Below are 72,089 nucleotides of genomic sequence, written 5' to 3'. Positions count from 1 at the left end.
GAGGCTTGACTTTTTAAACTCCACATGCATGTCCCCAGGTTGAGGTAATGGGGCTTCATCTTCGTCTGAACTCATCTCCTCCTTTCCCTTAGGCTCATAGTCTTCCTCTTCTTCAGTGGTCCAACCACCACGCTCCAAGTCCCCGTAGACCTTAGGGTCTGCAAGGTAATCGCCCACATAGCTTTCCCCTTCAGAATCCTGAGACGACATATTTCTCTAAATCTGTAACAGAAACAGCTCGAAATAAAAACAAAGGAGTTTTGCGTGATACGGTGGTAAAAACCTTCGGGAGATTGTATAATGAATTTTTACCGACCAAAATACGTAACATGCAAGAAAACGGAGTCCGGGAGGCACACGAGGTGCCCACGAGACAGGGGGCACGCCCAGTAAGGGTGGGCGCGCCCTCCACCCTCATGGAGGCCTCGTGTCCTTCCCGGATTATTTCTTTCTTTCCAAAATTCTTAAATATTCCAAAACGGAGGAAAGTAGCCATTAGAATATTTTTGGGGTCGGTTTACTTACCGTACCACATACCTATTCCTTTTTGGAGTCTAAAACGTTCTGGAAAGTGTCCCTTATGTATTCCTCTGGGGTTACAGTGTCAATAATATTAGTTTCAACATTGATAGGATTACCTGAGATAGAATGTTTCATTATTTGACCGTTCCCCACCCTCGGATTTGTGCCTTCATAGTTGTTGATTTTTATGGCACCGGAACGATAGACCTCCTCGGTAACGTAAGGAACTTCCCATTTAGAGAGAAGTGTTCCTACAAAAAATCTTAAACAAGAGTTGAATAACAACACATAATCACCAACGTTAAATTCTCTCTTTTGTATTCTTTTGTCAAGGCATCTTTAAACTTTTTCTTTGAATAGCTTGGCATTCTCATAGGCTTGGGTTCTCCATTCATCAAGTGAACTAATATCAAATAACCTCTTCTCACCGGCAAGTTTGAAGTCATAGTTGAGCTCTTTAATAGCCCAATATGCTTTATGTTCAAGTTCAAGAGGTAAGTGACATCCTTTTCCATAAACCATCTTACATGGAGACATACCCATAGGATTTTTATATGCAGTTCTATAGGCCCATAATGCATCATCAAGTTCCATGGACCAATTCTTTCTAGATCTATTCACAGTCTTTTGCAAAATTAATTGGAGCTCTCTATTGCTCAACTCTACTTGACCACTAGACTGTGGGTGATAAGGAGATGCGATTCTATGATTAATATCATACTTAGCAACCATCTTACGGAAAGCACCATGAATAAAATGTGAACCACCATCAGTCATAAGATATCTAGGGACTCCAAACCTCAAAAAAATAACTTCTTTAAGCATTTTAATAGAAGTGTTATGATCAGCACTACTAGTTGGAATAGCTTCTACCCACTTAGTAACGTAATCAACAGCAACTAAAATATGCGTGTAACCCTTAGAGGCAGGAAAAGGTCCATATAATCAAAGCCCCAAACATCAAATGGTTCAATAAGAAGAGAATAGTTCATAGGCATTTCCTGACGTCTACTAATATTATCAATTCTTTGACATTCATCACAAGACAAGACAAACTTACGAGCATCTTTGAAGAGAGTAGGCCAATAAAAACCGGATTGCAATACCTTATGTGCAGTTCTATCTCTAGCGTGGTGTCCTCCATATGATTCAGAGTGACACTTGCGTAGGATCTGTTCCCGTTCATGCTCAGGTACACAACATCTAATAACACCATCTACTCCTTGTTTATAAAGGTGTGGGTCATCCCAGAAGTATTGTCTTAAATCATAAAAGAACTTTTTCCTTTGTTGGTATGTGAAACTAGGTCGTATAAATTTAGAAACAATGTAATTAGCATAATCAGCATACCATGGGGCAGTACAAGAAACATTAATGACCGCTAATTGTTCATCAGGAAATCTATCATCAATAGGTAGTGGGTCATCAAGAACATTCTCTAACCTAGACAAGTTGTCTGCAACGGGTTTCTCTGCTCCCTTTCTATCAATAATATGCAAATCAAATTCTTGGAGCAAGAGAACCCATCTAATAAGTCTAGGCTTAGCATCTTTATTTTCCATAAGATATTTAATAGCAGCATGATCAGTGTGAATAGTAACTTTGGAATCAACAATATAAGGTCTGAACTTATCACATGCAAATACAACTGCTAAGAACTCTTTTTCAGTGGTAGCATAATTTCTCTGGGCAGTATCAAGAGTTTTACTAGCATACTGGATAACATTCAATTTCTTATCAACTCTTTTCCCTAGAACAGCACCTACAGCATAATCACTAGCATCACATATAATTTCAAAAGGTAAATTCCAATTAGGTGGCTGAACAATAGGTGCAGTGATCAAAGTTTTCTAAAATATTTCAAATTCTTCTACACAATCATCATCAAAGACAAAAGGAATATCTTTTTGCAATAAATTAGTCAGAGGCCTAGAGATTTTAGAAAAGTCCTTAATGAACCTCCTATAAAAAACGACATGACAAAGGAAACTTCTTATACCTTTTATGTCCTTGGGACATGGCATCTTTTCAATAGCATCAACTTTAGCTTTATCAACTTCAATACCTCTCTCGGAAATCTTATGCCCCAAGACAATGCCTTCATTAACCATAAAGTGGCACTTTTCCCAATTCAAGACGAGACTAGAGTCTTCGCATCTCTGCAAAACTCGATCAAGGTTGCCCAAGCAATCATCAAAAGAGGATCCATAAACGGAGAAATCATCGACGAATACCTCACAAATCTTTTCACAAAAGTCAGAGAATATAGCCATCATGCATCTTTGAAAGGTAGCGGGTGCATTACATAAACCAAATGGCATACGTCTATAAGCAAAAGTACCGGAAGGGAAAGTAAAAGTAGTTTTTGATTGATCCTCCGCTGACACGGGTATTTGCGAGAAACCAGAATAACCATCTCGAAAGCAAAAATGTGTATGTTTGGATAGTCTTTCTAGCATTTGATCGATAAAAGGTAAAGGGTAATGATCTTTCTTAGTAGCTTTATTTAATTTACAGAAATCAATTACCATCCTATAACCTGTAATAATTCTTTGCGGGATCAATTCATCTTTATCATTAGGAACGACAATAATACCTCCCTTTTTAGGAACGCAATGGACAGGACTTACCCAATCGCTATCAGTAACGGGATAAATTATACCTGCCTCAAGGAGCTTTGGTATCTCCTTTCTTTCCACTTCTTTCATCTTAGGATTTAACCATCGTTGAGGATCTCTAACTGGTTTGGCATCTTTCTCCACTTTAATTTTGTGTTGGCATAGAGTGGGACTAATGCCCTTAAGATCATCCAGAGTATATCCAATAGTAGCACGGTGCTTTTTCAGAGTTTTCAATAATCTTTCTTCTTCTTGCTCTGAAAGGTTAGCACTAATAATAATAGGATATATTTTCTTTTCATCAAGATAAGCATACTTAAGATTATCAGGTAATGGTTTGAGATCAAACACGGGATCACCCTTGGGTGGAGGGCCCCCCCTAGGATTTCAACAGGTAGGTTGTGTTTCAGAATAGGACCCTGTTGAAGGAACACTTCATCTATTTCCCTTCTTTCATTCATAAACATATCATTTTCATGGTCTAGCAAATATTGTTCTAACGGATCAGTAGGAGGCACAACAATAGAAGCAAGACCAATAATCTCATCCTTACTAGGTGATTCTTTATCACGGGGTTGTCTGCGAAACTTAGCAAAATTAAACTCATGAGACATATCCCCTAAGCCAATTGTAACAACATCCTTATTGCAATCAATCCTAGCATTAGCAGTATTCAAGAAGGGTCTACCAAAAATAATGGGACAAAAGTCATCTTATGGCAAACCAAGAACAAGAAAATCAGCAGGATATTTAACCTTCCCACACAAGACTTCAATATCTCTAACAATCCCACTGGCTTAATGGTGTCCCTATTGGAAAGCATAATAGTAACATTAATATGTTCTATTTCAGCAGGTGCAATATCATGCATAATTTCTTTATATAAGTCAAAAGGTATTAAGCTAGCACTAGCACCCATGTCACATAAGACATGATAACAATGATCTCCTATTTTAACAGAAATAACATGCATGCCTACAACAGGTCTATGTATCTTAGCGTCTGGTCTAGCAATATTAGCAGCCTGTTCACAAAAGTAAATAACATGCCCATATAAATTATCATCCAAGAGATCTTTAACCATAGCAATACTAGGTTCAACTTTGATTTGCTCAGGAGGTGCCTAAGTTCTAGTATTACTCTTACGAACAACAATTGAAGTTTTAGCATGATCCTTTATCCTAACAGGTAAATGAGGTTTCTCAACATAAGTAGTAAGAACAATAGGATCATCATAAGTGATAGTCTTTTCGTCAACTGTAATAGGTGCAACTACTCTTACTTCAATGGGAGGATTATATTTAAACCACTTCTCCTTAGGGAGATCAACCTGAGTAGCAAAAGATTCACAAAAAGAGCTACTATCTCTGAGTCAAGTCCATATTTAGCACTAAATCCACGAAAAGCATCGGTATCCATAAAAGATTTAACACAATCAAACTTAGGTGTTATATCTGACTCCTTACCATCATCGGAACCCCAATCTTCAGAGTTGCGTTTAATTATTTCCAATAAGTCCCACTTGAATTCAGTAGTCTTCAGCATATAAGAACCAGCACAAGAAGTATCGAGCATTGTGCGATCATTGAGAGAAAGCCGAGCATAAAATTTTTTGAATAATCATTTCTCTTGAGAGCTCATGATTGGGGCATGAATATAACATTGACTTAAGCCTCCCCCAAGCTTGAGCGATGCTTTCTCCTTCGCGAGGCCAGAAATTATATATGTAATTACGATCACGATGAACAAGATGCATAGGATAGAACTTCTGGTGAAATTCCAACTTCAATCGTTTATATTTCCAAGATCCCGTATCATCACATAGCCTATACCATGTCAATGCATCTCCCTTCAAAGATAAAGGGAAGACCCTCCTTTTGACAACATCATCGGAAATACCTGCAAGCTTAAATAATCCACAAACTTCATCCACAAAGACAAGGTGTAAATCGGGATGCAATGTTCCATCTCCCGCAAACGGATTAGCTAGAAGTTTCTCTATCATACCCGAAGGAATCTCAAAGTAAAAAAATTCGGTAGGTTCAGTAGGTTGAGGAGCAACTCTTTGCTCTACTGGTCGGGGTGAAGATACCCCGAACAAGCCCCTCAAAGGATTAGTTTCCATAGTAACAAATGACAGAAAATTTCAACACACTATATAAATGTTTCCTTACCAAGTTCCACTCACCAAAGGCGCTTCACTCCCCAGCACCGGCGCCACAAAAGAGTCTTGATGACCCACAAGTATAGGGGATCTATCATAGTCCTTTCGATAAGTAAGAGTGTCGAACCCAACGAGGAGCAGAAGGAAATGACAAGCGGTTTTCACTAAGGTATTCTCTACAAGCACTGAAATTATAGGTAACAGATAGTTTTGTGATAAGATAATTTGTAACGGGTAACAAGTAAATAAAGTGCAGCAATGTGGCCCAATCCTCTTTGTAGAAAAAGGACAAGCCTGGACAATTTCTTATAATAAGAAAAGCGCTCCCGAGGACACATGGGAATTATCGTCAAGCTAGTTTTCATCACGCTCATATGATTCACATTCGGTACTTTGATAATTTGATATGTGGGTGGACCGGTGCTTGTGTACTGCCCTTACTTGGAAAAGCATCCCACTTATGATTAACTCCTATTGCAAGCATCGGCAACTACAAAAGAAGTATTAAGGTATACCTAACCATAGCATGAAACTAGTGGATCCAAATCAGCCCCTTACGAAGCAACGCATAAACTAGGGTTTAAGCTTCTGTCACTCTAGCAACCCATCATCTACTTATTACTTCCCAATGCCTTCCTCTAGGCCCAAATAATGGTGAAGTGTCATGTAGTCGACGTTCACATAACACCACTAGAGGAGAGGCAACATACATCTCATCAAAATATCGAACGAATACCAAATTCACATGACTACTAATAGCAAGACTTCACCCATGTCCTCAGGAACAAACGTAACTACTCACAAAGCATATTCATGTTCATAACCATAGGAGTATTAATATGCATTAAGGATCTGAACATATGATCTTCCACCAAGTAAACCAATTAGCATCAACTACAAGGAGTAATCAACACTACTAGCAACCCACAGGTACCAATTTGTGGTTTTGATACAAGATTGGATACAAGAGATGAACTGGAGTTTTGAGAGGAGAGGTTGCTAGTGAAGATGTTGATGGAGATTGACCCCCTCCCGATGAGAGGATCGTAGGTGATGACGATGGTGATGATTTCCCCCTCCCGGAGGGAAGTTTCCCAGGCAGAACAGCTCTGCCGGTGCCCTAGATTAGTTCCGCCAAGGTTCCGCCTCGTGGCGGCGAAGTTTTGTCCCGTAAGCTTGCTTATGATTTTTTTCCAGGGTAAAAGCCTTCATATAGCAGAAGATCCAGAGGGCCACCAGGCGGCCCAGGAGATGGGGGGCGCGCCCAGTAGGGGTGGGCGTGCCCCCCACCCTCCAGGCCAGGGTGTTGGCCCCCTCTGGTGTTTTCTTCGCTCAATAATTCTTATTAATTCCAAAAATAACTTTCATGGAGTTTCAGGATTTTTGAAGCTGTGCGGAATAGGTTTCCAATATTTGCTCCTTTTCCAGCCAGAATTCCACCTGTCGGCATTCCCCCTCTTCATGGTAAACCATGTAAAATAAGAGAGAATAGCCATAAGTATTGAGACATAATGTGTGATAGCAGCCCATAATGCAATAAATATTGATATAAAAGCATGATGCAAAATGGACGTATCAACAACCTATGAACATTTGGATTTTTGTGTTTCCTTAACATCTCCGCCACCACAGCTCACAAGCTCTCGCCCCGGTGCGTCTTCATTGGCTATCCACTTGAGAAAACAGGATACCGGTGTTTCGACCTTACTTCCCGTAAAGTTATAATTTCACATCATGTTATGTTTGATGAGACATGTTTTCCTTATGTTTTTGCTCCAAGCGACTTGATGATGCCCGCAAAAATTTCGCATGTCCAGGCCCTGACATGCTCTCCGTCGATCCCCTCACCAAATGGTCACGCGAGGGGAAAAGGGGTTTGCCATGCCTAAGGACATTTTTGATTTATCCATCACCGCCACTCCATCTCCACTTCTTTCCTTGTACCGAGAGGTTCTCAAAGACCCCCATTGGCATGACACGATGTTAGACGAGTATAATGCACTAATTTGGAATGATGCTTGGTCTTTGGTGTAGTGTCATGAAGGTGTTAACGTGGTGACGACCAAGTGGATATTCCGGCACAAGGTCAAGGATGGTATTCCTCACCATGAATTCAATTGTCATTTCAATGCAAGTCAAAATGTTGATGCTGATCACGACGCATTTGTCGAGAGGCTCTATGAAGATGCCATCGAGGAGCGATGCCATCAAGCAACAGGAAGGATGAAGCGAAAGGTTATTGAAACCACGAGTACGACACAAACTCGATAGCAAGCTTGTTGTTCATGGCAAAATGGTATAATGAGGAAGATCGACATAAGCTTAGCTCGTCGTCGAAGATTGTGCTCCGGAAAGGACCTGGTAGCACAGTTGAAATTTAGCACGGTAATAATACAGCTGATCAGGCTAGGAATGACTTGAAGGATTATTAAACTCGTAAGCAACAAAAATTACTTAAGAGTTATAGAATCGGAGTGTGGAATCGATTCACTTATCGGCGTTCTCAAGTGACTAACAACTCAAAACCCGGGGAAATATGAAATCGATGAGAAGCAATACCAAATGAAGACTCGTAGGAAGCAACACGGTTCTTTGTTATTCTCGAGGTACCGAAGGGTAATACTCGAAGGAAGATCAAAATAGAGGTTGCGGAGATGCATTGGTCTGTAGAAGACAAGTGCTTTAACTTTTCCGAGAAATGGAATCAAATGGGAACAACCATGTTCAGAACCACGGTTGCAAAGGACCAAACATAGATATCATATGAACTTATAACAAGGGGATTATTATTATCACAAGAAGCTTCCATGATAAGTTTCACATCGGGTCCATGGGCATGAACACAAAGTTCAAGGTCGACTCCCACTTCTTCAATGCATAACCTTTCATTCACTCCTCGTTTTTCGAAGAAATTGTAGTGCAGAGGATTTATCTGCCGAAGTACCAGTAGAGTAAGACTCGTGAGAACTCTCGGGTTCACACGGATTATGGAAGGCATAAGTTCAACCCATCGGGGCATTTTTACGAATCTATACAACCATCAACCAAGCAAAGATACGAGTTCAAAAGCAGAGTATCGGAGTCAAAGCAGATGATACAATTTACCGAAGGTGTTATGTATCAGGGAAAAACTCACAAGACTTTGGATGTGAAGGACACAGTCGGATAACAACCCAGCAATGGATCTGGCGATCCACGACAGAGTTGATGTGATTATCGGTAATCAATCAGATGAAGAAGGGGATGCAAAGGCATTGGCTTATAGAAACGTCTGAATGATTCGATGCTTGGGTACAAAGGAATTATGATTTCAAGACGAAGGTTCGGAAGCAGAGGCTCTGATCAAAAGATGATAAGCTGAATAGACTTAGAGGTGCACCTGGTCAAATCTTGATTGGGCAAGAACCAGCTCATAACCGGAGCGATGTCGGAGACGGAAAGAAAATTTCGAAGGATTAATTGGTGATTGTCAGTATTCGCTCACACATTGAATCCATAGGAACAGAAGTACAACCACAAAGAATTTTAAAGGATATTGCTCGACACACGGAACTAATCGTAGTGCAAGCAGGCAAGGAGAATCAAGAGCAATAGGCTGCAGAGGATTTTCGGAAGATCACATAGTATTTCGAAGAATTTTGTGAATCACACGAACAACTGAGGATGACCGGATCCTCGGTGAGTGCGAGGAATTATCCGAAGGGGGGGGGGGTATTCATGGGGCAAAGAACTGCAAGGCAGTAAGCTCAAAGGATTCTTGAAGCAATAGAGAATTTCGGGGCATCTTGTAATAACAAGAGCATCGAGGAATGATTGTATGGACGGCAAGTGTATGTAGCTATCCATGGGGATTTATCGGTGGTAGGGAAATGCAATGGCAAAGGGCACAAGGGTCATGGGAAAACATCGAGGAGTATCTGCAGAATCTTTTGGCGAAGCAAGCGATCATCTGCAGTGAAGGGGCTCTCCGGGAGGAAGTGGTTACGAGATCCTAGAGTCGGAGTTAGTACAATCTTTAACCCGAATAGAAGAGAGTTCAGAGTCCCAGAGTATAGACGAGGAATAAAAGATCCTAATACCACCCAATGGCGACGTGGGCCCGTAAGCCACACAGCCAATGTTAGTAACAGTTTTTCAGTGACTAGACTCAACTTCGGCCAAGGAGTTGGAAAGGGGGCTACCTACAGGCAGTCGGCTCTGATACCAACTTGTGACGCCCTCGATTCAATCGTACACTAATCATACACGCTAATGTGTACGATCAAGATCAAGGACTCACGGGAAGATATCACAACACAACTCTAGACACAAATTAAAATAATACAAGCTTTATATTACAAGCCAGGGGCCTCGAGGGCTCGAATACATCAGCTTGAATACAAACGAGTCAGCGGAAGCAACAATATCTGAGCACAGACATGAGTTAAACAAGTTTGCCTTAAGAAGGCTAGCACAAAAGCATCTACGATCGAAAAGGCAAGGCCTCCTGCCTGGGAGCCTCCTAACTACTCTTGGTCGTCGGCGTCCGTCATGTGGTAGTAGGCACCCTCGGGGTAGCAGCAGTCATCAAAGGCGGCATCTGACTCCTGGACTCCACCATCTGGTTGCAACAACCAGAAAGAAGAAAGAAGGGGGAAAAGGGGGAGCAAAGCAACCGTGAGTACTCATCCAAAGTACTCGCAAGCAAGGATCTACACTACATATGCAACACTATCAAAGGAAGGCTGTATATGTGGACTGGGCTGCCGAAATGCCAGAATAGAGAGAAGGCCTAGTCCTATCGAAGACTAGCATCTTCTCGAACCCACCATCTTGCAGCAACAGGAGGGAGTAGAGTAGCATAAAGTAAAGTAGTAGTAGTGTTATCAATCTCGGCCGGAGATCCTTTCTCGACTCCCTGCGAGAAAGCAATCCCAGAGCCATACTATCCGGTTCTCACCTCATCACAAGTATCCAGTTCTAGTTGTATCGATCGGGATACAACTCCAAGTGTCCGTTACCATAGGACAGGCTATGCATAGATTAGTTCTTCCCTGCAGGGGTGCACCAACTTACCCACCACGCTCGCTTAACTCTGGCCGGACATACTTTCCAGGGTCATGCCCGGCCTCGGCCAAACACTACGCCGCAACCCGACCTAGACTTAACAGAGAGGTCAGCACGCCGGACTAAACCTATGCCCCCAGGGGTCATGGGCCATCTCCCCGGAAACTCCTGCACGTTGCGTACGCGGCCGGTGAGCAGACCTAGCTACCTCCTTCAACAAGGCAGGCGCTTGCGCAGTCCGACCCGGCGCGCGCCACTCAGTCGCTGACGTCTATTAAGCTTCGGCTGATGTATACGACGCAGAACGCCCATACTATGCCCACGTGATGGTTAGTGCTATCAGGCCAGAGGCCCCTCGGATCAAATATCCAAATCGTAGTGGATTAGGAACGCGCGGTAACAAGCAGAGACTCACGAAAGAGGTGACCCCGTTGCCCCGTCTCGAGGACTTGCGGCAAGGGCTAAGAATGCCCGGCCACGCCTCGTAATTATCTCACGGGCACCTTCCAGGTCAACCCGTCTCCACATCACTTTCCAAGTAACAGTTGTAAAGTCCAAGTATCCGTGTGTCCAAACATCAAGAGGAAAACCCAAGGAATCACCCCCGGTGGGTTCCACTCAATGTAATCATCAAGGTGAACGTAGAGGAATCACCCTCGAGGTTCACACTTGAGGGGTTGCACGACAGAGCCGTATCGGAAGTGGTTAAGGAGGAAATCACCCTCGATGACCACGACCGAATAGCTACACTACAGGTTAACATCAGAAGTGCTGTAGAGGTCTCACCCTCGGCACTCGATAGTAACCCAGCAGTGTCGAGCAACTAAGGGGAAAGTGATGTGCGGTGCCGGGGCCTGGTCTTCAATCCCGTTGATCGGGTCTTCAATGATGAAGCAGGGGCAACAAGGACAAGGTGGGGGTCACTGATGGATCACTAACCAACCTATACTAAGCAATTTAGGATAAGCAGGTAAGGTACAATAACAGGTACAAAAGCAGGCTATGCATCAGAATAGGTGTAAACAATAACAGTAGCAAAATCTAATGCAAGCATGAGAGAATGGAGTGGGCGATATCGGGATGATCAAAGGGGGGGCTTGCCTGGTTGCTCTGGCAAGGAGGGGTCATCGTCGACGTAGTTGATCACAGGGGCGGCATCGGTCTCGGGGTCTATCGGAGAGAAGAGGGGGAAGAAACAGTAAATATAAAGCAAACAAAGCATCACAAAGCATAACGTGGCAATATGTTGTGCCGGGAGTGACCTAACGTATGGCTACACGATATAGGTGAAGGGGGAATTCAACCGGGAATGTTTTCCCGGTTCCGGACCTGTGTCAGACAGATGACCGGAGGGGAAAAGTTCCATGTTCAGATAGTTAGAGGCATGTGACAGATGAACGGACCGCGTATTCGGATTCGTTGAATTTTTCTGAGCAACTTTCATATAGAAAACATTTTCATCCGAGTTACGGTTTATTTTCTATTAATTTCCAAAGTTTAAACAATTTTCTGGATTTATTTAAATTAACAGAAAATGAAATACGACGCCAGCAGAGTGTCAGCATGACATCAGCAGGTCAACAGACCCGCTGACTGGTCAAACTAACCAGTGGGTCCTACCTGTCATACACAGAGGGCTAATAGTGGGTTATTTTAATTAAACATGGTTAATTAGCTGTCGGGCCCCACATGTCAGTGACTATTTAGCTTAACTAATTATTTTATTTGTAAAAACGTTTATTTAACAAAAAAATGCGGTGGGGCCCGCGTGTCAGTAACACTGTGTGCCCAGTCAACACAGTTGACCACGGTCAACGAGGTCAACTGGGGCCAGGGGGCCACGGGCAGTGACCCAGAGGCGGGCCCCAGGTGTGCCACGTCGGCGGCGGCGGGGTTTCACCGCCGGCGACCAAAACAGCGGCAGGGCTTGCCGGACTTCGCCGGAAAACGCCACAGGGGGCCGTTTCGAGCGCGGCCGGGCTCGTTCGGACGCGGGAGGAGCGGCGCATCCAACTGTGACCTTAGCTCAGGCGGGGCGGCTGCAACGACGACGGCGTCGAGCGGGGCGGATGCCGGACTTCGGTCATCGTCGGGATCGGTGCTGGGGGGCGTTTGCGGGCAGACCAAGCGGCTAGACGAGGCCTACGCGGTGCGGTGAGCGCGCTGGCCACTGGCCCGTGACCATTTGGTCACCGGAGTCTTGCCGGCGATGAGATCCGCGACGGAGAGTTCGGGCATCTCCAACACGACCACTACGGTGACGGAAACGCGCGGGGAGAGAGGGAGAAGGACGACGACTGCTCACCGGGCCCTGTAGTTGTGCTCAAATGTGCTCGGGGAGGCATGTCGTCACCGGAATCATCGCCGGAGTTGAAGATGGCCGTAGGGGAAGAAGAGGTCATCGGGCTCGTCTCGGTGGCTTCCGGCTCCAATGGCTTGGATAGGATGACGCAGAGGACGACGGCGGAGCGCTACGTCATCGGGGCGAGGCGAGAGGTCGACAGGGAGCGTGGGATCGATGGCGCGCGGCAGCGGCTCCCTCGGTGAGGGAGGAGAAGGGGGAGGGGGAGCGAGGAGGAATCTGGTGGGGAGAGGGAGAGGCGGAGCGGGGCAAGTGGGGAGGTGAGTGGGAGAGGCACCCGAGGTGTCGGGGGCGTGGAGGCCTTATCCTCCCCCTCGTCGTCGACGGCGAGGCGGTCCGGGGCGACCGCGCCCCTGTAGCGACGGGGTCGGTCGAACAGGGAAGGCGATCCGGGGTAAGGTGGGCCGGCCAGTGTAATGGGCTAAAGCCCAGGGAGGCAGGGGGCTCTGGACTGGCTCGGGTAGTTTAGGTGGGCCGGTCCAGGCGGGTTGGGTCCAGGGGGGGTTGTTCTCTCTCTCTCTCTCTTTTCTTGGTTTTCCCTTTTTTTTAACTTCAGAAAGCAAAATAGTTTTATAAAAACCAATCTTGGACCTAAAATACCATTTTAACTTAGGCCATTGCTACAATTAACTTGGCACCAAAATAAAGTAGTATTTTATTTTTATGACTTAACAAGCATTTAATTTATTTGCTTTAGCTACTGTTTTAAAGTGGTTTAGGGCATTTGGACATTCTGGAAAAATGTTAGTTCACCTCCTATATTAACAAGTGATTATTGGACACAAGATGAACATTTTAGTTTTCATGTTTGAGAAGTTTTGTATTTCGACATTAACTTGGATTTGAATTTGAATTGGTTTGAATGCAAATGAGGACTAGCAACAGTAAGAGTGATGACATGGCACCATCAGCAGGGGATTACTGTAGCATGATCCTCGGGGTGTTACAAATCTCCTCCTCTACAAGAAATCTCGTCCCGAGATTTAAGGGGTGGAGTAAGGGGAAAAGACTCGGGAAGGACAGAGCTCATCACAATATAGTTACCTGGGGGCTATCTCAGTGAACGTGGCAAGGCGGCATCTCTCGAGTTGAGATTCAAGAAAGTCATCGATAGCAAGGTAAGAAGGTGTAATAAGAAGCTTCAATCGGGTAGGCAATCATTCATTGCCTGAAACAGAGTGCGAAAGGAGTTTCAGAGCGACGGGGATAAATATTTTGTCTGATACCAGAATAGACCACTAGGAAGGTGGCTCGTGATTTGCATACGAAGCCAAGTGCAAGGAACAATTTTGGAGAACAGGAATTACAGGAGAGTCAGGTTTCGATCCTGTGGAACTGTGGGTTATGGGCCCACCATGTGGGTTAACAGCAGGAGGGCACTAATCATTTAGCACGATCATGATATCAAGGCAGGTCAGAGTATAGCCTGTCAGTTATGTTGGCAACAACACTGGTACCAAGGGTGAGGGACGAAGAGAACCATTTTCCTGCTCGTTGGACGAGGCAGACCAATAGGCAAAGTTCTCGTCCATCGGTGGTTACCGGAATGTCATCAACAATAGTAACAGGGTCTTAGTGACAGAGTTGTGCACTGAGGTGCTTACTTAAGTAGGGATTTATCTCTGCTCAGACAAGTTAGATTACAAGAAAGGTGAAACAAAACAATGAAAAGGAAAATGTGATTATTATAATAATCAGACCAATGGAAAGAAAAGGTGTTTATACCCAAGAATTGGGAGTATATCCTTCCCAAGGGGAAGCGGAGCAGGAAATACATGATATGACAGCAAGTTCAAAAGCATTTAGATAAAGGGGGCAAGGGAAGAATCATGATATTACCCATACAACGGTGTTTGGATAATAGATCAAGAAACATTCGGCAATGTGTTTCCAACGTTCTTGTTGATATTCGGAATACCTCAGTCATGCTTCGAGGTAGCATTAACATGGTGCTACAAGTAGGGGTTGTAGTTGAAAAATCACAAGAAATACCCAAGGAAGAGTTGCGGGATTAGCAAGGAGTCCAAGGTATAACCAAGACATGATCAAACATGCGTTGGAAAGAAGACAAAGGGGGTTGTCGATGATAACTCAAATCATCGAAGGTCAAGGATGGTATTCCTCACCATGAATTCAATTGTCATTTCAATGCAAGTCAAAATGTTGATGCTGATCACGACGCATTTGTCGAGAGGCTCTATGAAGATGCCATCGAGGAGCGATGCCATCAAGCAACAGGAAGGATGAAGCGAAAGGTTATTGAAACCACGAGTACGACACAAACTCGATAGCAAGCTTGTTGTTCATGGCAAAATGGTATAATGAGGAAGATCGACATAAGCTTAGCTCGTCGTCGAAGATTGTGCTCCGGAAAGGACCTGGTAGCACAGCTGAAATTTAGCACGGTAATAATACAGCTGATCAGGCTAGGAATGACTTGAAGGATTATTAAACTCGTAAGCAACAAAAATTACTTAAGAGTTATAGAATCGGAGTGTGGAATCAATTCACTTATCGGCGTTCTCGAGTGACTAACAACTCAAAACCCGGGGAAATATGAAATCGATGAGAAGCAATACCAAATGAAGACTCGTAGGAAGCAACACGGTTCTTTGTTATTCTCGAGGTACCGAAGGGTAATACTCGAAGGAAGATCAAAATAGAGGTTGCGGAGATGCATTGGTCTGTAGAAGACAAGTGCTTTAACTTTTCCGAGAAATGGAATCAAAGGGGAACAACCATGTTCAGAACCACGGTTGCAAAGGACCAAACATAGATATCATATGAACTTATAACAAGGGGATTATTATTATCACAAGAAGCTTCCATGATAAGTTTCACATCGGGTCCATGGGCATGAACACAAAGTTCAAGGTCGACTCCCACTTCTTCAATGCATAACCTTTCATTCACTCCTCGTTTTTTCGAAGAAATTGTAGTGCAGAGGATTTATCTGCCGAAGTACCAGTAGAGTAAGACTCGTGAGAACTCTCGGGTTCACACGGATTATGGAAGGCATAAGTTCAACCCATCGGGGCATTTTTACGAATCTATACAACAATCAACCAAGCAAAGATACGAGTTCAAAAGCAGAGTATCGGAGTCAAAGCAGATGATACAATTTACCGAAGGTGTTATGTATCAGGGAAAAACTCACAAGACTTTGGATGTGAAGGACACAGTCGGATAACAACCCAGCAATGGATCTGGCGATTCACGACAGAGTTGATGTGATTATCGGTAATCAATCAGATGAAGAAGGGGATGCAAAGGCATTGGCTTATAGAAACGTCTGAATGATTCGATGCTTGGGTACAAAGGAATTATGATTTCAAGACGAAGGTTCGGAAGCAGAGGCTCTGATCAAAAGATGATAAGCTGAATAGACTTAGAGGTGCACCTGGTCAAATCTTGATTGGGCAAGAACCAGCTCATAACCGAAGCGATGTCGGAGATGGAAAGAAAATTTCCAAGGATTAATTGGTGATTGCCAGTATTCGCTCACACATTGAATCCATAGGAACAGAAGTACAACCACAAAGAATTTTAAAGGATATTGCTCGACACACGGAACTAATCGTAGTGCAAGCAGGCAAGGAGAATCAAGAGCAATAGGCTGCAGAGGATTTTCGGAAGATCACATAGTATTTCGAAGAATTTTGTGAATCACACGAACAACTGAGGATGAACGGATCCTCGGTGAGTGCGAGGAATTATCCGAAGGGGGGGGGGTATTCATGGGGCAAAGAACTGCAAGGCAGTAAGCTCAAAGGATTCTTGAAGGAATAGAGAATTTCGGGGCATCTTGTAATAACAAGAGCATCGAGGAATGATTGTATGGACGGCAAGTGTATGTAGCTATCCATGGGGATTTATCGGTGGTAGGGAAATGCAATGGCAAAGGGCACAAGGGTCTCGGGAAAACATCGAGGAGTATCTGCAGAATCTTCTGGCGAAGCAAGCGATCATCTGCAGTGAAGGGGCTCTCCGGGAGGAAGTGGTTACGAGATCCTAGAGTCGGAGTTAGTACAATCTTTAACCCGAATAGAAGAGAGTTCAGAGTCCCAGAGTATAGACGAGGAATAAAAGATCCTAATACCACCCAATGGCGACGTGGGCCCGTAAGCCACACAGCCAATGTTAGTAAAAGTTTTTCAGTGACTAGACTCAACTTCGGCCAAGGAGTTGGAAAGGGGGCTACCTACAGGCAGTCGGCTCTGATACCAACTTGTGACGCCCTCGATTCAATCGTACACTAATCATACACGCTAATGTGTACGATCAAGATCAAGGACTCACGAGAAGATATCACAACACAACTCTAGACACAAATTAAAATAGTACAAGCTTTATATTACAAGCCAGGGGCCTCGAGGGCTCGAATACATCAGCTTGAATACAAACGAGTCAGCGGAAGCAACAATATCTGAGCACAGACATGAGTTAAACAAGTTTGCCTTAAGAAGGCTAGCACAAAAGCATCTACGATCGAAAAGGCAAGGCCTCCTGCCTGGGAGCCTCCTAACTACTCTTGGTCGTCGGCGTCTGTCACGTGGTAGTAGGCACCCTCGGGGTAGCAGCAGTCATCAAAGGCGGCATCTGACTCCTGGACTCCACCATCTGGTTGCAACAACCAGAAAGAAGAAAGAAGGGGGAAAAGGGGGAGCAAAGCAACCGTGAGTACTCATCCAAAGTACTCGCAAGCAAGGATCTACACTACATATGCAACATTATCAAAGGAAGGCTGTATATGTGGACTGGGCTGCCGAAATGCCAGAATAGAGAGAAGGCCTAGTCCTATCGAAGACTAGCATCTTCTCGAACCCACCATCTTGCAGCAACGGGAGGGAGTAGAGTAGCATAAAGTAAAGTAGTAGTAGTGTTATCAATCTCGGCCGAAGATCCTTTCTCGACTCCCTGCGAGAAAGCAATCCCAGAGCCATACTATCCGTTTCTCACCTCATCACAATCCAATTCTCATCACAAGTATCCAGTTCTAGTTGTATCGATCGGGATACAACTCCAAGTGTCCGTTACCGTAGGACAGGCTATGCATAGATTAGTTCTTCCCTGCAGGGGTGCACCAACTTACCCACCACGCTCGCTTAACTCCGGCCGGACACACTTTCCAGGGTCATGCCCGGCCTCGGCCAAACAATACGCCGCAACCCGACCTAGATTTAACAGAGAGGTCAGCACGCCGGACTAAACCTATGCCCCCAGGGGTCATGGGCCATCTCCCCGGAAACTCCTGCACGTTGCGTACGCGGCCGGTGAGCAGACCTAGCTACCTCCTTCAACAAGGCAGGCGCTTGCGCAGTCCAACCCGGTGCGCGCCACTCAGTCGCTGACGTTTATTAAGCTTCGGCTGATGTATACAACGCAGAACGCCCATACTATGCCCACGTGATGGTTAGTGCTATCAGGCCAGAGGCCCCTCGGATCAAATATCCAAATCGTAGTGGATTAGGAACGCGCGGTAACAAGCAGAGACTCACGAAAGAGGTGACCCCGTTGCCCCGTCTCGAGGACTTGCGGCAAGGGCTAAGAATGCCCGGCCACGCCTCGTAATTATCTCACGGGCACCTTCCAGGTCAACCCGTCTCCACATCACTTTCCAAGTAACAGTTGTAAAGTCCAAGTATCCGTGTGTCCAAACATCAAGAGGAAAACCCAAGGAATCACCCCCGGTGGGTTCCACTCAATGTAATCATCAAGGTGAACGTAGAGGAATCACCCTCGAGGTTCACACTTGAGGGGTTGCACGACAGAGCCGTATCGGAAGTGGTTAAGGAGGAAATCACCCTCGATGACCACGACCGAATAGCTACACTACAGGTTAACATCAGAAGTGCTGTAGAGGTCTCACCCTCGGCACTCGATAGTAACCCAGCAGTGTCGAGCAACTAAGGGGAAAGTGATGTGCGGTGCCGGGGCCTGGTCTTCAATCCCGTTGATCGGGTCTTCAATGATGAAGCAGGGGCAACAAGGAAAAGGTGGGGGTCACTGATGGATCACTAACCAACCTATACTAAGCAATTTAGGATAAGCAAGTAAGGTACAATAACAGGTACAAAAGCAGGCTATGCATCAGAATAGGTGTAAACAATAACAGTAGCAAAATCTAATGCAAGCATGAGAGAATGGAGTGGGCGATATCGGGATGATCAAAGGGGGGGCTTGCCTGGTTGCTCTGGCAAGGAGGGGTCATCGTCGACGTAGTTGATCACAGGGGCGGCATCGGTCTCGGGGTCTATCGGAGAGAAGAGGGGGAAGAAACAGTAAATATAAAGCAAACAAAGAATCACAAAGCATAACGTGGCAATATGTTGTGCCGGGAGTGACCTAACGTATGGCTACACGATATAGGTGAAGGGGGAATTCAACCGGGAATGTTTTCCCGGTTCCGGACCTGTGTCAGACAGATGACCGGAGGGGAAAAGTTCCATGTTCAGATAGTTAGAGGCATGTGACAGATGAACGGACCGCGTATTCGGATTTGTTGAATTTTTCTGAGCAACTTTCATATAGAAAACATTTTCATCCGAGTTACGGTTTATTTTCTATTAATTTTCAAAGTTTAAACAATTTTCTGGATTTATTTAAATTAACAGAAAATGAAATATGACGCCAGCAGAGTGTCAGCATGACATCAGCAGGTCAACAGACCCGCTGAATGGTCAAACTAACCAGTGGGTCCTACCTGTCATACACAGAGGGCTAATAGTGGGTTATTTTAATTAAACATGGTTAATTAGCTGTCGGGCCCCACATGTCAGTGACTATTTAGCTTAACTAATTATTTTTATTTGTAAAAATGTTTATTTAACAAAAAAATGCGGTGGGGCCCGCGTGTCAGTAACACTGTGTGCCCAGTCAACACAGTTGACCATGGTCAACGAGGTCAACTGGGGCCAGGGGGCCACGGCCAGTGACCCAGAGGCGGGCCCCAGGTGTGCCACGTCGGCGGCGTCGGGGTTTCACCGCCGGCGACCAAAACAGCGGCAGGGCTCGCCGGACTTCGCCGGAAAACGCCACAGGGGGCCGTTTCGAGTGCGGCCGGGCTCGTTCGGACGCGGGAGGAGCGGCGCATCCAACTGTGACCTTAGCTCGGGCGGGGGCGGCTGCAACGACGACGGCGTCGAGCGGGGCGGATGCCGGACTTCGGTCATCGTCGGGATCGGTGCTGGGGGGCGTTTGCGGGCAAACCAAGCGGCTAGACGAGGCCTACGCGGTGCGGTGAGCGCGCTGGCCACTGGCCCGTGACCATTTGGTCACCGGAGTCTTGCCGGCGATGAGATCCGCGACGGAGAGTTCGGGCATCTCCAATGCGACCACTACGGTGACGGAAACGCGCGGGGAGAGAGGGAGAAGGACGACGACTGCTCACCGGGCCCTGTAGTTGTGCTCAAATGGGCTCGGGGAGGCATGTCGTCACCGGAATCATCGCCGGAGTTGAAGATGGCCGTAGGGGAAGAAGAGGTCGTCGGGCTCGTCTCGGTGGCTTCCGGCTCCAATGGCTTGGATAGGATGACGCAGAGGACGATGGCGGAGCGCTACGTCATCGGGGCGAGGCGAGAGGTCGACAGGGAGCGTGGGATCGACGGCGCGCGGCAGCGGCTCCCTCGGTGAGGGAGGAGAAGGGGGAGGGGGAGCGAGGAGGAATCTGGTGGGGAGAGGGAGAGGCGGAGCGGGGCAAGTGGGGAGGTGAGTGGGAGAGGCACCCGAGGCGTCGAGGGCGTGGAGGCCTTATCCTCCCCCTCGTCGTCGACGGCGAGGCGGTCCGGGGCGACCGCGCCCCTGTAGCGACGGGGTCGGTCGAACAGGGAAGGCGACCCGGGGTAAGGTGGGCCGGCCAGTGTAATGGGCTAAAGCCCAGGGAGGCAAGGGGCTCTGGGCTGGCTCGGGTAGGTTAGGTGGGCCGGTCCAGGCGGGTTGGGTCCAGGGGGGGTTGTTCTCTCTCTCTCTCTCTCTCTTTTCTTGGTTTTCCCTTTTTTTTAACTTCAGAAAGCAAAATAGTTTTATAAAAACCAATCTTGCACCTAAAATACCATTTTAACTTAGGCCATTGCTACAATTAACTTGGCACCAAAATAAAGTAGTATTTTATTTTTATGACTTAACAAGCATTTAATTTATTTGCTTTAGCTACTGTTTTAAAGTGGTTTAGGGCATTTGGACATTCTGGAAAAATGTTAGTTCACCTCCTATATTAACAAGTGATTATTGGACACAAGATGAACATTTTAGTTTTCATGTTTGAGAAGTTTTGTATTTCGACATTAACTTGGATTTGAGTTTGAATTGGTTTGAATGCAAATGAGGACTAGCAACAGTAAGAGTGATGACATGGCACCATCAGCAGGGGATTACTGTAGCATGATCCTCGGGGTGTTACAGGTCACGCAGGAGCTGAAATGTTTTTCTGCAGTGGATACTGAATCCGAACGGCTCGCCTCTTCGGCTGAAGTTTGTTCGTTTCGTCTCCCTCGTTCCCTTCAGCTCTCGGCGCAGCCTCGCGCCTCCATCAGTTGCACCTATAAAAGGGTTCCTCTCTCCACAGAGTTCCTGAGCAGTGCGCTACTCTCACGATCTTCCCCATCGCGGCTTGCGGCGTGCACTGCGAGTCGGGATAGTAGCCCTGCGAGACCGCACCTCTTTGAGTCCTGTACGAGAGAAGGGTGATAAGTTTTTTGGGGAGCGCTCTGCGCAACTACTGACCGGTTCATCACGGACACCGATGACCACTTCCCCAACGACGACTTCTTCCCCGACGTCGACAACCTCTTCGACGACATGGTTGGCGAGGATGTCGACCCCATGTCCAGTGCTTCTGCTCCTACTGTTGTCTCGTACGTGTTCTTGTTTTTCCTGTTAGAGGTCCTGCCACAGTTCTTGTTCTAGTGTTTTCCCTAGATATGTTTGGTTACAGTTCATATATGCGGATGTTATTTACCTTCTCTCTATCAGATCGCATGATTTGTTTTATCACTGCTATATTAGTCATGTTTTATCTAGTATTTCTCTTAATAAAATCATTCGATAAAATGCCCATATTTCCAACACTGTCTCCATGGCACTACACACTATGGCCTATAGCTCTACCACTCGTCCCAGCAAGACCTCATTTCTTACAGCGATGTTGCCTAGGCCGGGTGTCCCGACACTCGCAAATCCACCTTCGGCTTCTATGTGTTCTTGGGCTCTAGTTTGGTCTCCTGGTCGTCTAAGAGACAACATACAGTCTCCCGCTCGAGCACGGAAGCAGAGTATCGTGTCGTTGCCAACTGCATCGCCGAGTCTTGTTGGTTGCGGCAGCTCCTCACCGAGCTCTGCCCTCCCCCCCCCCCCCCCCCCCCACGTGTGGCACTGTTATGTATAGTGATAATGTGAGCGTCGTGTACCTTTCCTCCAACCCACTACAAGACCAGAGGACAAACCACGTCGAGGTTGATCTTCATTTTGTTCGCGATCGTGTGGCTCCCGGTGAAGCCAAGGTGCTTCACGTCCCTACTACTTCGTAGTTCGCAGATACCTTCACCAAAGGGCTACCGTCGACGGTGTTTTGTGACTTCAGGTCCAGTCTAAACGTCTTGCGACGACGTTCAGACTGCACGGGGGGGGGGGGGGGGGGGGAGGGGGGTTGAGTTGTAGTGTGTTGTACGTGTTGTACTCTTGTACGTGAGTGTATGGTGTGACCATTGTAACCATAGGTTCCCTAGTGTCACACCATTCTCTCCTCCACTCTCTGCATGTAGGGAGTCACGTACTCTCGTGATGTATATGTTCAGCCCACGGGCATATGGAATAGATGCGATTCTACCTACTTCTCTTCTCCTTAAGTGCCACAGTCTGGGTGATGGGTCGTGCACTCTATGTGAGCTGCAAGAAGATACTAACCACATCTTTTTAACTGCATTCTGGCTCAATTCATGTGGTGTGCATGACAGAGGGTTTGGGTGTTCTTGTAATCCTCAGAATTGCATTGAACTTTAGGGTTTAGTTCAGGGCCTTAGTGGTAAACACAACAGTGGGTAGTCTGGAGATGTTTCACGGCCTAGTCGTGGACCCTTTGGAACATTCACAATAAACTAGCCATGCATCTAGAAGATCATACTTGGAAATCCTCCTGGCTGACTATTCAAATGCACCTCATTCTTTCACTTTTGGGCGTCCTTGGTCAAAACGAAGGACACATTAGCATCAGTGGAAGCTTTAAGAGATCCATCCCATCAACTGAGCCCGAACAGCCGAGGGGTTGATACGGCTATTTAGGCTCTAGTATGTGGTTGCGTAAGTCTGCGTGCTCGTTGTTTGATCATGTATCGTAAACTGATATCCTCGTGGTTGTTCTTTTTTATTTTATGTTAGATGTCAGACTATGTTTGACTCAGCCATTCAGCGCTGTTTTTTATAAGGCCGGGTGCCCCTTCCCTTAGTGACGAGCTCTATAGGGATCATCGCCAAAAAAGGATATCAGTTACATGGAAACGCACCTAACTGGAACTTCAAATTTGTATATGGTGAGTTGATTCGTGAGAACATTTGTCATTTTGATAACAGAGATCTATTTCATACTGGTGGGGAAAACAAATATGACAGGTCATTTCGCTTTTCTGGACACAATCATTGTTGCAATTTGCAGCATAAAAAACTATAGATATAGCTAGTCAAATCATGTTAGTTGTTATCTCTAACCAAGTTGCTCTTATTTGTCTATAAATATGGACTAATAGCTAGAGTTGACGGAATAAGAATGAACTACTAGAAAAGGAAGTCAGTGTCTTGTTGGTCACCCTTAGTTTAGCTTTGTTGTTCTGTCATCTTCGCTCCGAGCTCTGTAATAGTTCAGGATAGGCCGATAGGGTGGACCGTAAGTTAAAAAATGTTATTAGGAAATGCATTAAAGAGAAAGACTTCAGTTATCCCAATTTTAATGACTTTTTTGTCATTTTCATCCCTAGCTATAACATTTTCTCTGTTCATTATATATGTAACATACACTGTCATGCATACTGAGTATACAGTTAAAATGATGTTTTTTTTTTTGCGGAAACAGTTAAAATGATGTTATTAGGTATTTTTGAGTCTAAACACAGGTTATTTATTGATCATAGTCCTAATACATTGGGGTAATGCATAATTGCATGCGACAAGCGGGATTCCATCCCTGGTCGCCTTCGAGAGAGGTAGCGCTGCTAGCAACTCCGCCAAAGTCTGGCCTGGCCCATGGGTTGAGCTTCATAAAAGAGAACTGGGCCGTGGCCCGACCAGTTTTTAAGATTTTGCTTACCTATTCATTGCTTCGTGGCCCAATCTTTTGTTTTTATCTTCTCCGGGTTTTTGTTTCCTTATCGGTTTTTCCTTCAAATACTTGTTCCACATTTTTTAAAAATACTTGTTAAAAAACTTTCAAATACTTGTTTAAATTTTTCTTAAATACTTCTTCAATGTTTTTATATACATGATAGACTTTCTTTCAAATAATTGACAACATGTTTTTCAAATACTTGTTCAAAAACTTTCAAATACTTGTTGAACAGTTTTTATTAAACGATTAACATTTTTACAAATACTTGTCAAAAAAATTTCAAAGACATATTTCCTATTTTTCAAATACTTGTTCAACATTTTTATATACTTCATGATCAACATTTTTTGAAATACCTGTTCAATAATTTTCGAATATTTGTTCCACATTTTTTAAAATACTCGTTCCACATATGTGAAATGATTTTTGAAGATTTTTGTTTGTAATATATATATATATATCTAGAATATTTAAAGTATAAAAAAGTACAAAAAATGCAAATAAAAAAACAGAAAACGTAAAAAAAACTGAGAATGTGCCCTCCAGGGAATCTGGGTTGGCCCAAGTGCAGCTCTCTCGACGTTAATCTGGGCCTGCCCATGGGCAGAGTTTCGTGAGGGTGAACTGGGCCATGGCCCGAACAGTTTTTAAGATTCTGCCCTGCTATTCTATGCTTCGTGGCCCAATCTTTTGTTTTTCTCTTCTTCGAGTTTTTGTTTCTTTTTTGGTTTTTCCATCAAAGACTTGTTCAACATTTTTTTAAATGGTTGTTCAAAAAAAATTCAAATTCTTGTGCAAAGTTTTTTCAATACATCTCCAATATTTTGTCAAGTTCTTGTTCAACATTTTTTTCAAATAATTGCCAACTTCTTTCTAATACTTGCTCGATATTCTTCAAATACTGGTTAAACAGTTTGATATACATGATCAACATTTTTTCAAATACTTGTCAACATTTTTTCAAATACATATTTAGCATTTTCCAAGTACTTCTTCAACATTTTTATATACATGATCAACATTTTTTGAAATACCTGTATAACATTTTCAAACACATGTTCAACACTTTTCAAACATTGGTTCAATATTATACATCATTATGTTAAATGATCATGCCGTCTATTAAATGGAAATAAGATAATTTATTACCATATACTCCCTCCGTCCTGAATTACTTGTCGCAGGTATGGATGTATCTAGATGTATTTTAGTTCTAGATACATCCATTTCTGCGATGAGTAATTTGTGACGGAGGGAGTATATGCTATCCACAATTTTTCTCCAATTTATTTACAAGCAAACATGAAAGTTTAATTAAATGCAAAGAAGAGTTAGGTCTTATTATGGTGTTTGGCCAATACTTTGTTTTCGAACTATATGTCTCATGAATCATTATCTTATTCTGATACTAGACTTTCAGTTGTGAGAGAATAAGTCAAACTACTTTCAGAAATTTATAGTACTATCCTCTTTGATTGGAATAATAACTTTTAGTGCTTTCTTATGTCGTTTTGAGACTTATCTAGTTGCAGTAATCACCATAGATTTATAAATTTTAACATCTCATTAAGCTCGAAACTAGCTCGAGATCATTACAAGCTGAGCACGAGTCATGTTCAACAACTCGGCCTTGAGCTTCACTCAAGCTTAACTTTTATTGTGATTTGAGCCAAGCCAACTCCAACTCGCTCGAACTGATGAGGATGTGCCCACCAGCAAACCTGGGTCGAACCATGTGCAGCAGCCTCAACGCGAATCTAGGCCGGCCCATGGGCAGAGCTTCGTGAGGGAGAACTGGGCCATGGCTTGGACCAGTTTCTAAGATTTTGCGTACCTATTCTATGCTTCGTGGCTCAATCAACCAAGCCACCACAGGGATCAGGGACAAGGCACCGTTAGTCCGTTACAGTCCATCCAAGTGTCTGGCATGAGCACATACTAGGAGCAGCCGGGGCTTCCTATATACTGCTCGCTGCGGCAAGCAGTCAACATTTCGCACAGAAGCAGTTCGCCTGGGCCGGCGCATGTTGTTGAAATATATTGCCCATCTCCCTTCATCAGTTCGGATCTTTGAATGAGTTGGCTGGAGCATGAGTTTAATATGGTATCCGAGCCAAGAGGTCTTGAGTTCAAGACCCTGTCAATGCAATATTAAATAAAACGATTATGTAGCCTACATCGGTCCCACGTTTAAAGACTAAAATAGTCTAGACATGAGGTGGAGTATTGAAATATATTGTCCACCTTCCTCCATCAGTTCGAACTTTTGGATGAGTTGGTTGAAGCATGAATTCAATACATGTTGCGGGTGCGCCACGTTCATTGATGTTTGTTGAGGATTGATGACATGTGAGACTGAGCTAGATGGAAGTGTACTCTGTGCACGTGCAAACTGAGCATATATGACAGGAATGCATTGCTACAATAATTAACTCATCACACCCCTCCTGTGATTCCTACCTAGTAGATTTTCCTCACACCTCTTTTTAAGCTCTGCGTTTGTTAAATCCGGGGATTTGGGATCTTTATTTGACAAAGAGAGATTTGGGTTCTCAGGGATGAGATCTTGTCTCTTTGCAAGGGAGAACCACTTACAACCTCTAGGCATGGGAGGCACGGGGAAAGAAAGATTCACAACCGACACCTTAACTTCTGCCAGTCTCCCTGCTGCATCTTCGATCTCCGAATTTCATAGAAGATGTGTGGAAGCTTTGGAGGAAAATCAAGCTTTTTTTTTTCTTTGAAAAGCCATATTCACCAAGTGCTTGGAGAAAGGTTTCCATAGGCTGTCGATGCCATCAATTAAACTAATACAATTTTTTACGCCGGTGTCTCCTGATTAGAAAATTGTTACTATACTCAGCTTAGTTCTATATTTTCTGCGAGAAAATATCTGATCTATTCATATTGAATCATGGTAGTACAACGAATACTAGAAATAACAAAAATTACATCCAGACCCGTAGACCACCTAGCGACGACTACAAGCACTGAAGCGAGCCGGAGGCGCGCTGCCGTTATCACCCCTCCATCGCTGGAGCCGGGCAAAGTTCGTTGAGCTTAGTTCTAGTTATCATTCACAAACAACGATGTATTTGTATCGTACCACAAGTACAACAAATAGTTGAGTGAGTGCTATGTGGACCGTTGGATATTTAAAGATTTGGGTGCATTTGTTAGCATTATAGCTAGCAACCTTTATACAAGTGCTTAATGATGTGGATATAATCTCTCCCCTTAAGCACTTGCATTTATTTTATTTTATTTGCAACATCTGATAATTCCTGTAAAACACTTTGTTTAAAAGTTTTAATTGTCCTGCTGGCGTCGAAGCAAGAGAGGCCTAACAGGGTCAATGCATTGTTCCCTCCTGAATATTGGACATCGCGAGATGGCGGCGGCAGATTCTAGAGCGTTGGCATGTGCTGCGTGATGAGTGTCTGCTAGTCCGGTTGGTGGTGGTGTGTGTTGATGCGAGGTTGGATTACATCTTGCGACTGTGGTTGCCAGAAAGATGGCTTTGGGTGATCCATATATTTGTTTTGCTGCTTTCTGTTGAATAATATAAAAAAAATTGTTGTGTGATGGATGAAGAGGTTGCGTGTTATCCTCATTTTCGGGAAAAAAAAACCCTGTAAAACCTTTTGTAAAGAACGTATCCTAGAGATCGGTCCTCCTCTCTTGTACAAAATGACATTAAGTTCTTGGTTAATTATGCTGATCAAAATCCAGTTGGTGAAATCGTCAAGGAAGTACTCCTCTGAGCTTGAGGCCCTGATGCGGAGAAGATCTCATGCATGGATGCTCCATGGAACAGTCCGGTCTGTCATTTGAGTACACGAGGTAGTACCATCCCTACTTCATTTGCTCCTACACTGCCGTGTCCCCATACTCGTACAAGGCATTCAATCCTAGCTAGTGCTTCGGGGAGTTTGCTGGTCAACTTGATAGACACAAACACGATGCGCTTATATCGGGAGATCGAAGGAAGGAGAAAGGCGTATCCGTCCGTTCCCGTCGCAGCGAGAGCAAACAGCTAAGGGTCCACTCGGTTCATCACCAATGACGAAATTTTTGTTCGGAATTATTCCTGAGAGACCGAGTAAGTCAGTTAGGCAGGCTGTGTTTGCTGCTTACGTATATGAATACTCCTCTTGCCAAATTGACTAGTAGCTTGTACTGCTATATGATTATCTTGTAGTAGTTACCTCATCGGCTCTGCTATATATGGTTTGGGTTGCACTGCTCTGAGGAGCCTTAATTTTTGGACAGGACAGGAACTAAATATTCAACTTGGCACTGACGGACATCATTGAATCTGAATGCCAATTTTGCTTTTGCACAACCGCGTTGCTTTCGCTTATCAAATGTATTACTCTACTCTTTAGTTTTTCCTGGCGGTAATATATATTGTGTTTATGTGGCGTTTTTCCTTCTATCAACAGTGGTTTAATTAACTAGAGTGCAAACTAGAAGATTGAAATATGGCCTGTCAGGTATACGGGCATCTTTTTTAGGGATGACAACCGGGTCCCGTTTAATCCCGTTTAAAGTCCACTTATGATAAGATAGTTTAAAAAGATTTTTTGTTTGTTTGAGGAAAATGAACTATCAAGCTAGCAAAAGCTAACTAAATGGGATTGTGGATGCCATTTGTTAAAAAAAAGATTTTAACATAAATGAAGGAACATGAAGGCACTGTATCGCTGGAACAAATGTATCCGTCTTTTTTTCTAGTTGGAGTATCACTAACATGCATGCATTTTGTTGTCAGCTTGGAGTGGATCACGAGCTTCTTATAATCTGAACAAATTACATTAGTGAAGGGTTGATGAAGGAAACTGCAAGAAGCTAGAAGCAGTCACTTGCGAATGTCGACCCTGATCAAGAAGATTTGAGGTTGTTCCGACAGATTCAGCAGTACAAAAATAGACAATACATGTTTGGGAGCCCCTCCTGGTCCCTCTTCCTTTCCCCATGCTTCACATTCCTACAACTCAAAGTGGTTCTCCCTTAGAAACAACGAGATAACACTGGCCATGATTTTGACATGCCGGTCACCCTTGGAAGGGCCGCTTCCATTTTTTGGAATTCGTCACTTAGATAATCCTTTTCCTTCTTTCATATTTTTCAATTCGATCTAGCATGCTGTATAATGAAGGAGGAGGAGAAGGCTAGCTGCCTAGAATGCAAAGCTTAGGAAGATGTGCAGGACATCTTAATTCTACTACTTGGTGACAAGGAGTGGTTCGATCGAGTCAAAAACTGAAGCAATGCATTCACATGGGCAAAGCATATATCATAAGTTCTCTCACATCCACATAGTACTACTGCATCAAGCACGCTCCCACATGTCATCCTCATCCAACATTTGTTAATAAAACCTGCTGGACGCAACTACCTCTTGTTCTTGCCAATTTCTGGTGTTGAAGAGATGCCATTACTAGCTGCTCCATGCATGCCAATAACATTCGAGCAATGAGGAAGCAGTCTAACAAATAACAGTTGTTGAGACTGCCGAGGTCTGGCCGGTGTGACTCATTACTTATGGTAATTTCCTTGCAGGCAAGCAAAATCGTTTACGTAGTGGACATGGACCGTATCGTTTGCAAGGGTCTGAACTGTACTAGGCAATGGTCCAGCAGGCAAGCAAAATCTCCTTGATCATTTCGATACATCTCATTTGCCACTTTCCTCCTTATTCTCACATTATTGACAATTGCTGTACATCGTTTTTCTTTTGAGTTAAACTTTTACATGACTGCATAGATACTAATGTCCATGTTAACATAACATTCACAATGAAAATATTATTTGGTTTATCATGTGCTATCTTATTTTTATATATGTTCATTCTATTTTTCTTTCATTTTTACTAATTTTAACCCTAGTGATTTACTAGGCTAACCAATTAATCTAGTTCACAATGTCAGTTATTTTCTGCATGTTTTGGGACTTTGCAAAAAAATACTGTTCCTGATGCAGTTGTTGGTTAGGATGGAGCCAGGATCATCGGATGGGGTCACGGTGGAGATACCAGGGCTGCACGCAATTCTGGATTACCGAAAAGGCTTTCGCCCCGCTTTACATATAAAGCAAAGATCACCAACAATCCAGTAGAAACACACACCACCACAACACATGCACACACCCAAGGCTGGACACATAGGCGGTGCGCGCAGCAACACCACCCCTAGCACTAACGTCACCGCGAGGATATGAAGCCGCATATGACGAACCGTGGGCTCCAAGGTGGGGCTTTTAGAAAGGTTACGACACCGGAGCGCCGCCACCGCCCGATCTGAGGATTAGAGTTTCCCCTGGAGCATCACGACGGGCACTGAGAGCCATAACGACGCCTTCAAGAAGGGAACGAGCTTCGCCGTTGCTGGTCCGTCCGAAGATAGAACAGGTTTTCACCCTGGCCAACACTCACCTCCACCGAACGCCATACCCCGGCAGCCACACTGCCAACATGCCCATGGCCACCAGGCAGCACCGAGCCGCGGGCTCTGCCCATGAGCACAACACTACCACCACCAGGGTCACCGCCCCGGCAACCAAGACCTTGACACCCCCTCACCTGAATCTGCCGCTACCCCAACCAAAGAGACGAGAGGAAAGGCCCCGCCTTTCGCACCCCTGGGCGGCCCCCAACGCCAAGACCCAATAGATCGGCCAAAACTGGCCTCCATTGACCATCCTGCCTCACCGGTCGCGAGATGAGCTCGGTCCTGCTGCACTGGGCGCGAGACAAGCTTGGTCCTGCTGCACCCGGCGCGAGACAACGATGGACTGCAACTGGGAAAGGGCCAAGTCTTCGACGAAAATAGCGGCTAGACGATGAGGATAGGGATCGAAGGCCACTCGGATCGATGCCACCGCCAAAAGACCGCCGGGAGCCCCATCGACAACCGTCACACCCGCCACAAGCAGCGGGTGCTGCACCACCCGCGTCAAGGATGACCACGACAGTCGCATACCGCCTCACCTCTCGTCACTGTCGCACCACCTTCGATCCAACGGCAGCGACGTCATTTGTTGATGCCGCCCCCGCCCTCTTGCATGTGTCCCCGACGTGGCGGTGGCGCCACCGCCTGCCATCGGTGATTGGGGGCCTCAGTCTGGGGCAAGACTCATGTACGGATTGAAGCTTAGATATAGCTGCAATCAGCAACTACATCGATTGCAAACTTGAATAACCCCATTGGTTTTCTCTCCGCATCTCCAATGGAGGAAGAACATACTACCTCCGTCCTGGTTTATAGGTCCCCTTTGTAGTTTGTGCTAAATTTTGACTAAAGATTTAACTAACAAAATGTTAATGCATGTCGAGAAAAATTATCTCATTGGATTCGTATTTGAACATAGTTTTCAAAAATATAATGTTTGGTGACATGCGTGAATATTTTGTTAGTTTAATCTGTGGTCAAATCCTGGCACGAAATACAATGGGACCAATAAACCCGGACGGAGGTAGTAGATGGGATTAGGGTTGTGCATCGTGGGATCTGTTTGGTGGTTTGCGTATAAGAAGAGGTTTCCAGAAACTGCGATCTTTCGTGGGATCATTTTCACGTACCACCTTAAAAATCTCTACTCCTAATGGAGCAGTTGGTAGTCTCGCTTCCAGGGTTTTTTTCGTCCCACCACTTTCGTCCGGTTTTTTTTCGTAGGTTAACCGTCGTAGATTTTTTTTGATGCTGGTTTCCTATTCACCGGTTTATTTACCCCTCAGCTCTTTCCTTGCAAATCAGCACTTTCCAAACGTGCACGCAATCACGGATCTAAATTTACTAACTTATCCAAATCAACCGATACCTTCCATTATTGCAAATTTCTTTAGGAAACAAATAATCTCTACTCCTAATGGAGCAGTTGGTAGTCTCGCTTCTAGGTTTTTTTTCGTCCCACCTACCATGGTTTTTTTCAACCGGTTTTTTTCATCACACCATCCCCACCCCATTCACCGCACGCAGTCAGGTTCCGTTTCCCCCCTTACATCCCCGATTCATGCATGACAATCAATTCTTTCCAAACGCAATCATGCATGACAATCAATTCTTTCCAAACGCAATCAATTAACTTAAGGTAACCAGACACAATCAATTCAATAAAACGGAGCGATATCTCGGGCTATTTTCTTGCTCCCGATATATAATGGTGCTAGCCAATCTGTTAACAAATCAGAACGAAACAATCACGTGTATGTAGGGAAGATAATCGTGGAGATTGCAGGGCAGTTAAGGCCGTGCGTCACATGCAGGAAGGATTTCCCGAGTTCGCGAAATAGAAGGAAATCTGAGTTGGTGAATAGTCTCCACGGTTTATTTTCGTCTGGCTTTTTTTCGTCTGGTTTTTCTTCGTCCCACCTCCTACCACCACCCTCTCACCGGTTTTCCTCTTTTCTCGTCTAACCGGCAACACCCAATGTATTTATGGTAATCAATCACAATTAATCCACGTATGGTAAGGCTATAAACTCAGAAATCTCAAATATGATTATTATAGTAATAAATCAATCCAGGTATGATAAGGTCATAACTCAGGAAATTTCGAATATGGTAATTATATGGTAATAAATCAATCCAGGTATGGTAAGGCTATAAATATAAAGGAAAACTATTCCTGTGAGACGTCTGATACATGGCTTTCGTCAGACCAGCATCTCACCAATCGTTTTGGAGCCATGCATCCAACAACGCCTGGCTGTACTATATAACCCCTCCGAATCATCCTCACATCCACCATCAAACCCTAATCAACTACCTCACCACCCTCTTTGCCACACCTGCCATCTGGATCCTCCTCGCTTCAACCTCGCTCTTATCGCACCACCGCATCTACGTTCGACCAGCAAGTCCTCCGGCAAGAACGCGCACACCATGTCGCCTTGATGGCTAAGCATGTGCATGTGTGCTTCATGCCCCCACAACGCTCCTTGTGATCCGTTCGTCGCGCTGCATCCCCAGTCTGGCCGGTGTGGCACTGTAATTTCGCCGGTGTGCAGACCTTCGTTTCCTCTGCTACTCCTCGTCAGACATTTTGTAGTTGCTGCTTGAAGTGGTATGGTCGTGCTCTGCTCGTTGAAGCCTGTAATTGGGGCTGCATGCTATAGACTCATGAGGTCCCTTTTCAATGTGGCTGCGTGGTAGCGATGCTCTCATGCGTGCTATGTCGGCTGTGCTCCAGCGGTCTTGCATTTGGCCGGGTTGAGGGATACCATATGTGTAGTAGCCACACGTGATTCAGATTTTGTTCACATTGGAAGTACAAGTGGTTGTTGTTGGAAACAAATTTCCACTCTTTTGGAAGCATAATTTTCTTCGGTCAAAATGTATATGTAAAATTATTGGTATACTTTCTACCTGCAATTCAATTACCTATCAATGGTGTATCCAACATTGCTCTATTTTTCTTCCTACACATAAGAAAAATGCTTCTGTAATGTATGATGCAACTTCCACCAAATCGAGATGCTTCTACACCATTGAACAGAGTTTCGGTTACCATTTTTGTTCCGAAGCATCAAATGGTGAGCCATGAAGCTTTATTAAACATGTAAGGAAGCATGTGTCGTTTTGTGTTTTTCATATCAAAGCATCAATGAAAGGGCAATGAAGCAACTAAATGCCACATGGAAGGATCGCCACATGGAATTTGTTAACAGCTTATGGTAATATTATTAGTGGCATCTGCATATTTTCAATACGTATTTGAGAACCTATTTGATGTTTCCTGATTTCTATCGCATGAAAAATGCTTCCTTTGAAACAACCGGGGAGCGATTTGTTACCAGAAATAATGCTTCCATTGAAACAACCGGGGAGCGATTTGTTACTAGAAATAATGCTTCCATTGAAACAACCGAGGAGCGATTTGTTACTAGAAATAAAACGTGATTTATAGGATTTATTATATCCTACTAGAAATCAGGGATCAGTTTCCTAAAATGTTGGATGCGTCAACATTTGTAACTGTGCCCCTGATTAAGGAACATACTAATGCCCAAGCCACGTTTACAAGCCCATCACACGTATCGACATGAAATCCATCGTACAAGGAATCAGATTCCTAGCGCTTCCTCTTAAACAAACTTAAATTACCCCAAAGGCCGGCCAGATTAGCGTACACAGAAAAATCAACACCCTACGATCTGTCATCCAATTTTTCCTCCACGGTCGGCCATCCTATTCAAGGCCCCTGATGCAATGTTCTGCCAGCAATCCATGCGCATGTCCTACCTAGCGATTGAACGGGATCAAAATCTCCCTAGCCAAACACCGGTTGCCGCTGCACTTACATACTCCGCCCACGACGCCGTCCCACCAGCGGCGGTGACGCTAGCGATTGTACCGAGACGTCATGGGAGATGGAGCTCCAGGCCATCAAGGACTCCTACACTGGCGTGTCCAAGCCGCCTCCACGACGGAGCCAAACCGCCGTACCTATTCAGACTCAAGAACATGGTGCGCCTCGCCGGTATGGATCATCTCGCCTCCCACTTGCCAAGGTATAGCAGCCCTCTTCTTTTCCCTTTCCCAAGAACACATCGATGCACTTTTAACCTCTATATCCATCTACCTGATGTACTTGTGTGTCGCTCGCCGGGAAACAAACTACTTGGTGAATCCCTGATGCAAACAATTTTATTCAGTGCTAACTAGGAGCTATTTTCTACATGTGCATCAGGTAATACAAGTAGTTGTACGGGGTTCATAAAGGAATCGAGCTTCTCATCTTTGACGATTACCGGATGAGGCACAGGGTACACATGACGGATCTACGAACTACAACTGACAACACATGGACGGCCAAAGGCTGTTGCATCCGCCGACCAACCACTACCCTTAATCAAGCACAAGGTACCTAGAACAACTCCCAAACACTCAATTCTTTGTAAGATTTTCAGTAGAAGCCTGTTGCAAAGTCAGGAATTTAGTTTATTTAATTATTAGTCAATGTTTGCCACAAAAAAATTCAGATTTTTTTATTTTTTTATCATTTTCTAAATTTTACTATTCATGCTGAGATCATATGAGGTCAAACTAAGATGGGGATTTTGAACACTTTTTTCATGAATGCAAATGACATGCACATATAGGTGATGTTGTTCTGAACATTTTGATATCTTATTTGTATTTGTTGGAGTTAGTATGAATTCATTATGAAATTTTCAAAGTGTCGGTCAAACGGTGAAAGGGCAAAAGTATAAGAGGATGGAACGAGCTGGACAGAAACGAGGGTTTTTTGAATTTTGGGGCAAATCAAACAGGTGTGACACAACTAAGGGCTCAAATGTAGTTGTCCCTAAAAAATATATATTAGACAAAATTAATGTTGAATACTAGAATATATATGCCCCTTTAGTAATGTACGGGCAACATACAACAAAGGTGAGGTGGGCGTCACCCATTTCTAAAAGAAAGGGCTCCAGCTAGCGAGAAATATCCCGCTGCAGCCGGAAGCCGTGCGGGAAAGATAGGGTCCGACAGAAAAAGGAGAAGGGTGTGTCATGGGATAGGTTTTTGTGTTCAGCCTGCGTATTGGAGATATATAGCATGGCCCATAGTCCGGACAATCACATTTCTCCGCACATATGATCTGGATTGGGGGATCTCCGACTGTCTAGATGGTTGAATTTCGAGGAGCCTCAAACACGCCATAATGTATGAGGGAGAAATAAGCTTCAACCTTAGAGGTGACCTTAATCATTTGTTTGATTCATTTATGTATGCATTATAGCCCGTAGCAACGCACGGGCGTTCTACTAGTATCCGTAAGGTATTTCTCCGTAGGTCTATAGAGCCAGCCAATGCAATGATTTGTTTCCGTCACACGAACTCCAATTGGTCCCTGAATTTTTTTTTCAGGTTGCGGTTACCTTTTCTCTTTGAAACAACAGCATATATATATATATATATATATATATATATATATATATATATATATATATATATAAATAAAAAAGATGGACCGTGTGCAAGGATGAATCGTGTCGTCATATGCTACAGATAAAAAAAAAACAATTATGCGTGCAGTGCAGGGTCAGGAAACCACGACGAAAAGGAAAACAAAACGGAAAGAAACAAGCCAGGCATGCATACAAGATTGAAAGAGAAGAAGATGCGATGATGCTGAGGAACAAGTCGGGCTCCATCTTCTCCGGCATCTTCCTACTCTGCAAGAATCGCCGGTGCCGCCTGGAGGTAGTCACACGACCATTCTTCTCCAAGTCGGACGGCCGCGTCATCACACGGCCACCGCCACCGCTGATCAGCTCTCGCAGTCGCAGACCGCAGGAGACCACCCCATGGCACCACGACCCTCGGAAGGTCGCTGTAGTGGCAGCTCTCGCTGCCAGCGCATCGGTCATCGCACTCCATCTCAGATACGGCCAGACCGTGCCGTTCACCGGGCGCACCCAGCTGGTCGTGATCTCCCACGAAAAGCTGCGCGAACTTTCCGAGGTCGACTTTGCCAAGTTCAAGAAGGAGCGCCACTCCGAGATCCTCGGGCCGCGTCACCCCCATACCCTCCGAGTCAGCCACATTGCCCGTGAGATCATTACCGCCGCCCACATTGGCCTTGCCATCATGCAGAAGGAGAATCAGAGAGGTGGCCGTGGCGTAAACCTGGACTGGATGGAGATGCTCGACTGGGAGGTGATCGTTGTTAGAGACAAAAAGTTCCGGGTAGCAGCTATAACAGGGGTTGGCAAGATTATTGTCTACACCGGAGTGCTCGACTATTGCAACAGTGACGCCGAGATTGCTTCGTTTCTTGCCCATGAGGTAGCTAATAGTTTTCTTTCATTGTCGCGCTTTTGCTTGCAAATATTTTCACTGTTTTGTTACAGCACATCTAGATGTGTCATAACTATTGCATATTTAAGTCTTATGGCATAGATCTTCCGCGGAGATTCTTATGGGAATTTTTTTATTTTTTATTTTCCTTCTTATAATTGTTGAGTCATTTAGATGTGCAATAATTAGGGCACATCTAGACACGTATTTTCAAATCATATGTCCACGAACCGCCTAACCAGACTCTTAGACCTCGCGGTTCTTCGAAGTGCCTGGATGAGACCTAATTTGACGGCCATCAGCAACGATAGCTCATGGAGAATAGCTATTCTAAATCGACCAAGTCATACACAGCCATAGTCGACTCGGCAATAGCAACGACACACTCTGTTGTCAACTCTAGCTGATATTGGTGCCTTCTTCCTGTTGTATACATAGGTTGCACACATTATTGCAAGGCACACATCAGACTTGATCAGCCACTGGTTTCCGTTATACGTCTTGCTACGGAGGTAAACATATGCTACTATACATTATACATCCTAGCATTTATCAGACCTGCATATGCAAGTATTTCAAATTTCGAGATGATCAATGTAGGCACGAGATAGAGGCGGATTATATTGGGTTGTTGCTGTTCGCCGTCGCTGGTTTCGATCCACGCATAGTCCCGCTGGTCTTTGACAAGCTTGCAAGGACCAAAGTAGACTCAGCGTGGCGAACATTAATAGATTACTTCACCGACGAGCATCCATCAAGCAAGAGGCGATCCGAACTTTTATCGCGGCCCGAGGTCATGGAGGAGGCGCTGAAATTGTACAGCCAAGTTAGACCTCGCGTGGAACCGAAATATCCAAAAACACAAGAATATGAAAAGTGCGGGGAGTATCCAAAAAAACCACATCTTTATTTCTACTGGAATCAGAAACAAAGGAATTACAGAATGTAATTGTTTTCTCCCCACTATGGACAATGAATTTTGGTGCAAAATATATGTCTCATCTCATGTGAAAGAGAGATCTTGCCTATGTATTGTAATACCATGCTTTAGCTAAAGTTCTGAATCCTCCAAAATAGTGGTTTCCTGTATAAAATCTCCGATCCATGTTCCTACAGTACCTGTCACAGGCGGTAACTACTTTAATATTCTTTTAGTTGTTATTGTGGGAACTGAGGGATAATGCTCAGTTCGTACAGTTGATTTTGTAACTCGATTATAAGCCACCGCTTTAATTCTTATCTGGACCTTTTAGTTATTATTGTGGGAACCGAAGATTAGTTGTGTGTAACAGACAGATTCTTTCTATTATATGGTCTTTTTGGTGGAAGATGTTTTGTCCTTTTTCTGTGGTCATTTTGGAAGGACAGACAGTGCACGGAGTAGCTCTTGGATCTTCAGTTTCCGAGCCTGTTCTCTTTTGTCAAGAACGAAGATGCTTCTGCTGTACTGTACAGGTGCTGGAAACTGAAGACTTGGTTTCCACCTCTTCGTCTTGCCCATGTTGTTTGAAGCGCATGCTGAACTCCCAACAATTTAAAGAGTTGACAACTGCAGATTTATGTGTTCTGTTTATTGAAAACCATATCATTTATTCCTCGAATGCAACTGATATTAACTGAAACACAGGGATCAACAATGATGGCATGATTCATCTAGCTAAAGATCTTTCCAAGGTGCTGGCTTTACATTTTCTTTTCAAACCAAGGGATTTATTACATATAGTTGGCACAGCAAAATCACTGGCTACCAACAGGACTACAAAGGAACAACACCATGCCACCTGGGGCCATGAGCAACTTATTTGCATCCTCGATTACATGACACCAATAGAATTGGTAAACAACACGAATTTTGCCTGCCTCGTGGTCGTGCAAGAGGACACCATGATGTATCTGAGAGCGTCTTCTCTTAGAATGATAATACGGTGCATTGATCCCTGCATCTGCCGCAAATTAACTGTCTGTCTTGCTTTCGGGCAAACCACTGTTTCAGCATGCTAGTGATGGAGCTGCTGGCCCTTCCATTGTGCCTTTAGCAATAGAAAAGCCGCTTCCACAAGAAACCTGCTACGTTGTTTGTGCCATCAGTGTTGACCTTCAGGAAGTTTGCAGGTTTTTTGGACCATCCCTCCATACTAATCTGATTCTTGGGGAAGATGTTATTCCAAATATTACAAAGAAGAGATATCATTGCAAGGCAGAGAGCAGTTGACATGTTACAAATTGGCACTGTTATCTACCTGACATTCGTACAGCCGGAAAGCATAATTCTGATCTGCTATGTTTTAGGCAATCGCCAACTTAAGCCGGTAGCACAGGGGAAGATAGGATCATGTCACGTATGATGTATGGATCATCCTAGGTGTCATACGCATTGGTAAGCTGTTGTGGATGTTGTGGCCAAATGTGCTAATTCTACTCGCCTAACCCAAGAATTTTGTAGTTATTTATTTGATGAAGATAGTGACACGTTCATTTCGAATATAATAAGCACTACTCGAAAATGATGCATTTCTTGCATGATTTTAAGAATCTAGCATATAGCAAACACTATAAAAGCATAAGCACGCATATATCAATAATTGTTGATTTTCTGGTTACATGAACATTGTTTGAACCTATAGCTGTGTATGAGATTTTTTTTGCTGAAACTTATGTAAAAGTTATGCTCCAGATAGTTTTTTTCTAAAACTGATGGATGTGAATGTTAATGCTCGTTTTTTTTTTCTAAATGTTGATTCATGGATCTACTTTTTTTTCTTCAACATAAACGGCTTGTGCAGTTTACACGGCCAGGTATGTTTGAGTTTATGCACGAACTTTGACTTTTCCCGTTAATACTACAAGTGGCTAGTCCAAGATTACAGTGGGTATGAACAGATTTTTCTTTCGGTCTTCAATATGAAGGCATTTAGGCTGTACTGCTTGTAGCTTTGGATTAGAAAAAACTATCTTGCTGCACAGGTTGATTATTTCGATTTTTGCGCACATAACATTTGGTTAATACTCCCTCCTTTTCGGTTTATAGGGCTTATCTCAAAATTTCAGTTTTTCCATTTTATAAGGCTCAATATGGTTGTTCCCCATTACATGTTCAGATTCCAAGCTGCATTAAATCATTGCATGCAAATATTAAGAGAAAATTGACCAATGCATATACTTTATGCATGCATGCATTGCAATTAATACATTGGTAAACATAATTTTTTGAGAAAAACAAGAGCATTAATTAGATGCTTTTGCAAATTACAAAAAGTATTCCACCACTCATCATCTACCTTGGTTGGTGAGATTTTTGAATTGAGCCCTATAAACCGGAAAAGAGGGAGTACATGATAATGAAAACCATATCCTCTGTTTCCTTGAATGGGGAATGCCATGTGAAAAAAAAGAGGATATGAGAAAGCTTTTGGATTGTCAGCAGCAAGGGCGCTAGCCAGTGGCGGACCCAGGAATTGTTGACGCCCCAGGCGAACAACTAATGGCTAAAAACTACCCAGAAAAAACTTCAATTTCAAGGCATACAAGAATCAATCTATGTTTTGCATAACTAATAAGAAACCAAACATGATGTTCAATGGCAGCATTTGTTCCATGATGGTCAACTAATAAAGCAAGACAAATCAAAAGACAATATGTGGCATAGATAAATGATACAGAAGTTTGATACCAAATCAAATGATTGGTTGATCTGAGCCTCCCATGACTACATCTTCAATAGCAGACATCGCTAAACCTTCAATCATCAATTTTGAAATGTGAATCAGTGCATAATATAGCAGGCAAAACTAATTAACGATAGATGCAAAATGTGAAAACTTACGTGTAGGACGAGGCAAAACACCTTTACGTGTGCGATAACCTTGAAATCGCTCAATGATTTTGGATTCTTCTATAGTAACTAATACATCTCTCTCAATGTAACATACAATTCTATGATTCATCCAATCATCACCCATTTTGTTCCTCAATCCGGTCTTGATAATGCTCATTGCTGAGAATGCCCTATCCACGGTTGCGGTTGCAACAGGTAAAATCAATGCTAACTCAACCAGACGGTAAACTAAGGGAAAAGTTGTGTGCATATCACTTTTAACCATATTCATGGCAAGATGACCAAGATCATTGCAATTCATCAAATGTGGATCACCTCTTGCTTCCCGAATGAATGAGTCTAGTTGGTTTCTAAGGACAAAAGTAACTTCATATGTAGAGAAGTCAGCAGCATACATATTAGCAAGATCTACTAGCTTGTCTTCATTATAATTGGCAAATGAATTTTTGGGATGCATTGCTTGTCTTGATCCGTGAGAGAAGCCTCACTCCTCCTCTCCCTACAGCCACATGGTCCAGAGATAGAATTGAGATATTCAGACTAAGTTTAATGATTTGCTGGTCATAATTACTGAATTTCGCTTGGTGCTATCACTGTCGGCCTCTAGTGCTGAATCAGTTGGACACTGTACTGTTTACCAATTTAATTTGCTTGCTTGCCGCCACATGGTCCAGAGATAGAAATTCAGATATTGAGACTAAAGTTTAATGATTTGCTGGTCATAATTGGTTCAGTGACTAAATCTGTCCCCAGATTGTCAAAATTGTATGTCAAAGCTAAAAAACTATCAAAACTTTGCTTTCAAGATGAGCCTAACTTCAGTAAGATGTGTGCGCAGCTTGCTTTCAAGATTGTTAAACTACTCCATGTTTATTTAAACTAATTCCTCCTACAGATTGCTGTCAAAATAAGCAATATATATAATGAAGAATGAAGTTCATCTTTATTACCTTGTGATACACCCAGCTGTGTTTGTGCCCCACTGATCTCAACAGAGGCAATTTTCTTCTGTTTGTAGGCCTCACGTCGTCTCTTATTAATCTCATCCTTATTTTGTGCATACCGCTCTCTATCCCTCTGCCTTTTTACTTCTTTAGGGTCTGCAATCAATGTCACAATTCAACAGTTGGGGTACAAAAACTGAAATTGGGTGGTTGTGTAATGCTCATCACCCAACGATTGGTTGTTGCTTATATCCTGGAACGGGGTGCGCGCCCTGTTGGGACTGGTTGGGGCCATATGAAGTCCTTCAACCCTGTGAATGTCAAGAATGGTATCACACAATTGTAACTGAAGGAATACTATTACCACAACTCAGACAGAGTAGTGTTTTATGTTCAACTCCATCCTACTGTTTAACATGAAAGCTTTGTTAATACTCAGTCGCAATTTGAATTCCTTTTGCATTAATATATATACCTGCAATAATGATTCGGGATGTAGTAGTTTGTAATGCTATTCATGTAGGTGTATCTCAGAGTGACTTTATGTGTGTTCATATTTGGAACTGAGAATTGAACCTGTTCATATGCAGCTTGATGAGGCATTTAGGTGAGGTCAGTACAATGCTCATTTGACAAGGATTCATGAAACGACGTCAGGTTTAGGTCAGGTACGGACAACAGGGATTGTTAGCATATGGTCATGTCATAATTCACCAGTGCATACACTTTCCTTGTTCTTCATAATTTCATTCAATCAAAACAATTGATGGATCACATGAACAGGTTGAGAAAGGAGCAGGGCGGAGGCGTCTTCTAGCCTAACGAAGCCTTGGCGACAGCGGCATGTAAAAGCCTTTCGAACTTCAGATCAGAGAAGAGCATGCACCTATGTCGGCGAGGAGCTCCTCGTCGCGGCCGTGGCAAGGCGTCTATGCGGCTGCACCTGTGTTGGGGAACAGCACGTCGTCGTGGCCGTCGTCGAGTGACTCGGTGACCTCGTCGTCGCGGCCGTCGTCGGGTGCCTCGGCGGCTACGCAGGGCAGCGACGTCACGGCCGTCGTCGGGTGCCTCAGCGGCTGCGCAGGGCAGCGACGGGGTATGTAATCTGGACGTCGAGCCTGGATTGATTCCTGCTAATTTAGCTCAGTTGTTTCCGTGTATGGCTTATTTGTTTTCCGTGTATGACTCTCCGTGTAATTTGGGCGTGGGTTCTTACCCTTTTTTTTTGAGAAAAGGACGTGGATTTACCTGTAGACTCGTGCGGGCGTGGGTTGTTTTACGGGCAGAGTTTTCGTTCTCTCGTCAATTTCTCTCGTTTTACACGGCTACGCTGTTGTGAGCGTGCGTGCATTTTGCCTTATTCTACGCGCCAGCCGCCCCTAATCACGCGTGGGTGCACGGGTCGCACGGGTCGCTGGGAAGGCAGAGTGTAATGGTAACGACATATAGAAAATAAAGTAACACACTTATTTTTATTACCATGTGCTGCTCCGGGACGCCATGGTCAGATTCTGATGGTAACGGCATATAGAAAATAAAGTAACACGATTTATTTCTATTATCATGTGCTGCTCCACCATGACATGATCTTGCGTCACTATTCAGTGCCAGTAAAATATTAAGTATGGATGATAATGGACCTAAGTTTTCTTACCGGCACCCAGTTTCATCCCCAAACATTGCCAGTAATAGGTTAAGTATATATAGTAATGAACCTAGATTTATTACCATCCCTGGGAAATCGATGGTTTCATCCCTAAATGTAGTAATGTATTATTAATAGTAATATATTAGTACGTGCTCACAAATTGGCAGTAGTAAAATATGAAGTGTTGATGGTAATAAAAAAAATACAAACGGAAAAGGTAAAGATGTTACGATCTAGGCTGATGATGTCATACAAGTCCTATACCAATATGATATGGTTTACACAATAAGGCTACAATACGAAGTCTAACACCCTCCCTCAATCTCAACTCACTCCTGAAGCATCTAGGAGGTTGAGATTGCGCCTACAGACCTCAAACATGGGAGAAGGTAGAGGCTTGGTGAAGATGTCTGCAAGTTGATCTTTTGAAGAGATAAACCTGACTTGTAGTAGCTTCTGTGCGACATGTTCCCTCACAAAATGGCAATCTCAATGTGTTTAGAACGTGCATGGAACACCAGATTTGATGACCGAAACGTAGCACCGATTTTGTCACACCAGAGGACCAATGAATGTGGCTGAGCAACTCCTAGCTCTCGAAGTAGGGACTCGATCCATATAAGTTCAGCAGTCGCATTGGCAACTGACTTGTACTCAGCCTTTGTGCTACTGCGGGAAACAGTGGCTTGCTTGTGTGCACTCCATGCGATTAGATTAAGCCCCACGAACACTGCATGTCCCCCCGTAGATCGCCTGCCATCTGGACACCCAGCCCAATCAGCATCTGAGAATGCAGAATGAACTCCAGAAGAACTTGGCCGCATATGAAGACCAAAGGAGACAGTGAGATGCACATAGCACAATATGCGCTTCAGAGCAGACCAGTGCACATTAGTAGGTGCATGAAGATACTGACACACCCTGTTAACCGCAAAGGAGAGATCAGGACGTGTGATCATCAGATACTACAGGCCACAAACAATACTCATGTACTCGGTAGCATCCTCAGGAGATAGAAGAGTACCATCAGCAGCTGAAAATTTGTCAGTGGAGTACATGGGCGTAGGCGATGTCTTGCACTTGAGCATACCAGCACGACGTAGAAGATCAAGAGAGTACTTCTTCTGGTTGAGAGCCAAGCTGCCACGAGACTGATGAGTGACTTCAATACCCAGGAAGAAATGAAGCCATCACAAATCTTTAACTGCAAAATCACGACCAAGCGCAGTCACAAGAGCATCAGCAGCCGTCAGAGAGGAGCTAACGAGGACAATATCATCCACGTACACAAGGAGGTGCATGGTCACAATCAGTCGCTGAAACAAGAACAGTGAAGTATCAGTCGTCGAAGGAATGAATCCATGAGTGCGTAAAGCTGAAGCCAGGCGAGCATGCTAGGCACGAGGCGGTTGTTTCAGTACATAGAGAGCCTTCGTCAGACGACAGAGGTGATAAGGATGAGTGTGATCAACAAATCCAGGTGGCTGCCTCATGTAAACCTCCTCTTCAAGCAGTCCAAGCAGAAAAGCGTTCTGCACGTCAAGCTGGCGGAGAGACCATCCACGAGAAACTGCCAGAGACAGTAAGTCGAATAATGGTAGGCTTGACAACGGGGCTGAATGTATCCTCATAGTCCAGTCCCTCACACTGTTTAAAACCCTTAGCCACAAGACGCGCTTTGTAGAACTCAATGGAACCATCTGCATGTTTATTCACCTTCAAAACCCACTTCGAATCGATGATGTTGACACGAGAGGAGGTGGAACAAGTGTCCAGGTCTTATTCTGCATAAGAGCATGATATTCTTGTTCCATAGCAGCCCTCCGGTGTGGGATACTCATAGCAGCTTGATAACTGCGTGGTTTGGTGGTTGGATCATCCACAACATGAGCCAGACAAGCAGCAAGGTATGTGACCATGCCATCGGTGTGCTCCTTGGGACAAATGATGCCGCTGCGACTGCGCATGTGTGGACGCCGCGGAGCAATGACCGCCGGAGCAGGCGGGGCGTCCGGAGCAGGCGAGGCCGGTCCAGCGAACTCCGGCAAAGAGGGATCGGGTGATAGTGGGCCGGGAGACGGCGGACTGGGCGACGTGGGCCTAGGCGGTGTGTGAGTCACTGCAGGCCCAGGCGAAGTGGGCGGCAGCGACGCCAGCACAGATGGTGGGGGTGACGATGGAGGGGAGGCCAGGCGAGGAAGCGGCGATGTAGGCCGTTCCGTCATGGGCTCCGAGCCAGCCATTGTAGCCAACGCAAGCTCCAGCCCGGTGGTAGACGGGGCTCCCGATGCGGTGTCGAGGGCGGGAGATGGTGCATGCACATGCACCGGCCGATCGATATGCGCCACAGGCGTAGTAGGTCCATCAGGGAGAAGTTCCAGGCGAGCTCCACATCCAGTTTCTGCACCATGATTAAGTATAACACAGGCAAATATGCAACATCTTCAAATTGGCTAGGCATAAGAGGAGATGAATTCATAGATGGTGTTGTGGTGGATGACTGAGCCATGGCAGAAAAAGGGAAGACATTCTGATCGAAAACAACATTCCAAGATATGTATACTCGATTAGTTGGGACATGGAGACACTTGTAGCCTTTATGGAGAGAACTAAACCCCAAGAACACACACTTTTTGGAGCGAAACTCAAGTTTGCGATCATTATAAGGACGAAGATGAGGCCAGCAAGCATACCCGAATACCTTGAAAAAGGTGTAGTCAGGAGTTTCATCCAAGAGAAGCTCAACAAGAGTTTTTATATTAAAAACACGCGTAGGTAATTTGTTAATGAGAAAACACACGGTGGCAAAAGCATCACTCCAAAAGCGAAAAGGTACAGAAGCATGAGCAAGTAGTGTGAGGCCGGTTTCAACTATATGGCGATGTTTGCGCTCAACAGCGCCATTCTGCTGATGTGTATGTGGGCATGACAAACGCGATGGGGGATCCCAAGCTTATTAAAGAAAGTGTTGAGGTTGCGATATTCGCCCCGCCCCCAATATGACTGCACATGGATAATTTTATGCTTGAGTAGACGTTCAAATTCAAACAGAATGAATATATCAAACACATCAGATTTGCGCTTAAGAAGATAAAGCCATGTGAAACGACTATAGGCATCAACAAAACCGACATAGTAGTTGTGACCACTAACAGATGTTTGTGCTGGACCCCACATATCAGAAAACACAATTTCAAGAGGACTCTTTACTTCTCTAAAAGATGAAACAAAAGGTAGCTGATGACTTTTGCATTGTTGACAGGCATCACACACGGACATCTCTTTATTTCTAGATTCTAATGGCAGCTCATGGCGGTGGAGTATGTGGCGAACGATGGGTGTGTCGGGATGACCAAAGCGAGAGTGCCACTCGGAAGGTGGCACACGAACACCGTTGAAGACGCAGGGGGCGGATGGATCCTCCAAACGGTACAAGCCTTGGCTCAAGCGGCCACTAAGCAGAACGTCCCGGGTTGCTCGGCTTAATAAAAAGATTAAAATGATGAAATTCACATAGGACATGATTATCAAGGGTGAACTTAGGGGCAGATAAAAGATCACAAGTCACCGAGGGAACCCGCAAAATATTACGAAGATGGAGCTGCCTAGAGGGATGACTAGTTAAAAGAGATGCTTGGCCAATGTGAGAGATGGGCATACCTACACCATTGGCGGTGTGAACCTGATCGTGCTCGTAGTAGGGCTGGTAGGTGTAGAGTTTGTTGAGCTCGTTGTGATCTGTGGCGCCGGTGTCCATGAGCGAGGCTGGATCAATAGGATAGGACATCGTGTACCCCTGGTCGACACGCGGGTCCTTGCCCTTGGCGGCGATGTGGGCAGCCGGGGTGGCGGCAATGTGGGCAGCCGGGGCGGCGGCGTGAGGACCAAAGTCTGCCATCGCAAATTGGCGCTCGTTGCCCTTGCTGTCATTGCTGATGCCAAGGAAGCTCCTCTAAAAGCGGCGGTGACACTTGGAGGCGACATGGCGTTCACGACCACATAGCTGGCATACCACCCGAGTGTTAGGGTCCCCACCCAGGGTCGATGCAGGGGGCGGGGCGGGCTTGCTAGATGACGGGGCAGGGGGATGCTGGCCGCGAGAAGCCCAGAAGGCCGCCGGCTGTGAGGTGATGGTGGCGGAGGAGCGACGAGCCTCGATGCGTTGCTCGGTGAAGAGAAGTCGTGAGTAGAGCTCATGCGGGGGCATCGCTGGCTTGGCGTTGTGAACAGCCTCGGTGAGATTGTCATAGTCAGCGTCGAGGCCTTTGATGACAAAGTCAGCAAACTCCTCGTCGCTGAGCGGCCGACCGATAGAGGTGAGCGTGTCCGCCAGCACCTTGATCTTGTTGAAGTAGGTCGTGGCGGAGGAGTCCAGCTTCTTAATGTCGGCGAGCTCGCTGTGAAGGGCCATCGAGAGGGAGGTAGAGACCTGGGCAAAGGCGTGCTCTAGGGTCGTCCAGGCATCCATGGAGGTGGTGGCGAAGAGACAGAGACCGGCGACCCTGTCGCTGAGGGAGCCCTTGATGGCAGAGAGGATTGCCTGGTCCTGCTGCACCCACATACAGTGTTCCGAGTTAATGTCCGGGTCGTGTACGGTAGGGATGACCTGTGGAGGACACGGTAGCGAACCATCCACAAACCCTAGGAGAGACCGGCTGCGGAGCAGCGGTAGGACCTTGGTGCGCCAGAACAGGTAGTTGTCCGGCGTGAGTCTGATGGCGATCAAGTTGTCGAAGTGGAACGGCCCGACGGGCATGATGACGCCAGCAGCAGGGGCGGCAGTCGGCGGTGCCGCGGCAGGAACCACAGCCGCGACCGATGCCGCGGGTGGCGACGCAGGAACGATCGGGCCGGGATCATGGCCGGGGGTGGTGCCATGAGCGAGGCCGAGGGTGGCTCCGCGGGCAGCACCTCCCCCGAGGTCGCCGGGGTGATGGCGAGTGTCGAGGAAGATCCAGAGGGGGCCATCGCGGGTGGCGGCGGCGGGACTGGTGCTGACTCTGTCGCGGGCGATGACGACGGGATCGGCGCTGAAAACATGGAGCCGACGGCGGTGATGCCGAAGAACTGAGGCACCGACGGAGCCAGGGGCGAGGTGAGAGGTTGAGGAGGGCGGCAAGCGACGCGGGGATTGACCCGCAGCTGGCGGCGATCGAAGAGGAAGCGGACATGGCGCCGGCGGCAGCAGCCCTAGGGTTTAGGGTTTTGGTGGTGCGGCGGCGGCGGGTGGAGTAGAGGACCTAGGTTAGACTCGATACCATGTAAAACGTAGGTTTTGGGGGAACTGACTCAACCCTCTATGGGGTGGCCTATCACATATATATATATAATGGTGTTATACAAGTCCTATACCAATATGGTATGGTTTACACAATAAGATTACAATACGAAGTCTAACACGGTGTTGTGCTCGTATGATTGTTTGGTCCTTGGGTGATCGACGGTATGCCTCGAATTTATTCTAACAGATGCGAGCATCCACAAATCAGAAGCTTATTCCCAAGTGATGCGAGACCTCCAAATTCGAGCCGGAGAGGATTCGTTCGGTGATTGCACCCATGATTTGAGCATTTTTTAATTGTATCTTTTGGTTACTATTTAACTTATATGTTCTCCATATACTATTTCATCATGTTCAGTGGCCTGGAGCATTCATGTACTGAATCAGGTGTACATGGTATCTCAGTGGCCCTGCAGCCCCAATGTCAGCTTGTCACTTTCGCCTGATGATGTGTTGCTGAAAGAGACTTTCTTTGGGTCTGTTGATTTCTCTAGGTGGCGGTGGCGGTGACGGTACTATTTACAGCAGCTAGCAACAGAAATAACGGCGGTAGCTTGTTGCTTGGCAGTGCTGGCCATGTGATCTCACAGGGCATTTCCAAAGAAGACATTGGAGAAAGTGCAGGTCAGCTCTGTTACTGATGCTCTTTGTGCATTCCCTATCTGAATCTTCTATTTCATCTGAAGAACCTTTGATGCCACTATGCCAGCTTACCTTGTGAATCCTGCTTCAGCACCAACACCTACAGGAAATTGTGCTGGTACAATATCCGCGCCATGACCAACTTGCTTATACAAGTATTGAGGTCACAACGAGCAAATTAATGCTTCAGAATCAACACCTAGAGGCAGCTGGTGCCAGTGCCGCTGGAGTATCGGCGCAGTGACTAACTTGTTTGCGCAAGCGTTGAAACCAGAACAAATAAATTGATGTCTTCGCTGCAGCATATCCTGTGATATCCACCTATTGAGCTACATGTTCTATGTACAAACTCTCATCATACAACATCGTTCTGTCCATCTATTTACAAGAGTCAGCTTTGAAATAAAGCTGCATTTTCACTTGCTCCTCGCAACAGAAACAATCATACATCAGGCACCATTTATACTGTGTGTTTTGTACTACTGATTTCATCAGCACCTCATTCTCTTATCAGAGTTTACTGCTGCTGGTTTGTTCATTCACAAGGGCCTATACAAGTGCTGGTATGGACTCCTTACTGAAGTATACACACATCCCAAACTGACACCAGCAATGGTGAACAGCAAAGACTGAATCTACAAAATGGCATGTGTAACAAGAAGAGCACACACAAGGTTACAAGGCAGACATCGCTACTGAAGTAATTACTGGTCTGAAAGGGGTCTTGCCTATGAACTTTAGCACCGGCCACCAGCCAAGATAATGGTTTCCTGTATAAATTCTTTGGTCCATATTCCTACAATCCATCTTTGCGTAGCCCTCTGAAGAAGTGAACCGAACGAATCCTATCCATCTTGACATACTCTCTGTCTCTGAAGATCGTGGGTGAGTACTAGTTCTCAGCAGATAATGCTGGTTCTCTGACTCTCTGCTACAGAGGAAATCCAGCTCGTCGTTCTTCTTTGATCGCACCCATCATGAACTTTCTCATGTTAATTTTTTTAAATAATACATTTTTTATTAATTTTCATAAATATTACTCCCTCCGTTCCCTTATACAAGGCCACAAACTCAAATCATAGGTACCAAGATAAAATTTAATGACTGCTTTGCAAGACAACTTTTTTTTTCGTTAACCGGGATCATTAATATGCCCATTTGCATGCAAGGAAGGAATGAGAAGGAAGTAGCATAGTGCAAGTATTAAACAAGTTGGTAGTATGCGGAAACATCATTAATTTTTGCCTCGATTACTTTAGTGGCCTTGTATAGATACAAAATGTATTCTTCATAGTGGCCTTGTATAAGGGAATAGAGGGAGTATACTGGATAGAAAATTTTCAAAAATAATACACCGTCGGCCCTCTACTGGCCGATTGGACCTAGTCAGCCCACAGCAGGCCGACTGGGCCTAATCAGCCAACAATGGGCCGATAGCTGGCCAGTCGACCACGTGTCGGCCGAGTATTCGCCAGGCCACGTAGCGAGGGGGCGCAAGGGGGGCTGTCGGCGCGGTCTGTCACGGGGCGCCCATGTTTGTAGACCGATCGGTCAGCTGCAGGCCAACACGGTGCGGGTCACACAGCGGCTGGCTCCTTCTCCTTTCTCCTTTCTCCTTCCCTTTCTCCCACTCACCTCGCACAACAGCTCCTCTCTGTTCTTTCGTTCTCCTCTCTCTTGCAAGAAATGCCTCCAATTTCTACACCAAAATGAGCCGGTTTTTTGCGGATTTAGCACCGTGACTGGGTTCTACGTAGTTAGGGGAGCCAAGGGAGACCTCGATCTACTGATGGTGTAGCTCGTGGTGGTCATGGTGAGCATTTTGTTGGAGCTTTTTTTAGCACATTGGTGGAGGTTGTGGTGGCGGTGGAGGTGGTGATGGTGAAGCTGGGGCGGTGTGGTGGAGGTGAAGCTTCGGCAGTTCAGTGGAGTTTTCGGCTCATGTTCCGGTGATTGAAGGCCGCCGTTCGTCGTTCGCTCGCACGCTTCAAGGGTATATTTCAACACTCATTCTATTTTTCGTAGTTGCTCCGGTAGTATTCAATAATATGTTTTGATGTGAAATAAATTAGGTGTGTGATTATTGTTATTTAAATCTGTCAATATTTGCAGTTGCTCCGGCAAATATTCATAACATATTTGTAGGTCTGTGAATATTTGTAGTTGCTCCGTTAATATTATATCACGTATATACATGTCAAATATTTTTTAGTAGTGCAGAATTTTAAGTTGCTGCTTAATACTTGTCTGTCGTTGTTGAAAAAAAACTAGGTGAGCCGAGATGTCTAATGTAGTGAAGTTCATATTTTACTGCGGTCCTGGTACTGTCCAAACAACTGAGATGGGAGCTGATCTGAGTGAATTTACTCACATAGAGGTGCCTATGAGTACAACTCAAACATGGTCTGTCAGTCAATTGAAAGAATGAATTTCAGCAAGTTTAGGGCTTGATATTGAAACACAACTCAAACATGGTCTGTCAGTCAATTGAAAGAATGATTTTCAGCAAGTTTAGGGCTTGATATTGAAACACACACTGTCAGTGTTCATGTATTGTGGACACGGTCAAGTTCAATAATTTGCTTCTATTTGAGGCTAATAGAGTGAGACTCTGAGTGGGTGCGGTGGTTACAAGGTTGTGAACGCAGGGGATGCAATCATGTTTTGCCTTAGTGCTTCCTGTCGTGAAGGAGGTCGCTGCACATGAAGGCGAGGGTGGCTACGATCCTGGGCAGAGCAGTGGTCGATGCAGAACTCTTGCCCTTCGATGATGAAGAACACTTGCCCTTCGACGATGAACAACTCTTGCCCTTCGACGATGCGAACTTTTGCCCTTTAATGATGCAGAACTCTTGCCCTTCGACGATGCAGAACCCGGAAGCAACGACATGAAGATATCGTCTTCATCCTCGCTGTTGTCAGTCCATAAAATGGTAACATGCGGATATTCAGCATATAGAGGAACACCTGATCATACACACCTAATATCCTGTATGCACTGAAGTTAAGGCTTGAATCAAAAGTCAAAACACAACTAACTGGTACTACCTCTGTCTAGGTGAATAAGTCATTCGCGTAGTTCTAGGTCATCGATTTGAAGAACTAAATATGTGTTATATGTCATGAAAAGTATATCGCTAGATTTCTACACGAATGTAGTTTCTAAATATATAATTTTTGTCACATATAATAAATATTTAGATAGTTAAATCGTCGACCTAGAACTACGCGAATGACTTACTCACCGAGACGGAGGTAGTACTACACGTGATTCCCTAAGACAGTTTCTGCTACCACACATCCAGCAGTTAATGCAGATCACTCTTCTTTGATTCAAGAACTTTTTCACTTTCACATGGTGTCTCCATTCCAAGCAAAACATAACAATGATCACTACAGAGATAACTAAGCGTTACTAGGTCTCAACAACTGAAAAGAACTAGTTGTGAGGCAAAAATCAAATATTATGCGGCATACAAAAGTCAAAATGCTAAAACTGTTCCTGCAATATGGAATGAATGCCAAGATATCCCAAATGAACTTACCTACAGCCTAGACCACTAAAACATACAAACTAGTTATAAATGGGGGTAAAACGAACATTCGCCGTGGTACTATATCTGTCGTTAGCTACCTAGATTGGATTATACACCACGGAACAAAACGCCATCCCGTCCCAGGTCGGATGACATCCGCAATCGATCCAGTGGATAGTATATCAAAGGAACGTGAACCTGGAATGGTTCTCACCACACAAAGTATGTGTAGGGTAAAATTACAGAAGATCAGACAGCACATAGCCACCAGGACATACCATAAATAGTAAGCAAGCAAAGTAACTACCAGATCATGACACAAGCTGATACCAGGCGGTAAATTAGCTAATAGTAACGTGCGTAACAGTGGGAGACTTGTCATCAAACAGAATTTGGTACTACAGGATAGGAGGACCTATTCTGGTACATATCATCCTAATTAATCCCCTACTAGTTATAACAAAAATAGTTAGAGCTGCTACTGGTTAAAGAAATACAGCTCTCCACCCTCCCTGGTCGCCGACCATCCAAAAGCTTTCTGAAATTTTCCTTCATATGTCATTTCTGTTTCAGAGAAACAAGAGGAAGGATCGGTATGAAAATAATATAACATCACAATAATTTACCGCCACATTATGCAAGAAAAAATTAAATAAACTAACAAGACAGGTGGCTAGCACAACAATACTCAAATCTTACGTACACTCAGAGATGCGAAACAATGAATGTGCTCCAGCAATATAGCTAGTCCATTTTTTTTAAATGCTACAGTTTCCCATATGTACATGTTTCCAGTTTATAATCTGCATTTATGTACGGCAAATCTGTGATCATACAAGTAAAAATGCCATACAAACAAAAATTATCCACTATTAGCTTGGACTAGCAACTTGCTAATTGTCATATCAAAGGAACCTTTTCAAGGTTTTTATATCTGGATCAAAAAGCATGCATAAAATCCAGCATAACCACATAGAAATTAATAATCCACTAGTGTTATGGAAAAGATATACGACCCACCAAACAAGATTTAAATAAAAAAACGAGTTTTGACAATCTCATAGATAACTTGGGGTTCACAGATCAAAGTAGGCAGTAGGAAAAATTAGACCATATGATTATATTTATGGAATAGTGAGCTAAATTCCAAGCTTGATGGGTTTGTGATATTGTTTCTGGACAAGCAAAATATTGTGGTCAACATGATAACGATGTTATAACTAGGCATCTTCCAACTCTTACTTCATATACATTATGTTGTATAACTTCATAGCTGATAGTTCAGAAAACAATGATACAATGAATGTGAAAGCACCACAACCAAGGGTCCAATATTATGACCACAAATAAAGACTACTCCAGAAAATGATTTCAAATCATTGCACGTAAAGCATTCTCTAATATAACTATACCATAAACCCAACATCTTCGTAATACAGTACCTAAGGGTTCAATGCACACTACATATAATTAATAAAACTTCCTAACCTCGACAAGAGGACAAAAAGGCAAACCTTGCATGATCATCCTTGAGCGTAGGAAATGTGGGAGGCCAGGTCATCATAAAAGGATGGATAGCACCCAAACATTGATCTTTTTCTTCCATGTCATACACTTTAACCAGTCTCTTGTACTTGATATCCAAGTGGAATGCACATCGACCTATCTCCAAGAACACAAACTCGGCATAATCTCCCACGTGGTTTATCTGGAGTGTAGTAGTAGACTTGTCCTCGGCATCACAATTTGACATCGTCGAATGAGCAACCATCTCACGCAAACAAATGTTGTGCACCAACAACCAAGAGTCCCCCTTGTGGAGCCAGATGCAAAGTTGAAGCTTTTTGGCATGGATGAGATACATACCAGAAGCATCATCAGCACGTATCAGCCTGGTGTCTCTATTGCCATACTCCACCCCTTGTGGGAGCTGAATCCTGGAGATACTTGAGGCCGTCAAATCAAAGACAACAATGTCATCATAGGCAGTTGCTATATAAATCTTATTGTCAGCCAGCTCAACATTTGGTTCCCATCGCAAATCAAGTAGTTCGTATGTCTCAAAGGTACGATGCACACGCCACGAAACATCACCATGTCGCAACATATGTATGTGTATTGTAGATTTTGTTGTTTTCATGTGACACTCCACCAACACATACAAGTAGGACAAGACGCCGTCTTCTTCTGTAGAGGTTAGGAGATACTTCCAGACACCAAAGTAGCCGCCATGTAACTGTGGGAGTGGCGGGAGGACGACCGGGACCCTCTCAGGGCATAGCGGGTTGTGCACTACAACTGAATAGTGTGTGCCATCGAACAAGCTGATGAGAACTTTGCCATTCTGGCAGCCTATGATGTCAGATACTGCGCTCTGATAGGTGTCCAAGCATAAGCTTGCCCGGCAGACCATGCCGGGAAGGTCCGTGGGTTGGGGCTGCATCGTGAAGAAGCGTGCAGGCACACTATGGTCCATTCTATCCCCGAGGTAGAAGCCAAGGAGGCGGGGAGGGTGAAGGTTGCGGAAGCAGGAGAGGAACTCGCGGTCGGAGACATGACGGTACCAACGCCTGGAAACAACAGCGGCGCGGACGAGGGTGGTGGGGAAGTCGATGCGGAGGATGATCTCCCTAAGGAGGTTGTCATCGTCCAGCACCTCGGAGATGGCATCCACGGCATCTGTCAATGCTTGGGCATGCTGCAATGACTCCTCATCCACATCCGCACATGGTTTCTTCTCAGGATCGGCCCTGGAAAATCGACAACAGCAAACAAGTGCAGCGCAGAATCAATGGATTGGGCAAATTTCTTCAATGGGATCGGATCAGTCATCTACAGTCTATACAGCAGGACGAAACAAATTGGTGCGAGAGAATGGGAAGTCTCACCGTTGGGGAATCACATTCGGAGCATCCATCGAGCATGGACTATCTTACTTCCGCTGCCGCAGCAAGCAAATCTAGTTAGGGTTTAGTTTGGGAGAAAAAGCTCATCTAGGGTTCAATCCCGCGACAAGAGGAGAGAGCACGGGAAGCTGATGCATCGCCTTCCTTTCTGATGACAACCAAGGCCCATCCCAGTCCGGCCCAACTGGACATTAGATCAGTACAAAAATGGACAGGACAAAAAGCCCACCATAACCGTCATTGGACAGCTCCTTCCCTGCCTTTCCTATAAAAAGAATACTCCTCCCCTAGTAATACAATTACTGGCGTGTAAAATAACACGTACACCATCATGTCTTTAACTACAGTGACAACCAAAAGCAGTAAAGCACGATGAAGAACATAAATGAACTTGCCATTCATTTTTTTTAAAGGAATATGAACATATAGATATTCAAGTAGCAGAATGGTTCGCTGACACAATGCAAGTTCTCCCTCCCGTCCTTTTTAGTTCGCATCTAAGATTCGTCTGAAGTCAAACGTTGTAAACTTTGACCAAGTGTATAGAAAAAATACTAACATTCTAAATGTTAAATCAACAACATCCTTCGCTGCCGTGCCGCTCCCTGGCGGTACCACGGCGTCAAACCCTAGCCGCAAGAGGACGGCGTGATCCACGCTTGCCCTGGAGCCGCTGCCGCCGGCGTTGGCCGCTGTGGCGGCGGGCCCCTGCCTCAAAGACGCTAGTGCTAGGTACTCGAGGCGGCGGCCTGGAAGACGTCGCGGTGGCGCTCTTGTCAGCACGGCTGCGGACGGCGCTCCACTTCGGCTGCGTGGGCAGCAACGAGGACACCGGTTGATGGGTGTCTTGCTAGCTCGTGTTGGCTTCAGGTGCATCTTGGCGTCTCATTGGGAGTCTAGATGAGATCCAGCAGCCTCGAGGAGTTTAGGCAGGAACGGCCTGATGGAGGGTGTGGCAGAAACGTGCGGTTTGTACGCGCGTGATGGCGGGAGCGCCCTGGCTTTGGCAGCTTGCGCCTGCTGGTCTGATGGCCTCCCTTTGGTGGGCTCAGCCCCGGAGTGGGATTGCGCTGAGCACATGCACCAGCGTCCAATCATATGATGCTCGACGTACATCAACTGTGATGAGGTGCGGTTGTGGTTTATCTCGAGGCTTTGTGCTGGATCGAGTGTTTCTCGACATCTAGATCCAGGGGCTTCGGATGGTGCGGCAGCCTTATCGCTTGCATGCGGTTGTGCAATCCTAATCTGGTGGTTCCAAGCAGGCGTGATGCGAAGCTCTGTTTTTTCTTGACACTATGGGACATGTTGGGCTCTCGATTTCTATGGTGTAGAAAGCTATGAGAGGATCGTGGTGGCTGAGATTGGAAGATCAGTTAGATGGCGGGGCCTTTCCAGCGATGGAGTCAGCCAGATGTTTGATAACTCTCAGCAGCAGCAGTGTCAATTGGGGGCGGCAACACTGGAGAAATTCGTTTTGGTTGTGCTTCTTAGACGCCGAGCCGGGACATTCACGGTGAAAACCTATGGTCTGGCCTTCATTGGTTGGGCCTGGCAATTGCCTTGTGGACGGTATTGTTTTGATAGTTCGGATTTCTCCAGGCTGAAAAGCAAAGATCTTGAATCGGGCAACGACGGTGCTTGTGCTATATTTCCTTTTTGGAGGCATTATTTTTTTAAACCTTCTATGTTTTCTAGGTGTTGTATTTGGTGGTGGTTTGTGTGTGGCTGCTGAGAGGAATTGATCACTATGGCAGGACCTTTGTTTTTTCGTTTCTTCTTCTTCGTTTTTCCTTTGGCTGTGTGCATCCTGGATGTCCTTGCGACATCTTGTAGGTTCAGAAGCTTTGTCTAATTGGTATCTTCGCGATATTAATATATTTTCCTTTAAAAATAGCAATTTAGAAAGGATCGGAGGGAGAACTTTACGAAGTTTGACTTCAGAATTTTTTTATATGCAAAGTAAAAAGGACCGGAGGGAGAAAGGACTACTTGTTGATCTGTTACATAGAATCCTAGTACAATACAACTTTCCCACAAAAATGTCTACTAAAAAATTGTCCCTAGCCTAAGATTTTTCTTTGACACAGGAAAATGGATGCTACAAATAATTTTGCCTTATGCGGCAACCAGGACTCATGGCGCCATGCTCTGATTGATTGTTCTATGCCCAGATCCGTTTGGCCACTCTCGAAAGATAATGTCGTTGAGCACATGATTGAAACTAGGAATTGTATGCCATACATTGGTTGTTTTTTTGATGAGCTCGACATGTGGATTTCACAATAGTTTGTTTGGCACTTTGTCCAATTCAGACGGCTCGCCATAAGGCTGTCCACGAAAACATTTTTCTGCCACCAATGTCCAATAATTAATATGTTTATCAATAGTTTCATAGATGGCCTCGATCAGATGACTAAGAAGGATTTGAAGCCTACGGTGGTCGTGCGTGAGCGAGGTCACCTACCATGGTCACCCCCGCCTCATGGCTATCTGAGAATCAACATCGACGGTGGAGTCAACAAAGAAGGAGGCTTTGGCGTTGTGGCTATTGTGATCATCGTGGAAGTTTCAAGGGTTCTTCTTCCATTACACTAAATGGAATCACTGATGTAGCAACTAGCAATTCTAGAGACTTGGCTTGCAGGGAGGCTCAAGCACCGGCAACACAATCATAAATATGGGTGTTGAGCCTTTGGTAAATTGATCCGTAAAACAAACAAAACATTTTTATATGCTTAATATCTGTGAAAGATAGCTAGGTTAGCTAGGTCACTCCTTTGGATAACAAATGACAAACCCTCCATGCAAGATCAATTGAGCTTCTAGGGCTACGCGACATGAGAGAAGCTGCCGACATGAAAAACAATTATAGAACCCCTGCCATATCTCGGCACCATGTCAGCGTCTACCGATCCATCACCACATATGAGCCATCACTGCACAAGCGCACCCAGCCGACCTTGGGCGCAATCCACTTGGGACCAGCAACATTTGTTATCTGACCTGTAAGCACGATAACTGGTACATCCAGCCGCCTCTGTATATCTTGTGAGGGACGCTCATTCTAGATTTTATTTTCTATTTCTTGTAGGAGTTTACTCGTTTTACATGGGTTTTTTCTGAGTCTTTTGGCTTTTGAGTCTTTGTCCGGGTTTTCCTAGATATGGAAGAAAATACCAAAACAAATTGCGTTGAAAAAAGATTTGGAGGCACGGTTTCTTTTTAGAGAAAGGAACAAAATTTTGTTCCCACATGAAACATAGATTTGCTTCTCGTGGAGGCACGTATTTGCTTCCGCGTTGTGCTTCTCAGAAAGGCCAAAAAATAGGCTTTCACGAGAAATGCAAATATTTTCCTTTTGTGAACACACATATTTGCTTCCACAAGAAGCAAAGCTGAGCTTCTTAGAAAGTGAAAAAAACATGCTTCGATGAGCAGCACATATTTGCTTCTCATGAACACACATAGTTGCTTCTTATGGAGCACATATTTGCTACCATGACACAGTTGTGCTTCTCGAAAAGGAAAAATCAATGAACCGACGAGAATCGCAGATTTGCTTCTCATGTAGGCACACACTTGCTTTTGTCAAAAGCACAGTTAGTCTCCGGTTTTTTCTTTATTTTTTTTCATCATTCGTTTTCTTTCGGTTGCTGGTTTTTACTCGTTTATTTTTATTTTTATTGTTTTCCATATTTTTTCCGTCTCTAATAGTTTTTCGTGTTTTCGTGAAAAAAATCATCCGAATATATTAACATGTGATCTAGTTTTAAAGATCTGAACACAAAAGGAAATCCAATGGTGAAAATGGATTAAAATTTGGCACATAGTGCAAGTGGTAAAATGTTTTGAGTAAACGAATCTAGAAACCAAAAACTCTTAGGTTAAAATGAGTGACACACGTAGAATGCATCATTTGTCAGCGTTTAAGAAGGTAAGGTGACCTATGTAAAGAGTAATTTGGAGGGGCGAGGGAATAAGCAGCAGCAACAAACGTTAGAAGCCCATGTTGACACGTGCGTGTCTGAAGGCTTTGTGGCTTTTTTGTGCATATTCCAATTGCTTGAAGACCTTTTTTCTGAGTTTTTTCTGCCTTTCTTCGGTATAAATAATCACATGCTTCATCAAGCTATGGCTTAATTTAAATCAGCTCATTTGTCAATTGTTTGTCTTGTTTCTAGCAAGCTTTGCCCAAATTTAAATTTACCTTTCTTGAGTTTTTTGAAGGCTTGCAATGAGTGCTCCAATAAAATGTGTTTTTGCATAAAGGAAAAATTCTTTCTATTCTTTCACAGAGGCTTGCAATGAGTCCTCCAAAAAAAGTTTGCCATCTTTTGCATATCTTAAGTTTGCCATGGCAAAGTTCGCTATGTTTTTGAACATATTAAATTGCCATAGCAAGTTTGCTATGTTTTTAAATAAAAAAGTTCCATAGCAAAATCACATGAATTTTTTCATAGAGAGCATTTACACATGTGAAAAAGGGCACATGGTAAAATTAGGAGGTTTGTTCTTTAAAACACAAAATATAGGATGACAAATTTAGCAACAATGGGCACGTGGAAAATTCAATAATTCCTAAAAAATTACCATGGTATAGCCATGAATTACAAAAAACAGTTATACTAATTTTATCGTGTGAGGAAATAACATGGTAAAAGGGTCATAAGTTTTGCCATGGGTAAGCAAAGATAGAAGATAAAAAATTGCCATGTTGTCAAAACAAAAAATGTAAAAATTGCCATGGGAACATTGTTTGGATAGGTAGGCAAAGAGACACAATAAATGGTGTCGTCATGGCAAAATAACTTTCTAGTTGCTATGGCAATCACACCTGTTAAATTAACCAAAAAAACTAAATACATGGCAAAAAAGCTTGTAGTTGCAATGGCAACACATCTAAAATTTACATTGCAAACACAACATTCATTTAGTTCCATGGAACACACATCTATAAATTTGCATGGCAAAAACACAAACATTATTTTAGTTCCATCAGCTTCTAGTTGCCATGGCAACACGTCATAAATATGGCAAAACACAACATTCTTTTACTTCCATTGCAACATATCATGGCAAAACTACAAAAGATTGCACTGATATGAGAATCACAAAAAAAATGTTTTACATTCCTGGGGTAATCACATTGAAATTGAAGAGATAAACTAACAAAAATGAAGAAACAAAGGTTGAGCAAAGGTGCTACCTGCAAATGGATGTAGCCATCACAAGGGAATTGTGCAGTGCGCCGCCGTAATGATTGAGATCGAGCTGGGTGCCGGTCCTCGACCTCCTTTGTTGTTGTCTAATTCTACCCAAATGAACCTACAATAGCTGCTGCAGATGTGCTCAGGTCAGACCCCGGCGGGAGACAGATGGGAGATCGCGTTCATGACAAACGCGTCGGGAAGCGGCAGATGCGCGGAGGTCGTCGTCGTCACCTCTGGCATCGTCGATGCAGAGCCTTCCCCCATTCTTCAGTTGCCCAGAGCCTCTTGTCGGATCACGTGACGGCGGCGGGGCACAGCGGCGTCCTCCCCGTCTCCGCGCAGCGCCAACCACAACTCGGCCGCCATAGTCTGCTCCACGTCACCCACCAATGCTTGTCCACCACGACCGCCGCCGCGCGCGGCGGCCGCCGAAGGCCACTCTGCCTCGCCCAACACCAATCCACCATAGGCCACTCAGACTCGCCGCCCCTACGTTGCCATCGCACGGTGTTGTGCGGCCGCGTCGCCGGAGTTTTGAGGGCCACATCACAGCTGGGCACGCGACGCCGGCAGGGTGTTGGGGTTGCCGCTTGCCGGTGGGTGTGGATGCGCGCGTCACTGGGGCATGGTGCCGGAGCGCATCGGCGTTGCCGGGAATGCTGCGCTAGGCGGCGGAGGGGAAAGGGGATGAGACGGAGAGAGTGAACTGGCGGTGGGGTAAAAGGAAAGGGATACGAGGAGCGTGCGGTCGAGGGTGTTCGGGGATGACGCCTGTTTTTCCGAACGGGGACAAGATGTGACGTGGAGCCCCTAGTTTCTTGAAGATCTGTGCAAAAAATCAAACGGCGCTGAGCGCGTTCGGGATGAGACGATAGAATACTGGTCGTTGGGAGTTATCATTTCCGTTTATTTTCCATGTCACGTAACTAGAAATATAAGTTCTCAACATTACATGGTAATATACGTACGTCATCTGGCATCTTACATGAGTAAAAATGATTTTACGCAGTGCAGGCACCAACACTATTATGAAATTTACACTAAAAAAACACTATTATGAAATTAGCTTGAGGTAGAACTAGGATAGAATGCGAGGTAATGCCCATTGAATGGGAGGTAATGGCGGCGGCCGCGGCTTTACTGCTGGATCGCTGGTCCGTGCGGCTGGATGCTCCACGCAGCAATGGTCCTTGGGCCTAGTTGCTTGGGTGGCTGTCCAGAATAAAAAGGAAACATGTCCCTAAAAAGAGAATAGAAAAAAATAATGGGGCTTCAATACCTACCTTATTAGTCCAAGGACCGATGAGCCAAATAACGCCTGCACTCCTACGGTCCTACTTCCTCCTCAACCGCGCTGCCAAAGCAATGGATATGAAATCTCAGGCTATAGGGGATCTTTCGATGCCCGAGTAAGTTGTCGCCTAAAATCACTCACCAATGCCCTAGTTGGCATCGAGGAGCCTGTGATGACCTCAACATCACGATGCAGCTTCTGCAAGGCCTCGACAAACGCCTAGATACCATTGGCATTGTCTTCAGCAACGCCGTCCCTCTCCCTTCCCTCTGATGTCGTGATGTCTCAGCTCAACCTCGCAAAGGAGACAATGGCGCTATCCACTACCTAAGAGAGAGTGTTAGCCATCACAATAATTAATCGTGGTATTTTTGGCTCTGGCTCGTGTAGCCGCTCCTCTGGCCATGTTGCTGTCCGCGCTAGCCATTGGTCCAGTGGCTATAAGAATAATCAAACAGATTGTGGTCCCACAGGCCGCGGCGTCCATGATCCTCAAGGCAGTGAATCTAGCGGCCGCGGACGTGGACAAGGACAAGAAGGAAACACATTGGCGAGCATGGGCCAAATGATCACTCCAAAATCTCAGTGCTTCTTTGAATTTTGGTTATTCAACCAAGCACATCTTGCTCGACAAGTTAGGTGGCTCCTTTCATCTCCAAACAACCTGCGTGCTCAGGTTTTGAAAGTTAAAGTATCCGCATGGTCAGCTTCAGTACATGGAACATGTCAGTTTCTGACCGGGTGTGTGTGGCCTAGAACGAGATAATACATTTCATGTGTTTTTCTGGTGTCCGAGGGCGGTCACTCTATGGCAAGCCATGGCGCGGGTATGTTTCCGTTCTCTTATCCGCGCATCGTTTCTTGTAGAAAATCACTCAATGTTTTGTGCTAGAGGCATAACGGCAGTTTCGTATGTTGTTGCATAGGAAATGTGCGACTTTCCCTCTAGTCGTGGACTGTATAGTTTTCACTCCCTAGAAGTCGATGTGCACCTTCAATTGTCAAAACCCCGTCCATGTCAGTTCAAATATGAGTTGGGCACATCTCTCTCGTTGGGTAGTTCGGACAGGGCGTCAGCGTGAAAATTCCACATCCATGGCAATGGAAGTTTCACATCTCATTGGTAGAGTAGCTGTGGGGTGCAAGAAATGAAAACTACACATTCACGGATAGTATGAAAACTGCACATCCACTACCTGGCAGTTTTAGTAAAAATGAACCTTCTGAAAGCACAGAACTGATCAGACGTCCCACTGACTTCCCCCATTCAAAGTGAAAAAGGACAACACTGGAAAACGGAAAACTAGTAGCCAATCAAACAGGATTGCGTAAAATTTAATTAGCACTTCCAGTTTTTCTAGATAGTCAAACGATACAATGTTGGACAGAATAAGAACACATTAGTTAGCTGAAACACTTTCAGCAGCTGTGGGCTCATGGTTCATAAGCTTCTGTGCTTCATATGCTTTCTTGGCCTGCTCACTATATTTTATCAACAGCTTTTTTTTGGAAGTCCGAACACCATGAGCTTTCACAATTTCTCTAGAAAGTTCCAAGCAAGCATCCTTAACTAGCTTAACTTTATATTTATCTGCATCCTTCACCAACCTTGATACCTCGTCTACTGAAATGATCTGACATAGAGAAAATTTGAACGTTAAAAAAAGAGACAAATTTCCAAGAAATGCACAGCTGCAGCTAGCAACACACATTCACAAAATAGTACATATAATTTACCTCGCAAGAATTGTCAGCTTCTTCAGGGCACCATATCTTCTTCAGAGCTGTTGCAATTTTCAGTGAGCCCCAACCCTCGGTGTCAATGCCAGAGACCACCTTAATTACAGCAGCTAAAAAGTCCAATTCTTCAGATTTCTCTTCCTCAAGAGAATCACACTCAAACAATGCGCAAGACGTTAAAATAATTGGCTGATCGAGCTGGATGCAAAAAAGGATTGTTTCATCACTAAAGCAAAGATGCAAACGATAATTTTTCTATAGAAGTTGCGTCAAAAATGAAGGATTCTAAATGCACAGCAAACAAGCTCTAATGCAGTGTAACACTAAATGACAGGAAGCTATGAGGCAAGAAAGGCATGGCAACTAATTAACTCACCATCTCAGGGTTAACATAATCACAATCATAACGACTCAACAGCTTTTTCAGTCCTTGACTCATCGGGAGGCGGTCATCTTCAGTCAGACCTGATTTTTCTCTAGGCACCAACCTTGGCATCCAAATCTGTATGCCCCACATTAACTCCATCACACGCAGGTTATTTTCTGAAAAAAGACAGCAAAAATGGTGATCAAATTTGTTCAGAAATATAAGCAAACCAGGAGCTTATACTAACCAGATTTTCTTCAATGATTTTTTTATATTCCGGCTTTCCAACAGCCATTCTCTGCCCAGGGAAGTGGCACTTCATGATCATCTCAGTAAGACTTTCATTAACACCGGTCTTTTGATTAATGGCGCTGGACTTGTCCTCAAAAGTTTGAAAGTTTCTCAGCCGAACAACCTGATAAACAAATAACAAGGATGAGCATGTTCAGGGGCGAGAAGAAAGAATTAATAACTTATCAAGACATGACTCTCAGTTCAAGTCTCTTCTTCATCAAATGCTCCTGTAGTTCTGGTTAATTTGTGTTCTACTAATATAATGCAATATTCTTTTACCACAGATTACAGTCTTACTCTTCAGTACGTAGTACTAGCATATCAAGTATGAATCATGCTAGCTAGCAGTTACATTTCAATTTGGTGCATATTAACTAATACCCCCACGTTAGGTTAAGCTGCTTGCATTAATTCAATAAAAATCTCGTTACACCCACGGTGGCCATTTAGCAAAAAATTGTTTTTGGGTGTCCATTCATTCACGAACAGGCTACATGCTTTACAAACTTGTGTTAGCTCTTATCCAGACGGCAATGAATAGCGTGTGTATGTTCTCCTCGGAGCAAGAAAAATAAAATAAACAGATAAACACGAAATAATGATTGGTGCAACATACTAGTACTACTAGAATTTATTTGGCATGGAGCAACATAAGGAAATGGCATCCAGAAGAATGGAACCGAAGGAAAGAAGAGGGGCACTGACACTCTTTGCCGTCCCAATCAGAATGAAGTGAGTCCATATTTCCTGGAGGAGACAAGCGAAAAACAGAAAATAAGGTACTTCACATAGATGGCAAGAGAAAGCAAGAACATCAATAACCAAGGAAGAATATAGTACCTCCAGGGCATTTGGTTTTTCAATGACCCCTGCGCGAAAACTGAAAATTGCGAAGCCTGAGGGCGTCTCGAACAGCAGCAGCATCAAAGCAGGATCTACAAACCAGAAGTAAATAAAGGTTAAACAACCATGATAACCAAGAAAAACGTACTCGTATAGAATTCAGATATCAAGCGTGAAGCCATCCCATGGGGCTGTTATACCGTATAGGTATAGGCGTATAGGTGGGCAACTAGGAATACCAACTAGATTGAGTGCCCGTCTTACATGCCATTTTCCAATTTGGATCTGGCCGCTCGAGACTACCATCTACAAGCCCTCAAACCCTAGGTATTGTACAAACGTTGTAGTTGATGCACTCAGCTGTTGGGGCCATGGGAGGCGCCTGAGAGAGGATGGGAGAAACAACGATTCCCAGCGGGTGGGCCAAAATCACAAAAATCACCAGTATCCACACTGCCTAAACATCATCTAACCACGCCTCCGAACATAGACTAACTTGACGAGGATGAATCTGTGGTCCCGGACCCAAATTGGGTGAAGGCGGAAAACGCGCCCCAAATCTCACCCAGACCCAGAGAGCATCACCCATCATGGAGGAAGAACGTAGTTTTTTGGCTATGGCCGGCGGAGGAGGAGCATGGAGATCGAAGCCCCGTGGCCGCTTCGTCGCCGGAGAACGGCCGGACCCGATACGCTGGTCCATCGATGGAGGGAGGCGGTGATATGCCCTAGTTGCGGCTTCAGGTTTGCGGCCACGCTTGCCCACGAAACTGTCGTTTGGGCACTTGAGGAAAAACAAAACAGATCTACGGTTGGATGAGAAGCACATATCTTGAAGCAGAGGAGGAAGGCACCTCAGCCACAAGGACTCGTCCAATTTTTATTTTTTTCCAAGAAAACTTCCAATCTATTCATCATCAATCACGATAGTACAACGAATGCAAGAAACAATAAAAATTACTTACAAATCCATTGATATCTAGTGACGACTACGAGCACTGAAGCGAGCCGATCGTCCCTCCCTCCTTGTAGCCGGGCAAAACTTGTTGCAATAGACAATCCGGAAGTCGTCATGCTAAGACCCTATAGGACCAACGCACCAGAACAGCAACCACCGTCATTGAAGAGAAGTTTAGATTGAAAGGATCCAACATGCAGACACACGAATAGACATGAAAAAAGACCGGATCTACGTCGATCCACCAAAGACAAACACCAACCAAATCCCGCGAGATCCTGAAGACAAATTTCCACATGCCCTCCGATGACGCTAGAAGCACCACCGAAACGGGGGCTAGGCAGGAAGAATTTTATTCTGTCTTTAGAGAGTTGTCGCCGCCGCATCTCTTCAAACATGACAAAAATCCTAAGAAAGCTCAAAAACGCATCTAAAAACGAAGCTCTCCTACCATCAAGGACCGAGATCCACCACACCTCTATGGTTGTAAGGCCATAGGAGATGAGGTAGACCGGCGCCGGCACTGAAGGGAGGTAGGAGGAACCCTAGCCGCAGCTGGGAACGGGGGTTCTTTCCCTTGCGGCTGGGAACCCTTATGCCCATGGACTCGTCCACTTGTTTGGGGATAAAAATGATAAAACGGCGGTCAAGCAAATCAAAAAAAAAAATTGAAACGGAGGCAAAGATTGCCTCATCTATTAATTATGCAGAAGAGAATTGCCCAGTTAATTACGGAAAACTGGACAAAAACCAAAACAACAAGGGCCAAGCCCACACCCATAGACTGAAACACACAGGGTAAAGCCCACCCTAATCGACGACAAGTCGAGCTGCGGCCAGACAACGCACCTCCGACTCCGACGGAGAACTTAGAAGAACAAAACCAGGCACGGTTGGCTCCACGGAAGATCACCGAACGGGTCAGCTGCAGCCAGTCATGGTACACCACAGGGCCCCGCCACCGCAGCTTCGACTCCACAGCAACAAATGAACCGAGGCAATACCACGGACACGCCGAAGAAGAGCCGACTACCACAACCATTGCCGTGTCACCAACATCGCTCCCACCATCATCGTTGCCACAGAAGCCTGGACGCCACAACCACCGCAAACCACAGGTCCCGCTTGCCGACGCCGAGCTATGAGACGAAGCCCCCAAGAGGGAAACGACACACCAAAGTGCCGCCATCGTCCGCTCAGAAGATCATGGGTTTCCCCTGGAGGGGCCTAGATGGCCGGATCCGTGCGAGCAGGGTGTGGCAGCAAAGCAGCTACCCCTCCAAGGAGGTCAATGACGGCTACGGCCACCGCCATAGCTGGTCACGACACAAAGCCGAGACAAGGTCTGCACCCAAGCTCCACACCACATCGGTTCACTCTGTGCGTTCGGTTTATTCGGTTTGCATAGTTCGGTTTATACGGTTTTCCGGTTTGTATGGTATTAATACTTCGGTTTATACGGTATGAAATTAAAATACGCTTCGGTTCGGTATATACCAAATTATTTCGGTATGGTTTCGGTATATACCATAATAACCAAAGTTGACGCGAATTTGAAAATGACATACTATATTTTACAAATTTATAATTCAAAACATACACTCTTTTGATACAAATGGTATATAACTTTATATAAGTATATATGCATGCCTCAATTCATGCCTTGAAAGGTTATGGACGTGATTAGCATTTTTGCAAGAGAAAAAATACTACATTACAGGAAGAAAGGGATGTTCTTTGCAGGAAATTTTACTCGTATACAAGAAAAATGACTACTTGTATCGTTGTTTGCCTCAAGAAATACAAATATATTTTCATTTCGGTTTATTTGGTTAACCATTCGGTTTTTCGGTATATACCATAAAAACCGAAATTCAAAATGGTATCAAAAGGTCATACCGTATCGAAACCAGAAACCATAAAAACAATAATTTCAGTTCGATTCGGTTTATTTTGTGTATGGTTTTTCGGTTCGGTTTTAAAATGCACAGAGTGAACCTCGGTCGCACATCATTTCTGCATCGACTTCAGCAAGTCCACCAGCACCACCAACAAACCAGCCCGTGGACGAAGAGACCGCAGCCGCCGCACGCAACCGCACCTCGCGGAGACCAACAACGGCCAAACATCGGCGCGAGAAGCCAGATCCAACAAAGGCCAACCAAGAACAGAGCCACCAGACGCGGCACAACCACCACGCCCTGCCGAGCACCATGCCGGCAAAGAACGAAGGTGCGCCGCCCGAGGCCGCGAACCACCATGATCCCCGGCCGCAGCCCAGCATCAAACACTCATCACGCGCACCACACACGCGCCACAGCATCTGCCCGAGACCAGATCTAATTCGCGTCGCCCATGGGCCTCCAAGCCGCGCCAAAAGCGCTACCCGGGCCCTCTGCACGCCCGCGATGTCCACCCTAGCAGATCGAAGGTGGCTCCATCCCACGCAGCCTCGTGACGCCAGGATGGCGCCAACGCCACCGGAGGCCTCCTTGCCACTTCAGACCTACGCCGACCAGCGCGACAACCAAATCGCCGCCCGCATCTCGCCCCCACCGCCCGGCCACGCCCGAGCCACAGCTCCACGCGCGTTCGCGCCCGCCGAACGCCCGCGCCACCCCAGGCCTTGGCGAGCCCAACGCTGCACCGCCGGATCCGCGCCAGCCGGCGCCGAAGCCGCCCCCGCGCGCCCGTTAGAGCCTGACGAGCCCGCACGCCAGATCCGCCCTAGCGCCGTCCTGGGATATGCCCCGCCGCCACCCTCCCTGGAGCCTGACCAGGCTTCGTCAGCGGGCTCCTCAAGCGGCGGTGAGGTGAGGGGAGGAGGAGGGGGGAAGGCGGCTACGCCGGTGTGGGGGGGGTCCCCCTGTGATGCCCTGGAGAGGCGACGTGGGGAAAGGGGAAAAATGCAGAGACAAAGCATCATCCATCCGAGGTCAATGATGAATTCTAAAACTCTACTCTCATTGTTTTGCAGATCCATCTATCCATTCATGGAACCATGGAAGGAAAAGGGAAAAAGAAACGCATGGAGAAATTAGGAAAGAATCAAGACCATCATGCAAGGGAGGGGCTAGATAAAATCAAATCAAATCAAACCAAAATGTTCAAGGACGGATGCATAAATAGGTGTGGAGATTACAAGGAAGGAAGGACGAGGATGAATTACCGACATGGACTGGATCGAAGGGAGGATGGATGAACTCAACTCCTTGCCCAAGTCCCGCCCCCTCTCCTCACACATGGACCCCGCATGTTGATGGATGACTATTGCTAGTACATATGGAGATGGTCTTTGAAGGAATCATGGTGTAGAGAAAAGAAGGACGAGGCCATGGTGCCATGGATCAGTGAGGTGGCACAAGCCAAACAATTGATGGCTGGTTGGTTTTTTCTTGAGTCAAATGATGGCTGGCTGGTGGGCATCCCTAGCAGGGGCGAATCTACAATGTGGATAGGGTGGGCCACGCCCCTTGTTTTCTACCACCAGAATACTCTCGAACTCAGACTATGCCTTTTTCACCTTACTCTCCATCTGGGGATGGCACCCCCATAAAACATGCCCGCAACACACGAAATACAAAATTGTTGGAAAACGTTGCGTGGAAAACAAAAAAAATCTACGCACGCGCAAGATATATCCATGGAGATGCATAGCACGAGAGGGGCAGAGCATCTACATACCATTGTAGATCGCTAAGTGGAAGCGTTTATCAACGCGGTTGATGTAGTCGTATACCTTCACGATCCATTCCGATCTAGCACCGAACGTACGACACCTCCGTGTTCAGCACACGTTTAGCTTTTGATGACGTCCTCGCCTTCTAGATCCAGCAAGAGGGCGAAGTAGTAGATAATAGCATGACGGCATGGTGACAGTGGTGGTGAAACTATTTCCGTAGGGCTTCGCCATGCACAACGGATTAGTGTGGAGGATGAACTAGAGGGAGAGGCGGCGCCGTCACACGGCTTGGTCAATCATGGTGTGTTCTAGGGGCTATCTCTGCTCCTCTATTTATATGTTGAGCCCTGGGGTCGTTATTGGAGAAAGAGCCTCCTCAAAGTCGGGTTCGAACACAAGGAAGAGTCCTTCTCGGATTCCAGCACCAGATGCCATGGTCCTCGGCGTCTGGTCCTGACCTCTGCAAAACTTTCTTTTGTACCGACCTCAAGCCCCGTGGGACTTACCCCTTGGCCCAACCAAAGTGCCCTCGCACCAGAACGTTTCTAGAAACATCTGAAACCCTTCCAATGAATTTCGGAACCCTTCTGGACCATCATCCTATATGTCAAACTTTACCTCCGGACCATTCCGGAGCTCCTCGTCATGTCCGTGACCTCATTCGGGACTCCGAACAACATTCTGTCACCAACATACATAACTCATATAATACTATATTGTCAACAAACGTTAAGCGTGCAGACCCTACGGGTTCAAGAATGATGTAGACATGACCGAGACGCTTCTTTGGCCAATAACCAACAGCAGGACCTGGATGCCCATATTGGTTCATACATATTTTACAAAGATATTTATTGGTCGAACCTTTATGACAACATACATAGTTCCTTTTGTCTGTTGATATGTTACTTGCCCGAGATTTGATCGTCAGTATCTCCATACATAGTTCAATCTCGTTAACGGTAAGTCTCTTTACTCGTTCCATAATACATATCTTGTAACTAACTCTTTAGTCACTTTGCTTGCAAGCTTCTTGTGATGTTGTATTATCGAGAGGGCCCAGAGATACCTCTCCGTCATACGGAGTGACGAATCCTAATCTCGATTCACGCCAACTCAACAGACACCTTCGAAGATACATGTAGAGCACCTTTATGATCCCCCAGTTACAAAGTGACCTTTAATAGCACACAAGGTATTCCTCCAGTATCCAGAAGTTGCATGATCTCATGGTCGAAGGAACATGCATTTGACATTAAGAAACTAGTAGCAATAAACTGAACGGTTATATGTTATGCTAACGATCACATGTTATGCTAATGGATGGGTCTTGTCCATCACATCATATAATGATGTGATCCCGTTCATCAAATGACAACACATGTGTATGGTTAGGAAACTTAACCATATTTGATTAACGAGCTACTCTAGTAGAGGCTTACTAGGGACACACTATTTTGTCTATGTATCCACACATGTATCAAATTTCCGGTTAATACAATTCTAGCATTAATAATAAACATTTATCATGAAATAAGGAAATATAAAATAACAACTTTATTATTGCCTCTAGGGCATATTTCCTTCAGTCGTCGCGTGCGGGAGCGCGGGAGGGCGGGCTGGCCGCCGTTGCGGTCAGGGCCGGTCCTGATATTTCGGGGGCCCAGGGCGAAATTACAACCAGGGGCCCCTACTATAAAGATCAAAATAATAATCGCATTTTTTAGTTCATTCTTTTACTTAACTTATTATTGTCTGTTGTTCCAAAATAAAACAAAAATTGTAAATGGTGTATTCCTTTACTTAATTAGACAAATCGAATTCCTGATAGAGGGCAAACATCAAGATGAAAGGTTTATAAAGTTTAAAAGCTTCATTTGCAGCAATAAAAGATCATTTACCTACCCGATGGCGATGGGAGTCTGAGTGGCTTTATTATATAACCATGCTTGGAATGAAGTTATGCGTGAGACATTCTTCCAACTTTTAAGTTAAATTTGCAGTCATGATGATTTGGAGAGAGAATGCAAAGACCGAAATCGAACACATAGCAGGCAATTTTTTCAATAGATAAGGC

The 72,089-nt window shown here is 45.0% G+C and overlaps 2 protein-coding genes across 3 annotated transcripts; both read right to left on the bottom strand.

The window, feature by feature from the left end:
* Window positions 1-53,109: 53,109 nt before the first annotated feature.
* Window positions 53,110-55,726, bottom strand: LOC123133108 (uncharacterized). The gene is made up of 3 exons (XM_044552650.1): window positions 55,604-55,726; window positions 54,230-55,465; window positions 53,110-53,279 (listed from the first exon to the last, which is right to left on the bottom strand). The coding sequence occupies exons 1-3, from the start codon at window positions 55,630-55,632 to the stop codon at window positions 53,267-53,269; spliced, it is 1,278 nt and encodes a 425-aa protein (XP_044408585.1). The 5' UTR covers window positions 55,633-55,726; the 3' UTR covers window positions 53,110-53,266.
* A 7,727-nt stretch (window positions 55,727-63,453) lies between these two features.
* LOC123133107 (probable nucleolar protein 5-1) lies at window positions 63,454-66,118 on the bottom strand. 2 transcript variants are annotated; one of them, XM_044552648.1, is made up of 7 exons: window positions 65,958-66,118; window positions 65,370-65,464; window positions 65,235-65,276; window positions 64,483-64,650; window positions 64,245-64,411; window positions 63,866-64,066; window positions 63,454-63,762 (listed from the first exon to the last, which is right to left on the bottom strand). In XM_044552648.1, the coding sequence occupies exons 5-7, from the start codon at window positions 64,392-64,394 to the stop codon at window positions 63,529-63,531; spliced, it is 585 nt and encodes a 194-aa protein (XP_044408583.1). In that variant the 5' UTR covers window positions 64,395-64,411; window positions 64,483-64,650; window positions 65,235-65,276; window positions 65,370-65,464; window positions 65,958-66,118; the 3' UTR covers window positions 63,454-63,528. Both variants share the same exon structure in this region, with proteins under 2 accessions (XP_044408583.1, XP_044408584.1).
* Between the last annotated feature and the right edge of the window lie 5,971 nt (window positions 66,119-72,089).

This window comes from Triticum aestivum, chromosome 6B (genome assembly GCF_018294505.1).
Source record: "Triticum aestivum cultivar Chinese Spring chromosome 6B, IWGSC CS RefSeq v2.1, whole genome shotgun sequence".
Classification (NCBI taxonomy): Eukaryota; Viridiplantae; Streptophyta; class Magnoliopsida; order Poales; family Poaceae; genus Triticum; species Triticum aestivum.
The sequence above is the reverse complement of the archived record's forward strand: the minus strand, read 5'-3'. Positions and strand labels throughout refer to the sequence as shown.

What these genes read in the sequence shown, in the direction of transcription:
- LOC123133108 (XM_044552650.1), bottom strand. Translation starts at nt 55,632, where the DNA reads ATGGATGCTCCGAATGTGATTCCCCAACG. An exon ending in CCGAATGTGATTCCCCAACG is followed by an intron (nt 55,466 to 55,603) that starts GTGAGACTTCCC and finishes TCGATTTTCCAG; the next exon opens with GGCCGATCCTGAGAAGAAAC.
- LOC123133107 (XM_044552648.1), bottom strand. Translation starts at nt 64,394, where the DNA reads ATGGAGTTAATGTGGGGCATACAGATTTGGATGCCAAGGTTGGTGCCT. An exon ending in ATTATGTTAACCCTGAGATG is followed by an intron (nt 64,067 to 64,244) that starts GTGAGTTAATTA and finishes TTTTGCATCCAG; the next exon opens with CTCGATCAGCCAATTATTTT. An exon ending in AAGCTGACAATTCTTGCGAG is followed by an intron (nt 63,763 to 63,865) that starts GTAAATTATATG and finishes TCTCTATGTCAG; the next exon opens with ATCATTTCAGTAGACGAGGT.